Genomic DNA, 52,047 nt, shown 5'->3' with positions numbered 1-52,047 from the left:
TTTGACTGAATGATACTGTATTTGGAAGAATTATGTAAATGATTGTATGCAAGCCAATTAGAGCTGAGAAACTTTGTGGCAATCATCTTTAAAACTGCAGCTGTTGTAAAACCAATGAAAATTAAACAGCATGTTTTATATATTGCCACACCAAGAGAATAATCCATAATAAATTCTGCAAAGCAAATGTGGAAATCTGACACTGTCTCGGGTGTCTGCATGCCTATACAGGTAACTTAGAAAATGTGTTTTGTGACACTCACCATGCACTAAAGTCACAATGCACCAGACAAAATGTAAGCTCATCCATACACAAACATTCATTACTAATCCTCAGAGATCTGCTATCTCACTATAGCAGATCTTGAAAAACAGTTTTGTGAGGAGGTAAGAAACTTAAAAACGTAGCTTCAGAAATCAATGTAGTATGGAATCAAAATAGGCCAAAATTCCAATTTTTCCCCTAGGTAAATAAATTTAAATACAATTTGGCACCTCTGAAGTGTTGCATTTTCTCAAAAATCAGTGTTCTCCAATTTATTTTTTAATGCTATAATAATAAGCTTTTGAATGCTGAAATTAGCTACATCATACTTGCAAAATGAGTGTTTGTCATACATGATTAGTCGGTACTACATAGAACTGTCTTGGCAGATGAAAGAATATCACTTGAATCTCCAAACTACTGCTGAAGGTGTTGGGTTCTCTTCCTTCAAAGCCTTGTCTCTGATGTTCCAATCCAGCAGGAATGGTGCACATAAACTCTTTCACCACATTTTTTATAATGACAATGCCCACTGAAATTCACTTTATGCACACACTGAATAACCTACATAGAAAATGTATTTTGAGATAACATACAATTAATAATAGTCATGGAATTTGGCCTCTACAGCATCATCTACAAAAAGAACCTTCTGTTTCCCTAGGACCACACAAAAGAAAACAAGTAGAGCATCAATGTTTTTTTCCCTGAGCACTACTAACATTTCCTGGACAATGTTTCAGTTCAAGACTACCATATGCCTCTAATTATTTACTGATTAGAATTCTTGCATGAGCCATTATGCTTCTACATTCTAATTTTGCTTTGGAAGGTTGTAGGTTCAGTTCAGATGTAAAAGGGCTTCTAAACAAATGCTTTTACTTTGTCTGGCATCAGAAAAACTAAAAATAAGAGGAATCTTGCACACTGTCCTGCACAACACACAGATAATTTAGCTGCAGTTTGGTCTCCTTTTTAAAACATGATAATTACTTCCAAGCACCACAACCAGACCTCCTGGGATCCTCTGAAAATTGACAAGTGGGTCAAAATACCACCCAGAGACATTGGCCTCAACAGACAGTAAAGTTCTCTTCAATGAGAGGGAGACAGCAACCACTATGTCACCAAATTCATCTGGAGTCGTTGTAGGCAAGAAAAATGCTTCTTCATGTTACAGAAATGTTTGAGATGTCTCAAACTTAAATGGGAAAAAACCAAAAACAAACACGCTGAAAGCTCAATTGCCCACATCTGAGACATTGGGTTTTCTGTTCCCTTCAGGAGGGAGTCTCATCCATCTTTTTTTCTTTATGGAAGCAGTTTTGATGCAGGGAGTAGAGCAACTTAACCTCAGGGGCACCCCCAGGTAAGATGAATCATTATCTTTGTAATTGTTCATTTCCACTTGTAGAGCCTCACACCCATTGTGCAAGGGCATCTGGAAAGGGAGGGACAGAAGGCAAGAACATCTGGAAAAGATGGGATTTGTGCACATTCATGTTCCTTAGCTGGTCTTAAACCTGATCTTCTCTTAAGGGGCATTTAAGTGGGCATTTTCCCATCCCAGTCCCTACCTTTAGACTCTGGAAGTGGGTGACATGACTGGAGCACTTGCTAGAGAGGACTGAAGGAAAAAATGTTGTCAAGTATCTCAGTTTTGTACCTGTCAGTCACAGACAGGTCCTGTTTCCCACTGATCAGGCAGGGTGCAGTCTCTTTCTCTTCCTTTTTTGTCCTAAGTACCTGAAGAAAAACTATTTGTTATTTTTAATTTCCCTAGCCAGGTTCAGTTCCAGATGTGCCCTGACTTGTCTGATTCCTTCCATGCACCCTGACTTTTTCTCTTCAGTATTTAATTTTATTTTCAATTTGCTTTAACCTTCAGCTGTGCCATCAGTTTTTTTGTTATTGTTGTTATTTCCCTAGGAAACATCATCTAAGTATCATACACTCTCAAAACCCATAAAATTTTTGTTCTGTTTTATAGAAATCAGGTGTCTCAGGAAAGACAGGCAGCCACTTTGCTTTTTTTTCCCAATTTATTTCCTATTCTACATATCCCTTGGGATACAAAAGAACAAAGAACCACAGACTTCATTAGCACAGTTTACAGTAGATAAGGATCTGGTGTACAGATGGGGCTTTCATTCCAACCTCTCCAACAATGTCTTTCCTTAGAAGGAAAAGGAAAAGCTAATGCACTTGGACTGCCTAGGACAGGCAATGACCAGCTATTGTTAGAGTGACTCTACAGGTCACACTGCTTCAAGATACAAGAGAGATTTTTTGCTTTATTTCCAGTGAAAGATAGATTTAGTAGGAAAGTCCATCCCTTCTGAACACAGTAACAGGAAAAGATGCAAAAGCTAAAGTAGGATGAGCTAATAATGCCATGGTAAGCAAGGCTAAACTGGAACAGAGATCACATGAGTAATGATTCGTGTGGATCTATCCCTGCTCAATCACAAGGAGCTCTATACTGTATGGACTACATCACACCAACTAATGGGGCAATTGCACCATTTGGGATGGTTTAGGGATGTAGTGGCTTTAATTCTATTTTTTTTTTTTAACCTTTTACTGAAAAACTGATTTCCAGCATCAAATACTGTAATGCTTTGCTAGTCTCTCCTACATTTTGGGGTAGGGAGCCCAATGGTCAGAAAATGAGACAGACACTGCTGAATGTTTGCCTGATCCATCATTCAAACTACACCTACTTGTAGAATATCTGGAAAAGTTTCTGGATCATCCTGATCCTGTAGCACATTCACATGATGACAGTAGACAGGTAGTGTACTTAATTCTGTACAGATAAAAAAAATCCTCATTTCCTAGGAAGGCAGAAATTCTTCATAAAAACACATTTTAAAAGCTTGACTTTCAAAACTTCTTACAAATATCTTGGGCTTAGCTTACAACCCTGCAGTGACATCTCATGGCTCCATAATAGTTCCAGCAGTGAACACATTCTGGCAGAGAACACTGACAGAACTGAGGGACACAATTATCTACATGTAGCAAACTGGGTAGCTGGCATTGCTGTGGGATGATCTAACCCCATTAGCTGGTAACACCAGACTCATTTATCCTCCCAAATGAACCTAATACAAAATACTGCCTGTTACATGTGTTTGTATACAGGCTTGCATCCATGTCAAGGATGCCAGTTTTAAGTAAAAGGATGGAATGGATGTGGAAAATAAAATTACAAGAAACTAGGCAGGGATTAGTGAAGTTAAGGAGCAGGGTCAGAGGAGCAGCAGTAGCCGTTGGAAAAATTGATTCCTACCCTTCCTAACACAGACAAGCTACCATGCCAAGAGGTCAATGCCTTAGGTAGCCACCTGTTTCAAGGGAAAAAAATAAAAGACAGTCTCTTAGTTTAAGAAGCCTGGAGCCATCACATGAATACCATTACAGGGAGCTTCATACTTGCATTGCAGAAGCCAGCAAGAGGTTAATCAATTCCATGTATTAATAAAGTTGACATTTTCTTACAAAGAAAAACTATTAAAATGCTCAGTCAAAACTGAGGACTAAACCCATTCCAGTCTAATCAATCACTGCATCTGTATACCTTTTCAAAATTTAATGCAAGATCAGTCCTTATTCCTTAATAAACTCAAAGCACAATATCATTTTCCAGGTCAAAAGAAACCACTGTATAATTTATTCTCTCATGATGAATAGCAGAGCTTTTAACTAGGTCTCTTGGGAACCTGTTTTGGGTTTTTTTTTTCCGGTGCTGGAAACATTAAGGTACTTCATAAATGGAAACAAACTGGAGAGGTAGAGAGAAAGAAATAGACAGGCTTACCTCATTGTAGCTGAGGGTAGCTTTTGAGCACAATACAGTTTTTGTGTCATTATTTTTAAAGGGATCAGACTCAGGCTTATGGTGAAAACTCCGCTGTCCCAGCATGCCACCCATGCATCATTCATTCTTTATTCCAGTGGCTTAAATCTTCATCATGTCTTCAGAGTCTTGATCTGAGTGTGTGTGCACTGTCTAGAAGAACACAGTGAGCTTTAAATAGGCTACATTTCTGTTTCATTAGTTTTGTGACCTACTACAGATATTGAAAATTCTGAGTATTTAAAAACAGGCAAATCAAAAATAGTAAAACCTCTAAAGTTTTAACACCCAAAGGAAATAATATAAACTTTAAGGTTGTAGATTCTGCATGATCTCTGCACTCCTGGCTTTTGACACAGGTCATTACTGAACTCAATCCTCACTGTGGCAGTTTTGGTATTGAGTGAAAATTACTTGGATTTCAACCAGGGGACACATGAAGAAAATCCTCAAAGACACCCTCAGCTTCCATGGAAATATGTTTTCCTCCTCTGGCAAACATCAGTTTTCATACAAAAGAAAGGAAATTAGAACATCTGGCAAAGTGAACTCTGCTATGTTCCTAAGAATGGAGAGTTCATTGAGATCTGTTTAACTGGAATACTTCCCACTTGGCTGGTACATAAAGATGAGATGAGATCAGGTTAATAAAATATGCACAGTTGCACTTTACTACTTCTCTTGATTTCCCTTTATTACTTCATAACACATATCATTGTCCACTAAACATTTGTTTTGTTTGGGTTTTAGTTCTGTTCTTGTGACATACTGTTTGAAGATTTTGATCTATTGAAGAGCCTAACTTCATTGCAGGGATCATATGAGACACAGAAAGAAGCAGCAATGTTTGCATTTGACTGGACAACACAGACCCTTCAAGCCCATGTATTTCTTTTCCTGCTTTTTTCTCTCATATGATCAAGTACTCATGTCTCCATTGAAGTAAAATAACAGTATTTTCAGACATCAGCAATAACTTTGCAGATTGATCCAGGCACAAAGCAGGATAAAAAGGATAAATGAAAGGTATGGAAAGACATCCAAACATAAAGTGACTATGCAGACTACTGGAAAAAAATAGACAAGTGAGTGCAGATATGATGGGTGTTTATAAAGCCATGAGCAACTTGGAGACAGTGGCTCTTCAGCAAAAGGACAGGATAACAACTGAAGCTAGATGCTGGCAGATTCACAGCAAGCAGAATGGAGACTCAAGTACTGGGTGCTTAAGTTGTGCAATGCTTTGCAGCAGGGTGCTGGGATTGCTAAAACATCAGATATGCACAAAGAGCCAATGAATTGAAAGTAAATTAATCAGAAGGCATTGAAAACCCACCTTTTATCTCTAGAAATCTCTGATCCTAGATCATTACTACATTTCTGCTGGGTTCTTTTACTCTTCTCTCACACAGACTTTCAGGGATAGAGGAAAAATTATTCTAAAAAAAATTATGAACCAAGGATTGGCACAATTTTTTGAAGAAAATTTTATCTTCATACAGAACACAAGGATTCCTCTTGGGACTCAAGTTAAAGATCATTGCAGAGAGCCTGAAGTTAAGCTCTAACAACAGGATCCACTTTACAAAAAGTGTACACACACGACTTGTAAAACACAGCAGAAAGACAATTTCCTGCAAGACACATTGGGGATTTTTTGCCCAAAAATGTTATAACTTCCAGGCTGCTCCAGTTCCAATTCTAAGCTGCTTCTTTGTTTCTAGGCAGCAAAACAGTCAAAGAAATGTTCACCTACCAATACTGTTGGAGGTCTAGTTCTGTTTTCCAGACAGTGCTCGCTGCCAACTTCCTTGCCTGCAGTACTTTAAAAATAAATAAAGCACAGGAATTGTCTTAGTTCTGAGGGACACTTTCATATCATTATGCTACTCACTTGTCTGAGGCAGACACAATTTAGTTAAAAACCAAGTACCTTATTGCCTTTTAACCTGGAAAAATTCAATGTATAAGTAAAACATAATAAAAATGAGACCATCACATGCAAAGCCACTACTGCATGGAAAGGTTATAGGATATGGCAGCCAGATCGGAAGTGACATTTCCAGGTCATGGTTTTCTGTCCTTAGTTCCTTCTGATTGTACTCAGCCATTTTATTTTGGTAGCTCAGAGCAGACATGCTGCAGCAATGCAGATTATAAAACCCACTACATCCTAGACTTTATTCAATATTGTTTTATCACACAGTTAAATCCTGTACAATGGTCCTACAGGACTAAAGGGAGATTCTGTGCAGAAGGAAAAAAAAAAAAAACAATAATTAGGTTTGCATTTGAAAAATGGACTAGATTTTTTGGCATGCTATTTTTTTATTAATATCTGGAGAATTATGGTTAGGTTAAAAGATTCACATGCAGTGTACCTACACTTTTCTCTTATTCCAGCTGTACAAACACTTATCTCCATGAACAACTTAATCCTAGTGAAATTTTCGAGGGTAAAGTAAAAGTTTAGGATTTGCAATAACTGAATGAGGCCCACCATTACATACACATTGGTCTCCTCAGGACTTCTATATCATTATTTTTTTTCTGCTGCATTCCTATGCAATATAAATGGCATTATCTTAGCACTCATCATGGACTCTGCCTGCTGCCTGCCTAATAACTGCTTAGAACAATGTTTCTGGCCTCCTTTAAAAATGCAAACTCAAACAAAAAATGTAATTTGATGATTGATGAAATCATGTCATTTGACTTAAAAATGGAAAAAAACTGTAGTAAAAACTGGCTTGACTGAGCACAAGTGTATTTATGCACACAGGGAAAGACTGGAGAAAGCTGAATATGTACACTTGGTATCTACTCCAAATGTTATCAAATTTGTTCTCTGCATCAATTTATGAGGAAAAATTTTCTCAGAAAAGTGACAATTACCAAGATGGGTCAAAACTGTCTCGGAGCAATTTTACTCCATCCTCCCATCACAATTATTCTGAGCCGTTTTTCCTCATTCCTTCATGTACATTTCCCCATTCCTTCATACACATTTGTTCTTTTCACCTAGATTATATAGATTAAGGACATGAAAATGTTTTTACCACAAAGCTATCTCCAAAATTCAGTCAGATGTCATTGTACAGTAATGAAGTTCATTCATGAGGAAAAGGTTCTTCAAGCATCCAGTATCTTTCTCACCTGGAAGACAGCTATAAAGAATATGGTTATTTGATGAAATTCTGCAAGAACGTACTTTAATGAAGAAGCATTACTTTAATTAAAGCAAAATTTCAGTTTTTAATTAGAGTAAGCACATCAAGCAAAATAATAGAATTTTTACAGACCAACTTCATTAGCAGTATTGGCAGGAGGATAAACTACCCAGTCCTGTATCAAACCATCTTACTTAAAAGCCACAGAAATCATTACTGTGATCCCAAGAATTTCCCCAAATAATCAGCCTCCCACAGTCCACTGAGCTGACCTTGTTAATCAAGTCCAATGGATGTGAACGTTCTTCAAACTTTCACCATTGTTGGGCATTTCCATACTAGGATGAAAGTTGAAATTTAACCCACTTTGATATATCTATATTTATTAGAACTGTTAAACTTGCTAACAAATCAGAGAGTGCAATCAGAACCCGAGTACAATGTGAGATTTGGGGGGGTGGGTGGGGGTGTGAAGATTGTAGTCAAGAGAGACGAATCATGCAGCTGAAAGACACTTGAGAAAGTCTCAAACAAGGGAATGATACACAAGCAAAATTACTGTTAGGGAAGGTCAAGTACAAAGTCAGTGAACGGTTGCCCCATGTACATTATCCTCTAAAAGACAATATGCACAAAGCAGTTTTACCTTCTCACTGATCTCACTATTTAGTGTTGCTTTCACACAGTACTTGGCACAGCACAGCTGATACACATCAAGTTCAGAAATTTAATTTTGCTCATAAAATGGCAAAAAATATGTTCTTACATGAACCTGGTTCCAACAGGAGAAGACAACACTCTTAATACCCAAACCTTCATGAGAGCAGCAGCCACAGGAACATACAAACTGTACATGAAGGACAACCCACAGGAGCCATCTGTGGTTTCTGACCTCTGTCTCCTTGATCAGCAACAAGGATCTTCAATAGGGGTCTTCCCAGCCAGATTCAGCAATTACGAGCTGAGGCAGTAGGGATTGTTTCCTTCTGCAGCTGTGGATTTAGCTTAGCCCAGGGTACACCCTCTGCAAAAAGAAGAGGGTAACCCTAGAAAGGGAACTTGAAATCCATGTATCCTCAATAAAAAAAAACCTTCCAACAGATTTTCAGTTGTGCCTTACATAAGTAATATCAAGCAGTAACTAACCCAGTCCAACTGACTGCCTCAGTTTTACTAAGTTGCCTGTTAAAAAATTTGAGGAGGAATATTTGTAATAATCTCTTTATTATGTAATAAAATCTTTATTTGTAATAATCTCTTCTTTCTCCTCAAGCTCATCTCTTTATGAATACACTGGGCTATAAAGACCTGGGTTCTAGTAGTGGTGGGGGGCTTGCAGGAGTGGTCTCAGTGAAAAGAGGTATGGGGCTGCTTGTGTCAAAAACAGCTGAACCAGCAATGGACCCACAGCACAGTGAAGGCAAGACAGACAAAGTTTTTTACACCCCTCCAAAAATATTTTTTAAAAGGGCAGAAAAATCTAACAGTGAGAGTACCAGTGTAAGGTGAGCAACAAGGTCATGGCAGGCCATCAAGTGCATGGACATGCACCAAAGCTTGCCCAAGAGATACCCATTGAAATTGCAAGATTTGGTTTCCCTTCCCCCAAGGAAATGAAAACAGAATCTTGTGAAACAGAAAAGAAAGGCTTAGAAACAAGCTGGAATGGAGATAGGATCAAATGAAATGCAATTGAAAAAACCTAAAAAAACCCAGAAAATCAGGAGATTAAGTGCCTTCAAAAAATGGTTTCTGAGGAAATGAGGTGCAGTGCAAAGGACCAAAAGAGACCAAAACTAACCTCACAGATGTTGCAAAAGCAGGGGAAAAAATCAAGGAGGAAGACAACTTGGAGGGGAAGATATGAGGGACACAGCATGGATATTTAAAAAGAAAAAAAAAAAAAAGAATTTTCGGTGAAGGGAAAGCCATGAAAAAGCATGGCATACCATCAAGTGCAGGGACATGCACCAAAGCTTGCCCAAATTGATCCCCATTGAAATCACAAGATTTTGTTTCCCTTCCCCAAAGGAAATTTCATTTCCTTTGGGGAAGGGAAACGGTATCTTGCGAAACAGAAAAGAAAGGCTTACAAACACTCTTACAAGGAGATAGGATCAAATGAAATGCAATTAAAAAAAAAAAAAAACAAAAAAACCCATAAAATCGGGAGATTTAGTGCCTTCAAAAAATGGTCTCTGAGGAAATGAGCAGCAGTGCAAAGGTCCAAACCAGGCCAGAACGAACCTCACAAATGTTGCAAAAGCAGGGGAAAAAATCAGAGAGGAAGACACAACTTGGAGGGGAAGATAGCAGACACATGGCATGGATACTTTAAAATATATATATATATATATATATATATATATATTCACTAATATCAAAGTTATGAAAAGACACAGCATGCCATCAAGAGCACAGACATGCACCAAAGCTTGCCAAAATTGATCCCCGTTAAAGGCTGAAACAGAAAAGAAGGATTTACAAACAGTCTGGAATTGAAATACCATCAAAGGAAATGCAATTGCAGGGAAAAAAAAGGAAAATTGGGAAATTTAAACACTACAAGAAAATGGACCGGGATTACATCAGGTGCAGTGCAAAGGACCAAAAGAGGCCAAAACTAACTTCACAGATGATGCAAAAGCAGGGGAAAAAATTAAGGAGGAGGACACAGCTTGGAGGGTAAGATATGAGGGACATGGCATGGATACTGAAAAAAAAAAAAAAAAAAAGGAAAAAAAATCTTCCCCAAAGCCATCAAAAGGCAGGCCACATGCCATCAAGTGCAGGGACATGCACCAAAGCTTGTCAAAACTGATCCCCATTGAAGGCTGAAACAGAAAAGAGCCACTCCAGGCTGGAGGAGGGACAACCCCAAAGGGACGAGTCAGTAGAGAACTCACACCTGAGCAAAGCACACAAGTAAACACAGGAGAAGAATAGAGAAACAAGGAGGAACAAAGAGAAACTTACACACTGACCTCTAACTCCTCCATCGTACATCACCCTCTCTTAAAATACTACATGTAACTTGCACCAGTAACAAGAGGGGAGGGGAGGTGTCTGCAGTGAAGTTAAGCCCAGAGTAGGGGGAGGAAAAGTGTTTTCACAAAGTGTTTAAATGTTTGTTATCTTTGTTTCCCAATGCCCAAATCATTAACTAAATGTTTATGTTAATAGGCAATAAATTAATTTAATCCCCAGCTGGAGTCTGTTTTGTCAACAGTAAGGGGTGAATGATTTCCTTGTCTTTATCTCGACTCATGAGTTTTCTCACTATTGTTCATCTGTTTTCTCTGTTCCTCCCCCAGCCCTGTCCTGTTGTGGAGGTAAAGTGTGAGAGCTTGGCTGCCAGCTGATGCCAACCCATCATGAAGAGGAATGTGTCTAGGGTTTTAAATTTTTAATTACCTGGGAGCACAAATTTGACAGTATTACAAACTGTTTCAGTAAAGGACTTCCTTGATTAAATTCAAGTTTCTTGCAAATAACATTATTCATGCTAATTAAAATGCCTTCGTAGGAAATGAGAAAATAAATAGCACCAAAGGAACCTTTAAAAAAGGCCCACCTTGCACAATGCATGGAGTCTGAATTTTAATTTTTCTTCAAAAAGGAAATAAAATATCAGCCAATACTAACCCTTTAGGAGTTGCTTCTGGTAAAAATTTGATATCCTATAAAGAATAAGGCGTTCTTTACAGAAATGTTTTTCAATGGATGACAGAACCATTTGAGCATCTATTTTATAACTTTTCTGTCCTTGAAATTGAGAAAATTAACGAGGGCTATGTTAAATATTTTGATATATTATTATCAAGATATATTTCTCTCTTTTCTTCCCTCTTTCATAATAAGGATCACAGTCCCTGTCACCATGACTGTTTTGAAACAGATGCCACAAATTACAGCTCAGAGAGCTGAGAACCAGTGTTTTAAAAGTGTAAGGATGAACATTTTGCTTTTAGAAAGTTGTATTAGTTTTTGCAATAAACTAACAAATAAATTTTGGAGCACTGCAATTATCTCTGCTGAAACTGTGTTACTTACTGAAAAAAATCTACAGGATCTTTAGTAAAATAATTTTGTATTTCATCCTTTTATTTCTCTAGTGTTTGGGGGACCAATATTTTTGACCAGTCTGAATACTGGATGTTTGACTATAAAAACCAAATCTAATTCTCTGTGAGGGAGTCAAGAAAACTTCAAAACCAAAATTAACTCAAGCAACTTTAACCACACTCATAGGTAAATCAGAGTCAAACTAAGAATGTATTTTTAAAATTCCTGTTCCTTTAACCATACAAAAAATTCTAGCTTCAATCTAATCGTAGATGGACACCTAGTGGTATAATATAATTGATTCCTTTATTCAAATAGTTTCATAAATCCAAAGCCCTGTGAATAGAAGGGATTTCTAGCATATTAAAAATTAAAATATCATATACAATCTTAAAGACTTTATTTTCACCTATGCTTTTCCTGGCATCTTATTTTCATAAAAGTACCATCTGCAGCAATCAGGGGTCTGGGTTCATATTCAGAAGCCTTCAATTAAGGAAAATTTAGTTTTGTACCAAAAGATTTTAATATAATCAATAGGTAGGTGGTTCAGTCCCTAAAATAGAATACTTAGATAGCCTACGTAACAATAAATTTGTGGTACTTTGCACAAAAATAAGCCAAGATCAGTTAGTCTGTTTAAGAAAACATTTTATCCACTGGAGAATATAAACAGACTTGCTCAGAACAGCCAAGCAAACAATGCCCACAAATATAGATATAAAGAGTTGCTCCTACGTAGCGGAAAAATGTGGGCAAAGTTTCCCTAAATTATTGCAGAATCCATTTAACACTTGTGTATACACATTCAACAAGCTATTGATGAAACAGGTATTGATATTCAAAGATGTTCTGAACAAACAGCTGTCATTCTTTAGTGAGCTATTTTACCATCTGTAGCTTCTTGTCACTTTTCTCCATTCCTCTAAGTCCTAGATCTCCCCAAGTCTTTAAAATATAAACCATTACATGTCTAAAATAAATTAACCTGACAAATTATGTATTGAATCAAACTGCAAAACACAAACCCACAATCTTTTTATGTAGGATAAAGAGATTATTCAACATACTTCAATGACTAAAATAATACAAATACATTAAGTGGGAGGAGGCCAATACAGTGATTAGTTTTATTTATTTTAAAGTAGTGAAAACTACTATAATTTTACTGTACTTGGAACTAAAAAAAGGAAGAGAGTACCTATAGTCTGACTAGACATGAAACAGCAGTGGAAACAATGAGAGAACACTGTCCTGGCTAAGCAACAGTGTCAAAATATGAACAGCATCTCAGGTAGAATGTTTGGAAAACAACTTGTAAAAGGAGAGGAGAGCACTTGGGAAAGGATGTCACTCAAAAGAGAGGAGAAATCTGGATGACAGCTCCATACAGGGGCACTTAAAAGCTTCCCACACAGTGCTCTTCTTTAACAAATAGAGGAAGAAGTAACCATTGGTAAAATATAGAGGATGTTGATTCTTCAAATGGTGAAGGGGGAGGGCCCTGTAGAACCTGAACACAGCATTTCCAACTTCTGTTTCTGAACAAGGTGGTCACCTATTGCAAAAATTCACAAGTCACCTAAAAATGGCAAGAAATAATAAGGTGAAGACCCAGTGGTGCATTAGAGTATGCAATCTGTGAGAAAATAAACCTCCTTGCATTTCTCCTTCATCTCTAGTCCTCAGAGATCAGAGGTGCTGGGTGCAGGTAGGCTGAATTTCTGATTACAACCAGTTTGGCCCTGTAAGTCCAGTCACGTTCAATAAGAACTTTCAAAATCACAAATTCATGACTGGTGCAGTTTATTGGAGCAACAGAAATAAAGATTTGGAGCAGCCATTGATAATTGCACTTATTGCATTTGTGATAAATATATCAAGGCCAGCTGGTGATTAATTAAGGTAAATTAACAACTCAAGCTAAAGCAACAAATCCAGCTTTTCACTATGCTTAACTTCACTGCTAACTAGCCTGGTTTCACCAGAGTATGCTCTGACACAAGTCAGAATCACAAATCTTACAAAAAAAAGCCCTACCAGTTTTGGGGAGGAGAGAGGAGCAAGCCCAACAACTTATCTATAGTAGGAGTCCTAGTAAAATGTATGTATTGTATAAGTGGCCTTGCCCTAATCCTAGTTGTTCTAAATGGGCTGCAGCTGTGATGTCCTTAGTTGGGCTGCAGCTGTGGCTAATGAAGATAACTGGGATAAAAGGGGGTGGGTTGGCCAGTCAGGGAGAGCCTTGATGAAGAAGCAGGAATAACACTGCTGTGAGGAGCTGTGTGTGAGAAAACCACCCAGAAGGTATGGGACTTTAGAAATTTGAGAACAGTGAGTGGTGACCCCAATGTGATAGAAGATAGGAGAGCTGTGGCTCTAGAAATATAACAACAAGATGTGGTAGAAGATAGGACAGCTGAGAGCTGTAGAAGAACATGGCCTTTGAGTTGAGGAGCTGTGAGAATATGGCCTTTGAGCAAGGAGCTGTGTGTGTGTTGTAAATGGCCTTTGAGTTATGGGGAAATGTATTTATTGTACTTGAATATCTATATTGTATTTGAATATCTGTAAGTAAAAGAAAAGGGGGAAATATAGTAGGAGTCCTAGTAAAATGTATGTATTGTGTAAGTGGCCTTGCCCCAGTCCTAGTTGGATTAGGGCAACCCTAATCCTGCAGTTGTGGCTAATGAAGATAACTGGGATAAAAGGGGGTGGGTTGGTGGTCAGGGCAGAGCCTTGGAGGAGCCCTGATGAAGAAGCAGGAGCAATACTGCTGTGAAGAGCTGCTGTGAGAAAACCACCCAGAAGGTATGGGACTTTAGAAATATGATAACAACACTTGTCTGTTGAACTGGGGTCAAATTTTCATCCTCTCCCTGGAGGATTCCAAATGTCAGTGTTAAACTTTTGGGCAAATGGGGGTGGGACTGTAGTCAAATATAATTGGTCAAATGTTGCTGCTGCCATAGGTGGGGGGGCAGCCCCTTTATCATTTTCATATTGATGGGTGTATTTTTTCACATGCAAAGGAAGGATGAGGAGGGGCTTTTTGACCTTTGGTCAAGCTGAGCTATAGGACTTACAGATGAATGAAAGGCAGAATAGAACCTTGGCACTTCAGCATTGCTTCCTCTCCAAAAAAGTCAAAGCAGCAGCAAAGGCTGTCTGATCTCTGCTCAGTAGTCTGCTTCTGTCAGCATGTTAAAACCACACATCGTTGTCTCCTCAAAGGACCAGACACACACTTCTAACAAGGCCTGTTACACCTGGGTGAGCAGGATTCACATCTCAGGGCCAACATCCCTACACAGAGGTGTCTGTGCTCTTCTGTGCTTCACTGAGACAACATTGGGCTAGGAGGCCTCTGCTTCACCCCACACATTATGTTGGTAAGCCTTGCTCTATCCAGGTGCAAGAAAAAACGTCTCATCTCACACTGGGTCAACCAGCCTCAACAATTCTCTGCAGCAAGCCTGGCAATTTTCCACAGCCAGTGATACAAACAGTCTGGTTTGTGAAAGCCTGCTAGAGAAAGTTGTGCAAGGATCTCCCCTGTGCATGTAGTAAACAGCCTGTGAAATTAAATGCTGGTGAGTCACAGGGGAAAAACCACCACATTAGGTACATAATGACAGATGCTAAACCATCAATCCTTTCTCAGAAAAGCTGAGTCATTCTGGAGAGTGCTCAGAACTTGGGTCAATGCTAAGCAGTGGTTAAAAGTGCAAACAGAGTGTTAGGAATCATTATGAAACAGAAGAAAACAATGCAAAAGGTACAAAATTAATAAGACAACTCTAATACTGCACACTATTCTAGTCACTCCATGTCAAAGGAAACATTGTGAGATTAAAAAGATTAAATGTGTGACAAAAATATAATGATAGGAAGATATAGTAAAGAACATAAATTCATGGACAAAATAAAAGATGTGAGTGACAGGATCATAATTTTTTATAAGAAGGGGAGAAAGGGTGGGAAAATGCACTGAGAAACAGCATGGAAGTTGATTCATTATTTTGGGTTTTGGATTGTATTTTTTTTAATGGAATGTTGTACAACAAATTTAAACATTCCCACAAAATATTTTGAATGCCAAAATCAAAATGTGCTAAAGCAACAATTAGACTAATTAATTGAAAATAAACCCAGCAAGCAGTATCAGAGGCAATAATGTGAGTTCAACCCACAGCCTACAGGAAGCTGAGACAAAACACTACTTTGACTTTATCTTATTCCTGTACTCTTCCAACAGGCACCAACTGCACTCCAGTCAGAGGAATAAAGGAGCAGAGTAACTCCTGTTCTGACTCTGTATTGCCTCAACAGAGTGAAAGTAACTGTGCAGGAACTCACAGACCAGATCATATCCAAGGTTTGTATCTTTGGGGTTTTCAGTGCCAGGGGTGGGGGAAGCACTGAAAGCTTTATAAAGCATGAAAAAGCTTTGGCTGCAGTCAAATGAAAATAGGTATGGCAACAGGCAAAATTTAGGTAAGAAGCATCATCATCATGCAAACATCTATCCTTACAACACATATTTGAAAAAATGAGGAGACGAGGCAGAGAAGCAAGAATCAAAATCAGGAGGCAAGGAGAGGAGTTGGGAGACAGCAAATTACAGCATTATGTGAGACAAAAGGAAAACAGGGATGAAAGTATCTTCAGAGGAAGAACAAATGAGAACGAACTGATTCTGTCTTGTTAGTAATGAAAAACTATGACACAGAAACAGAGACCTGAATTTCTTCATCTGATACTGCCTCTGCAAAAAGCCATGGGCTGGATGGAATTATATTAGGGTAACATACAGATCTATGATCTTCCCAGACAATATTGACTGCAAAAGGCAGCCAGGAAGGAAAGAAAGCAAGCATTAGATGAGATTAGGAAGGAAGGCACATAAGGCAAGTAAAAGGTGGGAAGTAAGGGATACTCAGAACAAATATCACCAAAGGGAAGAAAAACTGAGGCAGAAGAGCACCTGAATGTGGAATTGGGATTTGTGACAGTGGAAAAAGGGGTTTAACAATCTTAGTTAGTGGAAGTGGTTTTCTGCACAGTATCTTGGAAGGCAAGAGTTAACCATACAAAAATTTAAATATCTAGGATGTATCAACATCAATTAAAGAAATTATTCTTCCTCATCTAGAAAGAAAATGGGCCAATTTTAATATCTGGCTCCAAAAGTAAAACACCACTACATGCAAAAGGCAAAAAATTCATATGTGTGAAGTCTTAGCTACAGCCATCACCTTCATAACTTACTGTACTTTCTGTACATTTAAAAGCCTTCTGTAGAATTTTAGACAGGATTAGTAAGAAACAGAAACACACAAGCCATTTATTATGTGAAAAGGGCCAATCACAGTGACCATCAAATAGTTAAAAAAAAAAAATTCTTCAAAGTGACATTTTTGAATCCCGATTACCTGGAAGAGGTCCTAGCTTATGCTACAGAACAGGTGGTTTGGGCATGTAGATTTAAGTAAGGAACAGCATTATCTGTTGTTCTGCCCAGTTCAGCCTCCTTTGCATCATGCATGTCACTCTGAACACTGCAGAGTTGCATTTGATCCAGAAATGGTTTAGCCTGAAGCAAAATGATAAACATTGATACACATGATACACAAATTAATTTAGACTATGCAAGTTACACCACTATGTCTCAACATCAAATTGAAGCAGACCTTGACTTAAACTCCTTCTTCATTTTCATGGTGTCATTAGGGAAATATGGAACAAATAGAACTTTATTTGGAAAAACCCTTTAGCGTAATGTGAATCTTTCCTGTGCTCAGACAAAACCTGTAAAATATACTTTGAAAGAAAAAAGTAACTTTATAAGGAGCACAACCAAAAAGGAAAGCCATGAAGAACACAAGAACTTCCCTGTGCCTGGCAGATCACAAGAACAAAGTTTCTTTTTGCACTAAACATTACTGTATTTACATAAATGCAGTCAGTAAAGCACAAAAGGGATAAAGAGAACAAGATGGATTGGGAACACTTAACTCTGCACTTAAGAAAATTACAGGGAAAATAACAGATTTAAGTATTTCAGTACCTAGTACTCCTGCATTTAGCTGCACCTCCAACTAAATCTATAATCAGAAAACAGGCTGAAAAGATACACAAGAAAGAGAGCTGCAGAATAACTTGCCAGAGAGTATTTTTATATCTCATGAAAACAATGCCTTGCAATAAGTCGTATTTTCAGGCAGAAATAAAAGCTTGTAGAATCACAGAATTGTCCAGGTGAGAAGGAACCTCGAACAGCCTTCTGTGGGAAGGGGAGCATAGATGAGACTAGCACCCTGCTTATACCCTCTTGGAAACCTCCAGCAATGTCCCCAGGGAGGCTGTTCCAACAAATGCCTTCTATAAAAATTTTCTTTCTTCTCATAAAATGAAATCTCTCCCAGTGCAACCTGTTCCCATTACCCCTTGCCATGTAGTCCCTTGAGCACAGACCCCACTCCTCAGATTTTCCCTGACTGCCTCTTATGGTAGAAAAAAAGAGAAAATCCTGAACATCCTAGCTAAGCAATCTAGGTTACAAAACTGCTAGCCCAAATGTTTTTTTAATGGGGATCAATACAATAAAACAGGGGTTTTTGTTTGCTTTCTATTTTACACCCATATGAAAAACAGATGCACACTGAAAACACTCTCCTTTAAAGGCTAGAAAACTCAACCTCAGGGGATTAGCCATGTCCACCTCTATTAAAAATTGAGAAATGGAAAAAAAAAACCAACTCCACTCTGCAACCCCTGGGCTCCACCTGCTTCCTTCACCCATGGCTGACAACCATGGGAGAGAAGGGATGGAAGAGAATCCAAGGAAGTGATTTTTCACCTGTACTCAGCACTGGTCAGGCCACACCTTGAGTGCTGTGTCCAGTTCTGGGCCCCTCAGCTCAGGAAGGACATGGAGGTGCTGGAGTGAGTCCAGACAATGGAGCGATGGAGCTGGTGAAGGGTCTGGCCCAAAATCCTCTGAGGAGCAGCTGAGGGAGCTGCGGGTGTTCGGCCTGGAGAAAAGGAAGGGAGCCTCTCCTCTCTCCAGGGAGACCTCACTGCTCTCTACAGCTCCCTGAAAGGAAGGTATATCTCAAGTGACAGAACAAGAGAAGGTAGTCTTAACCTGTGCTCTGAGACAGGTTGGACATTAGGAGGAATTTCTTCACGGAAGGAGAGATTAGACACTGGAATGGGCTGCCCAGGGAGGTGGTGGAGTCACCGTCCCCAGGGATGTTTAAGTCTGGACGTGGCACTTAGTGTCACAGTCTGACTGACACGGTGGTGTTCGGCCATGGGTTGGATTCGATGATCTCAGGAATCTTTTCCAACCTAACTCATCCTGTGATTTTGTGATTCTGTAATTTTGTAATTCTGTTATCACCGCCCGGCGCGCGCTCGCGCCTGCAGCGCCTCAGGCTGGCGCGCGCCGTTCCCGCCCACCGCCTCACCGGCCCCGCCCGCCCCCGCGCGCCCGAGCACGCGCAGGGCTGCCGGGGCGCGCGGGCGTGGGCGCGTGGTGGGCGTGGCCAAACGAGGAGGACCGGGCTTTTTCGGAGCCGGTGGGCGTGGCCACATACGCGGCGGTGCGGGCGGGGGCGTGGCCAGACGTGGGGGCGTGGCCAGACATGGGGGCGCGGCCGACGGGCGCGGCGGGGTCAGGGAGGCGGGGAAGGCGGCCGGGCGGGCGCGGGGACAGGGACACGGTGGGCTTCGACGGGAGGTGTCGCCGCTGCTGCCGGCACCGGGAGGACGCTGGCCATGGACGCCACGACGCTGGAGCTGGACGCGGTGAAGTTCGCGAAGCTGGCGGTGCAGCGGGACCAGAGCGGGCGCTACCAGGAAGCGGTCTTCTACTACAAGGTACGGCGGGGACGCGCCGGTTCCCTCGGGGCGCCGCCGGTTCCCCAGCACCGCGGGCCGCGCGATGCTCTTGAGCTGCCGGACGGTTCCCGCTCCCCCCTTGGCCCCCCGAGGGCCGGAGAGGAGTGCTCGGCACCCCCGCGGCCCGGCTCGGCCCTGCAGGCGGAGGGAGACGCGCTGGGTCAGCGCGGCCGCCCCCGCCCTCCCCCGGCGGGTGTGCCCGGGAGCGAGCTCGGCCCGGGGAGGGCGAGGCGGTGCCCGCCGAGACGAGAGCGGAAGGCCGTGCGTGAGCGTCGAAAGTTTGTCAGTGTTCGGAGGAGCCGCGTCCTTCAGGGCGGGTTGCGAAACGCCTTTTGCCTGCGTCCTGCTTTTAGGTGGGAACCGGCGCTGCCCGGGCCTGATGTTTACCGACAGGCTGTGGGGAAGCACTGCAGGTACTCGGCTTAAAAACCGGGAATGGGCGCTACTTCCAGCTGCCGGAGACACAGTCCCTTCACTGCTGCTGGGAGGATTCATCGTAACCTAAAAACGTCTCTGCCCTGCTGGTTTGACACGTTCATTCCTGGCCTCTCCCCAAACCCTGCCAGGCCAGAAAGACTGATCAGTTTTATGCTGGGCATTTTGGAGAACCACAAGTGGGCATGCTGCTGCTCCTGGGTGTGCAGCTGGAAGCAACTGTCTTGTACAGTCACCAAATAGAGAGGTGTGTGGTGAAATACAAGATGCTCAGCAGTAACACAGCTTCAGATCACAAGCTATCAGTGACAGGTTTTTACCTTCGTGTGAATACTCTTTCCGTTAGGGAAAAGATTTTATGGTTTCCGTAGAGTGTCAGGTTGGTGTAGCTAAGGGTATAATGAGGTTGATTCAGTGTCTTACTCCACATCTGCAGGTTTACTACTAATATTTAGTAATTTTTGTGCAACCATTAGGCATTTTTCACCTATGTAAATTGTTGGGTTTTGTGTCGTAAAGTTACATTAAAGTTCCATATCGCATTGAGTTCTCACCTGCGAAAAGCCTCTTTGAAGCCTCTGTTTATCCTTATCACAGTAATCATTCCACAGATTCTGTTATCCTGACAAAGTGATTCTCTTCCAATAATTTGTTAAGGGATTTGTAGCTGGCCTTTTATTTCATGAGTACAAGGTGTCTGTGAAATGTTCAGAAAGCATAGTGTTAATATCTTGGTGGCCTATTCATGTAAGTGTGAAAGAATAGGAAGAAGAGTCTTTTTTTCCTTTTTTTTAACCCGGTTGTTAATTTTTAGAGGGCTAAATTTATATATGTACTTTATATATGTACTTTAAAATGCAAAAATTTTAGTTGCTCATAGTAATGCCGATAAGCTCTGTGTTCACCAGGAGCAGCATGTGTGCATGGTCTGATAACCATGTGCAGTACTGCTTTAGCACTGTATATCTCTCCTTTTATCTGGCAGAAATTAGTCAGTACTATTCAGAATGAAAGTATCTTTTTGTGCAAATAGTCACCCCTGTATGCTTTGGAACATACATGTGTGTGGAAAATCTTTTTCACATGCTGTATATAGGTGATATTCTTGATAAGTGGAAAAATGCACCCCTGGCAATCTGGTGCACTTGAAGCTAGATGAGACAAGAGGGTAACCTAGATATGTTTAGCTTTCCAGATTTTGCCTGAAGAATCACTTCCATGTTAGATTATACAAAAAAAATTACAAAATGCCATTTATTATTTCAGGGATACTTTATTTATTTATTTATTTATTCATTCATTTATTCCGGCACAGTAGAAGTAAGCTCTGGCCTGTCACCAGCTTTCTTATGAACTGCTCTAAGAAGTTCAGAATTGCTCTAAGAAGTTCAGAGCCCACTGGTGCAATTACTAAGCATGTGGGAAAGCTTGGGTACTGAACTGGCTTCTGCAGGAACTCGACCCTAAGGATGAAATATGGAAATCGCCACAGTTGGTGCCATAGACAACACCAAGATGTGTGAATGGGGTTCCTATGGTTAGCAAGTGTGCTTGGCTTCCTGCTCCATGTAACTTTGATAGGTGCCATGGGGAGTGCTGCATGTGAGCCAGCTTCGGGCTGCTTGCTAATTAATGGTGCTCTGCAGAAATGTCAGGATCATATTTGGACACCGACGACTTCAGCCAAAACTGCTGAAGGCTGTTGCTAAGTCTGGCTGTTGACCAGCTGTTAGCAGCTTGCAGACTGATGAGCTGTAGTTAGCTTAATGTGACTGTGGCACACTACTCGTGACAAACAGTAGTGACATTGGAGAGATCATAAATGTGAATTGCACATCCATCTGGTCACTGGAAACAGCTGGCATGCTGGCTCCACAAGCACTCTGTCAACTGCTTCAGTCCTTTGCAGATTTGCTTTATAAAAGACTTTCCCGTTATGTTTACATCTTAAAACCAGGCAAAAACAATTGTGCTTGAAATCACAGAAGAAACATCAATTATACACTGGTTTTGTAGCACTGGTTTGGAAATCCACATTTGTGCTTTGCATCATTTGTAGACCACATACCTTTGTGATACAGCACCTGTTTTGCCAGTCTGTACTTGCAGTCTGTCACAGACAAATATACCCATCCCTTGAGCACACAGCTGTAGTGCACTTATTCCCCTGCAAAAAATAGTTGTGTGCTAGGTCTTAATGGTATTTAATTGCTACATATAAATGGTACTTCTGCTTACCCTTCAGTGGCTGTGGATGTTTTGTGTGACGTAGTATGGAGATGGATGCTGGCAGGGAGCATGCAGTGGTTGATTGTGTGATGTTTCTCACTGAAAGTATATCCTAGTAACAAATACAGGCTGTGTCAGGATCAGATTTAAGTTTGGGCAAACTAAACAGATGGATATGGGAGCAAACTGCTAAGCTTGACCAAAATAATGGCCATAAAACACACAAGGGAGCCCTGGCCATGGGTCTGTGCTTGCCCTGTGCAGGGCAGCCTCTCTGAGCACCATCTCTGTGAAGCAGCTCTCCAGGTACTCTAGTGCTTTCTGCCTTCCTCTCTAGTTACTCTTCTGCTTTCTGCCTTCCCAGCCTGCCTGCTACCCCACCACCTCCTCTGCTCTGCTGCTGCTGGAGGGCAAGAACTGCCACAAAACCGGGGGGATTCCCATGTCCATAGTGGGAACAAAACAGGGTTTCTGTCCTCATTTCTGTGGGGTGACAAGTGTTGGTTCTCCATGTGGTTTGGAGACTGTGTCAGCTCTGGCTATTTGTTGCAACCCTGCCAAACCTTAGGTGTTTTTCGTGAATTCAGTGAAGGGATAGACAGCTTATGCAACTGAAGGCATTTTTTCTTAATAGATTTGTACAGGATGGAAAAAGCCTTAATGTGGGTAATGTACTGTGCTTCTGAGCCAGAGGCCTGTGCTCTTTCCTGGAAGCTGACTTTCACCCAGTATTTTGTGTATATACATTTTAAAAAACAAATTTGAGAAGCTAGGAAGCCTCATATTTGTAGATGTTCCAGATTGGATAGTTTTATCTGAGTAATAATAATTTTTAAAAATGCTTACTAAACAAAAATTCTTGACATTTGATTTTAAAAAGCTTATATATTTATTTCCTTTTGTTATTACCAGATTAAATGCAAATAACTGGAATAGATACTTTTTTCTCCTAACCTTAAATCCTCACCTTTGAAACCAAACTGATTTCAGTGCATGCATGAAGAGTTTTACTTAAAATCTCCTATTTTCATACATTACTATATAAACAGGCCTAACATCTGATCTTACAGAAATTCTGAATGTTTTTATAGTCTTATAGATTGTCCCAGATGTGAGAAATTAAACCATGATCTAGCTTATAACTTGAAACTTTTTCTTTTGAGCAGAGTTTCCCTGCAGCCACTGAGTCTTTTTGCAGATTTAAGGGCTTGCTTTCATGCAACTCATGGCTGCTGTAGGCCCTCTGTTTATGGTAATTTTCTAGGCAGCAAACATTAACTTTGTCTCCAATTCCTCTCCCTTCAGGAAGCTGCACAAGCCTTGATTTATGCTGGGATGGCTGGGTCCAACTTGGAAAATATTCAAGAAAAAATAAATGAGTACTTGGAGAGAGTTCAAGCTCTCCATTCAGCAGGTGGGTAAGGAGCTTTCTAATTAAACCTCTGCTTAAATTAATTGAGTGGAAAGTTGTTTGCTGCTGTGAAATACATATCAATGGTGTTTGCTCTGTTTTTATTATTCTGAGTTTCTTGTCCTTTGTGAAGAATCACAAATATAATGAGCACATCAGTGCTTTGAATTCTGATGGACCATAAATTAAGTGGAGCATGACTTTCTAAGGACTTGGGTGTGGGTGTTCTTTGCTTTTAAATATTCTGAGGAACCACATCTGCAGAGCAAATGTGAGAAAGGTCATTAGTAAAGGTATTAAGTGAGATGGACACCGAAGTATATTATTGTAGGTGATGTATTTTCACAAATGATGCAATATCTTACATAATTAAACATCCTTGTTCTCCATCTAGTATGAAAGAGATTTTACTTACATTATTTCAAATCTGAAATATCCTAAGAGCTAACCTCTGCTTCAGGAATTGTGATGGTGTTTCCTTGCCCTTGCATAGATGTTTTTAGCAGTTTGGAAAGATTTTGTTCCCAGACAAGAAATAGACATTCCCCATCTGATTAGAGCTGCTAGTGTTTTGGTGACATGTTCAGGATGTTTTTCCATGTCTGCTGCTATAGAAGGCTAAATACTGTTTTTTTCTTTTAGTTCAATCACAGAAGACAGACCCTCTGAAGTCAAAACAACAGTTGGACTTGGAGCGTGCTCACTTCCTAGTTACTCAGGCTTTTGATGAAGATGATAAAGGCAATGCAGAAGAAGCTATAGAGTTGTACACAGAAGCAGTGGAGCTCTGTTTGAAAACAGTATGTTAAGCTACAGGTTAACTTGGTGGAATTATGTGATGGTAAGAAATTCTTCCACTCTCACAAATGACTGACCCTTAAAGGCTGGCTTGAAAATGGAGTACCTGTATTTGTAAAAACTACGTTTTAAAATTTTTTGTTCGTTTCACTGGTTTTGGTTTGTTTTTTTGGTTTTTTTTTTTTTAGTGTTTCTTACAGTCTTTTTTATGTTCTATACAACACTACAAATTTATGGAGACTAGTCATTTATGTGGATTTTTTTTCTGAACTGGATTATACTAAAAGTTAGAAATATTCTGGAATATTTTTGGTGTTGATTTTTGCCCTGGAGCAAATACCACAGAAACAGAAATTAAAAACTGTTAAAAATGAAGATGACTTGCCAATGTGTCAGCTGTATTAATTTCTGACTACATTAAAGGAAGTCATTTAAGGGAAATTTGTGTGTGTAACATTTTCTGAAGATGTAACAGTCTACTGATGCCAAAACTATTACAAATACTACTTGATTACTCAAGTGTTTAACACTAAAGCTGTTATGAGTGAATTCAATTCACACTGCAATTAATAAGGATGAATTGGCCATTACATAAACAATGAAGAATATAACTACAGGTACTGCTTTTCTCCCTTAAGTCCAGTTGCCTTAACTAACTCATTACAAGAAGAGCTCACCATCATAATGTAACTCCACCAAGTCTGTTTTTCTTTTTCCCTTCTTTTCAATGTTATAATGTAAATATATTTGTGGGTTGGTGAGGGTGTTATGTTACTGTTGCTACATGCTTGAGTAAATCCTTTCCTCTGAATTATGTTAACAGGTTTTACCAAGGCTAAAGCCCCTGGTGGTACAGTGTAACCAGACCAAGAGTTAGTAGAGCTGCTCTAGTTTTTCCACTTGAGCTGTTGGAGCAGAACATTTTCAGTCTATTACATAACATTTACTGCAGCAGCATGCTCCTTCTTCTCTGCTGTGTTCCTCCTTCTGTTGTGTCAGTGCATGCAGATATTACTGAAGTTAGTCTGAAAATATCTCATATTAACAGCTGCATTTATTGGGTATTTCATTAGGTACAAGATACTGCTGAAGTTTCTTTTAATCTTGATTAGCATATTCTTTTGTTGACATGACAGTAAGATTTGTCCCTTGGGGTGACCCAAAAGTACTTTCTTCTTCACAGGATGAAAGGAGATTTAAGGGACTCTGCTATCTTGAAGCTTTACTCCCATCTTTCTCTGCAGTATATTCAGGGGCAGAGATTTGTTTCTTCCTTACCCTTGAAGAATTCAGAGAGCAGCCATTACTCCTCTTCTGTGGCTGATTCCCAGATGAGTGTGCTGGTGTTCCATCTCCATTACTTACCTTCATAAATCTTTTAGAGTATTTTCCAACCAGGAGCCTCAGAGTGTTATTTCTTTGCAAATGAAATTAGTTGCTTACAGAGGGTATTTCTAGTTTTGTTCCTTGGGGTGAAAGTAGATTGCTTTTTGTATCCTCAGTTGACATCCCTGACCTGGAATAATTGGTCAAGGCACGAAGCTGGAACCTGAAACCTGCTTTTGGGTGCCACAGGAGAGGCCACACCTCTTGTTGTGCCTCCTGCAGATTGTTTGGCTGCAGAAGCCATGCTTCATCTGTAAGGGAGACAAAAGTATAAACTGTCATAAATGACTTCCCAAATTGGAATGGATGTTAACACTGTTCACATCTTTGTCACTCTGTCCTAGGTTATTTTATGCTTTTGATTGCAAGTTAAAAATGTTGTTCTTGCACCACTATGTTGTTCATTTGAAAACACTTACGAAAGTAAACATTTAAAATCTTTTTCCTAAGTTACTATGATCATTTTAACACATTTGGGGAAAAGAATCAAAATGCATCCAAGCTCACATACTTGCATATACTGCAACATTTTGTTATGTCTTCTTTCTGCCAATAGTATTTGAATACAGTTAATTCTTCTGGAAATTCTCTTTGTGTGTGGACTGTTTTTCATGCTGAAGAATTTTAGACATAACTTCCATTCTATCAAAATTTCACTAGAACATCAAAATGGTATTTGCTTACATAGTATCTTTTTATGCTGAGTTTAAAAAAAGAAACTACAATAAACAAAGCAAAATATTTGCTAATTTCAAAGAGAGAATTGGAATAAATAACTAGTTACTCTTTGCTGTAATCTAGAAGTATGACAACTGAGCTAATGAAACATGTTGGTGGTTTTTGGATGTGTAGATTTTTCTTTAATTTTGCACTTTAGGCTACTGAAACCTCAGAAGCAGGACTCCAGTCCAAACTGAAACAGCTGGCTCGACAAGCACTGGATAGGTGAGTACTGCTAATGTTAGTAAACATACTAGTGTTGGTAAACATACTTCCTGTCAGTTCTGAGTGCACCCTCTGAGTTGGATTCGTAGTCTAACCTGTCTGTGTGGATTCTGTGTAGACTAAGCTCCTGCAGAGTTCACCTTGGATGAATGTTCACTGAATGTGGCAGCTGTTGTGCCAACCCTCTGGGAATCGTGGGACATGCAGAGTTAGGAGAGGACTGTGTGCTTGTTAGAGCAAATGCAGTACTTCAGAGATATAATCCAGTGTACCATCATCATTGGCCTCTATAAAAGATGCTGAATTCAGGCTAGCATGAAGTCAAGGTGTCAGTGTCCCTCCATAAGGAAGACAGCTTGGAAACTGGGAAACATTTTTCTTTTACAATAGCAATCTAATTACATAGGGTGTGTGTATTGAGATCTCTGAAACAATTTACACAAGTGTAAGGTCAATGTACACCTTTTTAAATCAGCTCTATGATGGTGAATCCCAGGCTGTGTTGGGCTAAGTTTCAGTATAAACTGGGTTTCAGCATTTCTCATCTGTGTTCAGAAAAAATCCCAATACTTTGTATGTGTGTGACTATACAGAAGCTTATTGCAGCAGTACCAAAATATGGCTCCTGCATACACAGTGTTCAAGCAGTTGAAAGCCTGGGTTGTGAGAATGCCCATGGGTTTTACTACTATTGTACCTGCTAGACAAAATAAATCTGGAAGGTATGAGAGGATGCAGATCAGTTTTTTCTCTGTGTTTCAGTGATCTTGTTCTGAGATTCCACATAATGAACACTTACAGAAATTCTCCTATTAGCATAATTTAGAGGCAATAAAATCTAATGAGTTCTGTCAAAAGTAGCTTGTAAGATTTGGAAATGCTGTACTTTAATTGATTCAAGAACAGAACAATAAAGAAGTACCAACATCAGAAGTCAATTTGAGGGTTTTTTTAAGAAAAAGTAGTGTTGGTCAACTGGGGCATTTTCTCATTCCATTTAACATATGTGGGAACATGAACAAAGAAAATCAATAATTGAACTGTAATTATATTTTTTTTTATCACTGTTGTAAAGAAAATACATTCTTTATTTGCTTTAGAGCAGAAGCACTGAAGGAATCTATGTCAAAGTCATCTCAAAAAGAAAAGTCAACTGCAGCCAAACCAAATCAGCCAGTCAGAACATTCTTTCCATTGGGACCTGATTTTTCTTTAAATGATAAACCACAGACAATCAGAGCAGTACAAGCTAGTGAATCTCAAGGTCAGAGATACACTGCAGAGGAGATTGAAGTACTCAGGTAAGTCTAAGGTTTTCCAAAATGAGTTCATGGAAGGTCTGACTCTGAGAAGCCAAAGTGCAAAGTTGTTTTTATAGATTGTACAACTGCTACTTCACTGGAAATAAAAGGAGCATAATATTTTATATTACTCTGCCTTCTATTCCATCCAGTTCTTTTTACTTTGATTTTTATTATAGGTGAAATAAGCTACAAATAATTTATAAAACCATTAACCTAAATTGTGACTTTTGAAAACTATCAAATATATAATGTTCAAGTGGTAGTGGTTTTGTTTTCAGAAGCACTGTGTATTTCTAGTTTTTAAAAACTTATTTCATTTTTACCTTATGCATGTTAATCTTCAGAAGATGATTGATAAGTTTGTAGCTCTTCTTTTTTGTTGTTTTTCTTCTGACTTGCAGGAAGACTTCAAAGATTAATGGTATTGAATATGTACCTTTCATGAGTGTTGATCTGAGGGAACGTTTTGCCTTCCCTATGCCTTTTTCGTAAGTATGCTTCAGTTACTGAACTTTAGTTTTGTTTTTACTTTCAAAACTTTTCCATATTTGGTATTTCTGTATTTTATTTTTCAGGGTTTAAAATATATTACATAGGCTTTTAAGCATGATTCAGGCAGAGATATTTAAATACTATCACTTCCTTCTTCCACTTTGAACTTAAAATTTTACTGAAGGCTGATCCTGCTCTGTAGTACTTTTGTACTTGTGTCTTCAAGCCTATAAGGATAATATTATATTTGGCTTTTTGGATTATTGGACTGGGCTGGCAGCTTGAGACTGTTTTCTGATGCTGCTCCATGCTATTGAGTTTAGCTCTGTTGCCTGTAAAATGCAGGTCATAGCTGTTTCTTCTGTAAAAGGGATATTCCAAGTAAGAGTGATATATAACAGCTAGATTTTCATTCATAAGCAATAATAGTAAGTTAAGATTACACAGCCATAATAGACAAAGACATTTGTCTGTTATGATTTTTCCTTTCCCCCCCCCCCTTAAAAATCACAAACTTCAAAGCAGTGTTCCTTGAAATTGGTTTACAGCTTTGTACTTGTTTTGTGCCTATTTTGCACCATCTATCTGACATATTTAAGACTGCGCATACCATAAAAAGCTCTTCTAAACTGCTATTGATTTATTTCTACTTTTTTTTCTCTCTTAAATCTAGTGATAAGTGTGGGAAGCTACCCTTATCCCCCAAACAGAAAGCAATGTTTGCCAAGTGGGTGAGACCAGATGACATAACAAATAACCCTACGATGATCTACACTGTATCAAGTTTCAGCATAAAGCAGGTAAATTGCTCCTAAGGAAAAATGTGGGCTGCTAGTGGTTTATCATGGGGGACCTTGTTGTTCAAAAAGGAATCCCCAAATATGAGAGTGTTTTCCTTGGCCCTTATGAGGTTAAATAAATGGAAAAAAAATTTGTTTGTAGGGGCCTCATGTTGAACAAGCATACATTTTCTGCCTCTTTAATAGTGGCTTTGCTTCTTTTGGTTTAAATCCTTCCCTTTTGAAGGGAATTACTAACTGACTGTTTTCCTTCCCTCCACATACTGCATTCATCTCTCAGTAGCTGAATTATTACTAAATGTCCTCACTGGCTTTCTTCTCTTTGCAGACAATAGTGTCAGATTGTTCTTTTGTGGCATCACTAGCTATCAGTGCAGCGTATGAAAGAAGATACAACAAAAAATTGATCACGAGGTAAGTAGCTGTTGCTCTGCAAGATCTTTTCAGATTTAACACTGCCCAGCTTTTGCAGTATGTTCTGTGACAGCTGTACACAGCCAAAACCAGCGTTTGTTTCATCTCCCCTGGACTTGTGGTTTCAGCGCTTCTAAGCTGGAAGCCAACTTTATATTGAAACAAAGGGTTTTAAGTTTAAAAGCAAAAAGCTGTTAGACAAACATTCCTAATAAATATTTTGATCAATCAAAATTGGGAACAGATAATGAATTTATTCACCATAGACATGTTCAAAGAAACAACAGTTTTCTAACATTTATTTATGCTATAATATCCAAGATTTTTTATAGATACTGCCAAAACTCTGCACAACGTATTGCATCATGGTATAGGTGTTTTTTGTCTTTTATTTCTACCAGAACATCTCATCTTTTTGTTTAATGGATAGCCCAAATTTTATCCAGCCAAGCAGCACTTTATTAAATTTGCTGTCCTGGTTGGACAATTACCATTGATTAAGTTTTCTGGGGCATAACAAGTCTATTAAGTGGCTCCCTTACTGTACCTGCAATGTATTAATTAAGGTTTTCTGGGGTGTATAGGCCTTTGACTCCTTAACTTGCTCAAGATAGCTTTCTTTTTCCATGACATCTTATTCATCTCTAGTTATATAACTATTGAACAATTCTTTATTGAATTTTGTTCTTCAGCTGCTGATTGAGTTCTCTGAGGGGTATGGGTTCATGGAGTTCCTTTCTGCAGGTGCTGTTAGATAATTTCTCAGGGATTTTTTCTGACACTCAGCCAACACAGATCTAAATCAAAGCCAGCTAAAATCACAGTCAAACATTCCTTAACTAATTAAGCATAGTTCATGACAAAGTTTTTTAAAACTCATAAACTCCTGTCTAAGATATAACTTGCTGTCAATATGGGTATGTATACAGAACTGGAGTCTAACTTCAGATGTGCTTTGACAAATAAGAAATAGTTTGGAAGGATTTTGTATTTGTTTGGGATTTTTTAAATATAAACTTTATTTATAATGCCCTCTGGTTTGATTTTTCTATTTTATTTGCTGCTGTGCAACAGGTGGTCCATTTTACATTGTGGAATTTATGTTAACAATACTATCTCAGCTCCACTCAATTGGCATCCTATGATAAATTTGCCATGGATTTTCTGGACTTTGCTAGGATGCTCTTGCCAGACCAGTGTGTGATTGTTTTTGGATTGTTTGTTTTAATCTGTTCTTTTTGGAGCTGAATCTGTATTCTTTTCAAGAGCAGCAAGTTCTGCACTGCCTTCTCGTTCAAAAGTTTGACTTATCATTCAGGCAAATACTGTATTTATATTATAGATTTGTAAATACTGCTTGGTTAATCATAAGATAAATTTGTTTGCCTTGCTTCTGTTTGAGAAACAATTAGGTTGCTTATGTTCTTTTTGCTACTATATTAACTAGAAAGATGCAGCAAGAGCAAGGCCTGAAAAAATAAAACCTATTTAAACATGATTATTTTTACTAAATTTGAGTTGCTTTTCATTAAACATGCCATATTTCTGGTCAGTGTAAATTCTATAAATAGACTGTGTTAATCCCACTTTTATCTTTATAAGTCAAGTCATTTATATCATAATTTCCTCATTTTCTTTTTTTTTTTTCTGTTAACAGTATAATTTACCCTCAGAATAAGAAGGGAGAACCAGAATATAATCCATGTGGTAAATACATGGTGAAGCTTCATATCAATGGTGTTCCTAGAAAGGTAAATCTTTTGGGAGAACTTACTGCTGTTACTGCAAAAGTCAAAAAGTGTTTTAAAGGCTTGATCACCTTCACTATGAAGTGCTTGCACAGCAAAAACTTTAGGCAGGTGTTTTTGGAAAGTAGTTTTTAATTGTTAAACCTTTTTGAGATTCATTTTTGGTTTTGAGGTATGCAGCCACATACTTCTTCTGTCTGTACTTCTGTACTTCTATGGACATTAATAGAAACAGCCTTACGTTAAATTAATGTAAAAAAATGCCTTATATTACTTAACAGAATTGTGAAAACCAAGTAGGAACAAAGCCTTGTATCCCCTATTTATGAATTAGGTGTGCACTCTTCCACTCCATCTTAGAAAGAATTAAAAATTATAGAGGGAGGTATCAGGAAGAGTGTAGATATGAAATGACCGTAGAGGAATAACTTGACTGATAATTCAAGCAAGGCCTTGCTCAACTACAGATTTTTGGTAAGAAGAGGAAATGCCTGAAGATTAAACTTCACAAACTCACAAACAACTTCATTTTCTTTACAGTGCAATGAATAAGAACATAAAATAATGTATTTCTCCACATCATACTTAACTGTAGCACAGATCATAGTGACTGATGAATGCTTACGAGAGTTCAGAAGTTGAGTGGTCATTGACAGGGTGGGGAAGTAGGGGAAACTCCTCAAAGGCTCTTAATTGTTAAAATATAACCTCTGGGTCAGGAAGTCCTTGAGCTGCAAAATTCCAGAATCTGAATGTTCCAGGAAAGTATCATTTTTATATCTGTCTTGCTCTTAATACTCTTTCCAAAATATCTCCTAAGGGCTGCCTTTTGTTAGGATGAATGGCCATTTTTTCTCCTTTGAAAAGGTCTATTCATTCCTGCACAGATAGGATTTGACCAGAGAATGGGCTGTGTTGGTAGCCTGTATTTGTAATGGACCAGTGCCAACAGGAAACTGAAACATCTATTCACAGAAACTACTTCAGATTACTGCAAATACGCAGTCAGAATCTGTAGTGATGATGAATATAGAGTACCTAATTTAAAGAAGAAATGTTAATGCTGTCAGAGCTGCTGCTTTGAGGTGTTCTTCCTTTTCAGAGAGAAGAAACTTAAATCTGGAACTAGAGGCTATGAAAGTGATATGACACAATTTATTCCCTTAAAGATAAATAAATATTTATTTCTCTGCTGGCTACCAAGCATTGTCCATGCTCTGATTCCTAATTAGATGAGGAATATTGTTAGGCTTTTCTTTACTTTTTATGCTTGAAATTGCATGGAAACTTTCTTCAAGTGCCTTTTTCAGTAGCTGTTGCTCACTTTATATGAGTATACTGTCACCATCAGTCAAGGCAGCCACTCACATGTCACCCAATTAGACCTGTGCAATCAACAGCTGGCAGTGGAATTTCTTTTTGACTTTGGCAAACCACTGCAAGGTTAATAGAGGTGTCCAAATGTGAGAATAATGGTCAGGTCTGGCTGTGTCTGAAAAGCTTTGTATTAATGAGGATTTTGTTTGATTTTCTGATTACTTTCAAAATGCTGTATTCATAATGCTTCATTCCTTTCACACAGGTAATCATAGATGACCAGCTACCTGTTGATCATAGTGGGGAACTTCTCTGCTCTTATTCCAATAATAAGAATGAATTATGGGTGTCACTAATAGAAAAAGCTTACATGAAGGTCATGGGAGGATATGATTTTCCTGGATCAAATTCTGTAAGTATGAGATTATTTCTAAGAGGAAAAAAATCCACTTAAATAATAATGGGTAAAATAATTTCATTCTAGTGAAATCAAAGTGAACAGCTTAGGGAGACAAGTATTTGGTATGACATTTTCTTAATTTTTTTTTCTGTTTCTTTCTTTCACAATTATTTTTAGCTGTACTTAATGGAATTATTCCATCAGAATAGAATGAGCAAGACATCTTGATGGTCAAAGTTAATCTTAGTTCTCAGATTTCAGTATTGATGCTTGTGGATAGGAAGTGTTTATATAGAATCTAGATGAACCTGTTGGGTGAAGTCAAATTCTATTTGCCCATATCAATACTGCTGATTTTGGTTTCTAACTCTTTCAATAAATAGGGCAGTTCTCCCTCATCAGTAATGGAGTCAGCTAGGAAAGGAACAGTCTAGACATTTAGGAGGTCTGTATAGAGGGAGCAAGTGCTTTGATCTGTGCAAGTTTGTTTATCAGATTGTTCCACTCATCTCCATAAATATGCATTGGGTTTCTATAATGTGGTTACTAAAGAAACAGTCAACATACATCATACAAGTGACATGCAGGTTATTCTTTAGGGAGGAATGGTTTGCTGAAATGAGTAGCCCACATAATTTATTACTTAGGAATCCTTTGTGATTTAAACTTTATATTACTAAAATTTTAAATATTTTTTTTCATGGTGCTAATTGGTGTCTTGACAATCACATTCTTGGTGGTTTTACTTAGTAATCATCACCTCTTGAAAAATTGTTATGGAGACAAATGTGGCTTTGTGTAAGGGGTAAATGTAGCACATATTTTTAAGTGTCAGGACACTTAAAAATATTTGTTTTGAAGGACAAAAGCTGGTGAGAGTAACGATGTTTAATTCCCATTGTCATCCTCTAACTTGCTATCTGGAAAAACAGCTTGACTGGTGACATTTAATCTCCACCCTTCCTGCCCTCTCCACTTTCCACTGTATTCCAGCTTCCTTCTGTAATCAGAGTTACTTACAATCAGGCTGGGTTGTATTTGTAATTCCTCAAGTTCCCAGCCCCCAGTGGTGGTTATTGACACTTCAGGCATTTACAGTCTCTGCTTTTGCTTTGAGGAGTACAAAGCAAAAGAATAAGAATTAAGCAATATTTCAAGGAGTTGGGAGATTAAAGCATCTTTTTATGGAAATACATATCAGTGTCAGCTTTACCAAAAAGAATAAAAAACCCAAACTCTGAGCTTTAGAAATGAAATATAAATTATTTAAAATGCATATATAATAGGAAGGTACCAAATAGTGCTTCTGAGATGTGCTTTAAAAGTCTGTAAATCAATGAAATAAATAGAACACATCACAGAGTTGAACATGACTGATGATTTTGATATGCTTCAATTGCTCTGGAATTCCAGTTTATTTCATCAGTTCGCTTTCCAGCTTTTTTTTTTAAGATACTTGGAAACGTTGTCCTTGTCTAATCAAAGAGTTTTTTGTTTGTTAGTCTTGATCCTGACCCTGTTACGTGTAGAGCTGTATTGTAACTTATGTGTATTTGATTTCTTTCAAGGTGTTTTATAAGTTGTGTACAGACATCATATGTTTATATATGGATTATCTGTTCTGATTTCCTTTGAATACTTGCATTTCAGAATATTGATCTCCATGCACTGACAGGTTGGATACCTGAAAGAATTGCAATGCACTCTGACAATCAAGCCTTCAATAAAGACAGCACTTTCAGAATGCTTTATCAGAGGTAGGCATTTGTTCTTTCCTAAGTAATTAAAATTCTTGCTGTGTAGTTGTTGTGTTACCACTGTAAGAGCAGTAGAGTCACCACAGATGCTTCAACAGCAAACTGTGCTTTATAAAACCTCCATGTGCTTTCTGGAAGAAGAAAAGTGAGGTGTTGGTGGCTTTGTTAAAACAGAAGATTAAAATACTGGGGAATTTTGTGTTGGAATTCTTCTTCTATACGTATGAATAAAAAAAAATAACCCTTTCGTTGATAAAGAAAACAGAATATAAAGTCAGAGAAGAGCAGTTTGAAACCAATATACCAGTTATATTATAACTGGTACTAGTATAATATATACCAGTTAAGTGTTTAAAAAGAAGGAGGATATGTGTTCTGTGTTTCCACACAGCTCCCCAGAACTATATTGTATCTGCTGTCCTTGGCAAGCAGATATAATACAGGGTTTCTAATTGTATCACAAGGTTATGCCCCATCAGTAAATCTCCTGGAGGAGCAGCAAAAGTCTCTCAAAACTGCAATACTGGTTTTCAGACCTACCATAGCAGTTCTATGTGATGATGTTAAGGGTACAAAGTAAATTATTATTTTATTTTGCTTATGGTGAAAGACACAGCTGTAAATTACAAATGCCAGGTATGCCAAGTACTTTAATTTCTTTCCAAATGGTTTTGTGCAGCCAGTGTCTTATGTATTTTATGCAGTTTCTGTTGACTGAAACAACTGCATCCACAATAAAAGAGTCTTTCTGCAGAATTTTTTCAGTTGCTTAGGAGCTCTCAGAGCTGTCAGCAATTTTTCAGATGTTTTGGTGTTGTAATTTGAACGTATGACTAAAGTTAGGATGGGATCTAGCCATTGGAATATTGCTGTTGTTGTTGTTGGAAATGTGTTGATCCTGCAGTCCAGTGATCCTGTAATCTGTCCAGGGACACTGAGTATGAACTTGGATTTTTAGCATAGGCTGGAAACATGTTAGTGTGTTTTCACAACAGTAATTCTTCCAAAATTAACAATTGCTATTCAGAACACTAAACTTGAGTATAAACACCTACAAAAGTATAGAAGCATGAACTTCTTTTTCAGAATCCTGAGGGTATGACAGACTTAATAATTTGCTATATGCAGTCATTGACTGAGTGGTGATGAAAACACATTTGTGCTCAGCTGTGGATTTGTGAAGAGTATCTTAAAAGTGACACAAGCTGAGCTTCAGGTTGATAAATGCTGAATTTTGTTTATGAAAATATGAAATTATATTTTAAAAATAATTTTTAATTTAAACTGTATACTTAATTGTGGAAGAAGAATAGTTCAACTTTCTCAAATTTTTTTCAGGAGTGATTTCTGTTGACAAAAACCCCTATATCCCAGTTTTTATAAAGCAGGGTCATGCTAATGGGCAGTATCCAAACATGCTATTATGGTGTCTGGCAAATGTTAGATTGCAACTTGTGGGATTTAATTAAGCTATTTAAGGTATTTTTTCACCTCTTTTTGAACAGATTTCACAAGGGAGATGTCCTTATCACAACAGCAACAGGGGTGATGACTGAAGAGGAAGGAGAAAAGTGGGGTTTAGTTCCAACCCATGCATATGCAGTCTTGGATATAAGAGAATATAAGGTATCAAATGAAGCTGGAGGTGTTTTCAAACTCCTGTTTGAAACTTACATGTGCTGCTAGGTTTACCCTAGATGGGTAGCTACTGGTTTTTTTGCTCTAATGGCTAATACATTGTATTTTGTCTTGGACTTGGACTCTACTGGGAAATTTCAGAAAATGTAATAATTCTGTGTTTTCGTGATCCATATAAAAGCACTTTCAATATGTAAAAATTACCATGACAAGCTGAATTGACAATTTTACTTTGTGTTTTTATTAGGGACTTCGATTTCTTCAGCTAAAAAATCCCTGGAGCCACTTACGTTGGAAGGGACGATACAGTGAAAATGATACACGAAACTGGACCCCAGACTTACAAAAATACTTGAACTTTGATCCCAGAACAGCTCAGAAAATAGACAATGGTAATAAGGCTTTAAAAGTCATTATCTTTTCAAATAGTACAGATCTTTGTGATGAATCCCTGCAGGAAAGGAGTGCTTAAGCACAAGGAGATTAAAACAAATACTAGAAACTAAACAGTCCAAAATTTTAGGAAGTATTTGTGTATTTAAATCTGTCATTTCAGGTTTGTCTGGGGTTTAAGTAATCTAGACTGTTAAATATGTATCTCAAATTAATTGACAAGAAAGTACCTCCTTGGTTAAGTGTGCTGTGTCAGTATGTGGGAGTTCAGTGCAAAGAGAACATTCTGACAATAAGCTGAGTAATGCAGCTTTTTAATATGTGAATGGACTTTCTGTGGGGTTTTTTCCTTTCCAGCATTTTCAAATATGTATCAACATGCTTACTCTAATCAGTATTTCAGTCAATCTTTCTTGTGCATCAGCTTCATTTTACTTTCAGAAAGATGTTTCTGCTTTTTACTGTGTCTTAGTTGCTGCCTGCAAATCTCTGAGGGAGCCCCTTTGTTCAGTGCCACTGTTTTACAACACTATGCCTCCAAGTCCATTAGATTAGAGCATTTATTGATAAGCCTTGTGCAAATGCCTGATGAAAACTTGTGATTCAAACATAAAAATAGCAGTCCTGGATTTGTGACAGTTATGAGATAATAGTTTATTATTTATTTAACAATTCATTTAGTAAGTAATTTGTAGCATCTGGTTGTTAAAATTTTATATGAAATTACCTTAGTAATTCTAATGGAGTTATTTCTTCTAATTGGATTTACACTTTGGCCTTCTTGGTTTTGTGTAGTTATTATTACTGGTTTTTAGTGCTGCAAGATCTGCAACTGCCCATGTCAGAGACATGATTTATAAGGCTGCTACCATTTTAAAAGTTCATTCCACTAGGAATTTGTTGGCTTGAAGGCATTGTTGTTGGCTGGAGTTGCAATTAAGGGAGCTATGGAGAACTAGAATAAATGCATGAAAATGTTGCAAAGATACAGCAAATTTAGTGTGCAAAAACCAGTGACCTAGGTGTTGGATGAAGTACCTTAGAAATACATTTGAAAATACTCACATGTTGGTCGAATACTTGATTGTGCTGGATGACTGCTGAAGTAGGTTGTTGAATTGCAGGAACCTGTTTGACTGTGTATTTCATTTTTTTGCTTTTAGAAACCTAGGAAAGAGGAAATCAGGTCAGAATCACCTAATGATGTCTCTTTCAAAATAGCAGATTTTCTCATACCTTCTGCTTAGTGCTTGAGAATGGAAAAGCATTCTGACAGCTTCAGAAAGTCCCTGATAATTCGCAGAGACTAATTTGTTTTTTCTTGCTTTAACTTGGTTTGAAGGGGCAAGTTTAAATTTTGCTATTTAGGCAGTGCAGACATTACTACTACATTTTGCAGAAATGTTGACTTACATAAGCTGTACCATTTGCTCAGAAAGAGACTTTTGAGAAACAAGTAAAATCAAGGTATCTGTAAAGAAAATAATAACAGCATTTCCTTTTCAGGCATTTTCTGGATTTCCTGGGAGGACCTGTGCCAGTACTATGATGTTATTTATTTGAGTTGGAACCCAAGTCTTTTCAAAGAATCTACATGTATTCACAGGTTGGTCCAAAAGATAAAATTTTTGTTTCAAAATCTCAGTAAGTGTTCTGTTGTGATGTTTCCTTCCTTCAGTTCTTCCAGGTTATAGCTAGGGGCTTGAATTCCAACCCTGTTTTTTTGGGCCTAACTTTACCCTTTCTCAGCCCAGGCTTTGTTTTTGATTAGTTCTGTAACATCAGTGGAGCTCAGTGACCCTTGTGATGTTTCTGTGGAGCTACAGCTGTGTAACCAGATCCTGACCTCAGTCCCACGTCTCCCTATCAGAATAAAAATCAGATTTTTGTGCAGTCTATCTCTAAGCAGGTCCCAGACAGTGCCTAAGTGACCTAGTTATTATTTGGAAATCATTTTTCTGGCCACTTGCAAGTGTTGTCTTTACAGGGTGTGTTCACTGACATCAGGGTGGTTTAACCAGTTCTGGATTTGAGCAGTTGTAGTTATCATAAATAGTCTTCCTTTCCTGCTGATTTATTTTCTGAGTGTGATACCTGTCTCTTGCCAAATACCCATTACGTTCAGGGGTTTGTCTCCCAGTTTGAGGATGTGTGTGTATATGTGTCTCCATTTTGGAAAGCAAGGGTTTCTGTACTTTTCCACTCCACTAGACTGCACTTTGGCACTGCTTCCACCCTGTCCCTGCCTGTGTTAGCTCTGCACAAGCTCCTTCATCCACACTGTGACTGCTGAGCTTGTCTATAAAGGCTCCTTCCATCTTTGCACTCCAATTATTTCTAAAATACACTGTGGTGATGCAGCAAGATGAGATAATGTGTCTGCTGTGTCAGAGCTCACCTACTGGTCTGTCTGTCCTTACATTATCAGTGATTGTCTTCCCTCTGTGTAGGGAAAAGCCTCAGCACAGTTGCAGTTGCCATAAAATGGAAAGTAACAGTGGTGATAATTTGGAACTTTTGTAATGCAGCCTTCCACACATGCTGTTCAGTTTTACAAGTGTGAGAGGGACAAGGAGACTTAGGAATGGCTGTATACACTTCTGCTTCCAGTGTGCCACACTTTGTGTTCAGTCATCAGCACTTTTTTTTTCTCAGTGTATTTTTCTTGTCTAGACACTTCACAAGGCAGCAGGCAGATTCTGCAGTAGGGCACCTCAAAAATCTTCAACACTCCTGCAGGGCACCCTTACAAGCATGAAACAGGGCACATTTTAAAATAAAGTTACACCAGTAAAAAAATAAAAAGGAGGAAAAAAATTTGGCAAGCTTTTGAAACCAACCATAGCAGATGGATAGAGAGATGGATAGAGGGATGGATGGATGGATGGATGGATGGATGGATGGATGGATGGATAGATAGATAGATAGATAGATAGATAGATAGATAGATAGATAGATAGATAGATAGATAGATAGATAGATGTTAGATTTTTACAGTTACAAAAGTGTAGGTGTTTTTTCATTTAATATTGGTGTGTGCAATCATGGCTATGGTTGTGTAGCCCAGGCTGCTTAAATGGTTCAGCTTTTTCTGTGCTTTCTGTGGTTGCAGTCACCAGTCAGGCTGTTTGTATTTAGTATTTTTCATTATCATACATGTATTGTGATGAACTCATTTATAAACAAGGTTCTAAGATAATGCTTCTGATGTGACTGTGTTATGTAACCACTGCCATAGATTCCAGTAGAAAACTGGGCTTTGGTAACTTGTTACTGATGATATCACACTCTGCATATGTGTAGGATTTGGAACTCGTTTCAGAGCACAAATTAGTTTCCTACTGGTCTAATAAGGTGTCTGTGTCACTTTCAGCACGTGGGATGCAAAGCAGGGCCCGGTGAAGGACGCCTACAGCCTGGCCAACAACCCTCAGTACAAGCTGGAGGTGCAGTGCCCACAGGGTGGTGCTGCTGTCTGGGTCCTGCTCAGCAGGCACATCACTGACAAGGTGCTGGCTCTGCACTGCAAGCTCTGCCACAGCTTCTGTACATCTTTCTGTATGGCTTTCTCTTGTTATTTCTCTTATTATTTCATAGGCAGTATGTTACTGCCTGTGTTCAGGTGTGTATGCCTGTATACATGTGGAATGTTTTAATTCAGCAGGTACATGTACCTCCAATTGAAACAGAGTAAAATTTGAGCTAAGTGATTCTATTCCACTGTAAAGCTTCTGAAGTAACTTTGAATCCTGGGGCCTGAATAAGTTCTATTAGTGGATTACTAATAGAACTGGATTACTTCAGGCATTTTAAAAAGAATTCTGTTGGGCATCCCAATAAATACAAATATCACATCATATTGTGTGCTGATCAAAAGGGATGGTAGAAGGTGTTCTTGACTCTGATTAAGCATTCATGATGTTTCACAGAATATCACAATTCTGATTCGTGGTTTTTTGTGGTTTTTTTAATAGGATGACTTTGCACACAATCGGGAATTCATTACAATGGTTGTGTACAAGACTGATGGCAAAAAAGTTTACTATCCAGGTTAGTGTGCCTTAATTGTCCAGAAGCTAATGTTATAAATAAAATGAAGGACACAGAATTTTGTGGAGAGGAAAGGCCCTTTTTTCTTTAAAACTAGATGCCTCATTGAGAAGTCAGTCTTCTTAAATCATTGTTTTACTCTGTTTGATCCTACTTAAAGTCTACACTGAAGGAATAGGCTATTCTAAACATGCTGTAAGCACTCTTTAGAGGTCTACATAGTCCTGCTGACACTTACTTTGATGCATCATTTTCTTCATTTTTTCTGGTTATTTTTCAGTGCCAGTAGTTAATGCTTAGAGAGATCAGATGCTGTGTGTTAGTTTCTCTGGTAGCATAATTATTTTCTATATTTGTGAAATTATTTAAAGCTCTACAGCTTCCACAGATTGAAAATAATCAGGGTTAATTGTCCCATGAACTTGTCTTAGTATAATACCTAAGCAAGCTTATGAAATATAGGTGAACACTTCAACTTATTTCCAAGTATCAGGTATGGAATGTTAAAAATGTTCAAATTTTATCCCAATCTCTTGGTCATCATATGTCAGATTCTTGTCACCTTGAGGAGAAGTGGTTTGCTGTAGCTGTGATGTAGCCAAGTATGCTTTATTTCAGGAGAGATAGCAGATCTGAGACACAGGCTGAGACACAGGGTGTAAAGGTAATGCCCAGGTTGAATGGATAGGCTGAAACTTTAAGGTAGAGCTAGTAAGATCATCTTTTTATTTATTCTTTAAGTTAAAGATTGCTAGAAGTTAAGTTAGAGGTTGCTGTTAAGTTAAAGATTGCTAGAAATATTCCTTGGAATTATTCAGTGAAGGTGCATTCTCAAACAAGTGGGATTTGGCCGGTTGCTTTTACAGATAGGAACCTCTTTAGAACCAGGTTTGCATTCAGGTAGCTGCTCATGCAACAACTCCCTCAGTAGATTTTAAAGCTTTTTTCACCAAAGAGTGGGATTTATGGGACTTTTTCTATTGGAATGGCTAATGAGCATTGCATTGTTTGCATCTGATCTTGTTCAGTGAACTCTGCTGACCAATTCCCCCAGAATCCAAGCTTCCCTGAGAACCCAAGTATTTCTGTGGAAAGATCTCTTGACACCTGACATCATCTGGTTTTGCAAGAGCTCCTCTGTGAGGAGAAGTAAATGCCCAAGTTGCTTCTGGTGTTCCTGGTGGTTGGAACAGTGCTTATTTTACACAAGTCTCACTGAAAATGTCCTTAAGTGAGCAAACCCAAACACAAATGTATAGCAGAGGGAACTGTTCAGTTGTGCTTGAAGGAGACAGCCTAACAAGACCAGCACCAAAAACTGAACAATTTGTATGTTTTGTCTTGCTACACAAACTCTTAAAAACTTCTGATCTCACGAGCTCAAACTTGTTTAAAACCTTTTTCCATGGAAATAGATTGGTCAAGCTGCACTATTATTTTTAACCATCTGTTAAAGTGAGATGAGAACAAAGAGGTTTAATCCTTTGGCAGCAAGGCCGAGATTTCCCATTCCTAAGCTTCTTATTGTTTTATATTAATCCTTTCCCCTCTCCCATGTTGCTTTGTGGAAGAAAATAAAAGGACCTGATCCTGGGCCTATTGAAGTAATTGGCTGGACTTGTTCCTGCTTCACTGAAATTAAAAGAAGTCTGGAAAGAACCAATTAGAGGCCAAATAACAAATTACACTGTCTAATTATAAAAGCAAACATTTGGCGTCTTTCTAAGTACCACATGTGCATTGGTGCTGGGATGCAGCTACATCTGTGTAATGATCACAGGGATTTGAAGAGAGAGGGACAGAAAGTGTGTGTGGTTTAGTTAAAGGAATTAACATGTTTTGGAGTATTGTTTACAAGGTGGCCCAAGTTCTGGCAGCTGGCATTCTGGAACTGTCCAGCTAATGGAGAAAGAGCAGACACTTCAGAGATTTTCAAAGAGTGCTTAAACATTCATTATCTTTCTCTTGAAATTTCAACATAATTACAGCAGTCTTCTTTGAGTAGTGGCATTGGTGGGAGATGGATAAGCAGTCCTTGCACATCTTGGGATTTAAGCTGTACTTTCAAGCACAGAATTTGTGTCTTGTCATGTGTGATGTACCTCTCCTGAAAACAGTAGCTGATGTTAAGACTGTCCTTTCTATATGTAAATCTTGAGGCTCTCATCTGTTCAGAGCACTCGGGTCTGTTCAGTCTAATCTGAGAAGTTTGCCAAAGCTGGGGGTATTTTTGGTCAGGAAAAAATGTTCATCCTTTTCTTTTTCAGCTGATCCTCCTCCTTATATTGATGGTATTCGGATCAACAGTCCTCATTATCTGACCAAGATAAAGCTGACCTCTCCAGGTTCCCATACATTCACCTTAGTGGTGTCCCAGTATGAGAAACAAAACACCATCCACTACACCATCAGGGTATGTGCTGTTGTTTCATAATGAATCTAAGCAGTTAAACTGTAAACTGTCCTTTGTTTTTGAATTTGATAAAAAGGGTATTTCTGAATTAATATTGCTGTCTTGGGGAGGGAAGGTATGAGTGATGGAGCAGCCCCACTGGATGATGTGTTTGATAATGTTCTCCATTTGTAGTAACAAAATTTTAGTAATGAAGTCAGCTGAAAAATACTCTTACTTTCTAGAATAAAAAAGTATCTATGTACAGGCAGATCATGGGCTTTCCATGTATCCAAATTAAACCTATTTTAGATCCTGGTTAAGATTTAAAGGTTTTTGACTTCTCTAGGTCTTGACTTAGGATTTGGTTTTTTTCTCTTAACTGCTGAGTCACATAATGATCAGTGCTAGATTTTTTTTTCACAGAAAAAGAGTAAAGTGCAGATTGTTTCCATTTTGCTTTTTTTGTTGGTTGGGTTTTTTTGTTGGGTTTTGTTTATTTGTTTGGGGTTTTTTTGGGGGGGGTAGGGGGCAGGGTTTTTAAGTAGAACTAAGTCTTAGTCCCAGCACTATTCTGAATTTTGAGTTTGACACAGGGTCATCTGGTTGGTAATACAGGCATGAAGTGAACAAGTGTCTAAAAATGTTGTGGGGGCACTTCTGTTTTCTTTTAATTTTGTCATGATTTTGTTGAAAGATGCAAATTAAATGTGTAACCTGCTGCTTCTTTTACAATACAGGTGTATTCCTTGTGCAAGTTCACCTTTTCCAAGATTCCTACACCCTACACCATTTCCAAACGGGTAAAGAAACATTTTCTTTTATGCATCACTGGTTTGGCTTTTCCATATTTGAGATGTACAAGGTTTTAAAATATATTTTGATACTACTGCCCCACCTCCAGCACAGAGTGTGTTGTTGCAGCTGTGCCATTGCAGACATGCTGCAAAGCCTTTGTAGAACAGACTGGCCTTTGGAACAACAACCCATACCCTAATAAGTCATCACTCTGCAGAAATCAGGTTGTGCTAGTAATGGTGCAGAGTGAAAACCCCCCAGAAGTGTTGCTCATTTACCCTTGGGAGAATTGCATGATTTTCTTGGAAAAACTCTTGGCAGGATGGGACAAAATCAGCAATGCCAAACCAAAGGCACCAGTAGCAAGACCATAAGAAACAAACTTAGGATTGCAATATCACAGCACATTACCTGTTCCTAAATTTTTCAAAGATACCTCTAGGGTCTGTAACAATTGGAACAAGCACTCCTGTTGCCAGACAGGATCAAGGAAGTATATCCATTGTACACTTCATGAGAGTATAGGAACAGGGGGGAGAGTGAGAAACTTGACTGAAACCAGGTCAGAAGCTCAGGCAGTTTTGGGGCCAGTAGCCGTTCCTATTTCAGCTGTCAACATGAGCTGCAGTTACACCTTCAGCTGAAGTATAAATATAGCCAAGAGCTCACAGGATAAAGTAACTTGCATGTATTTTCATGTTTTAGCAGTTTTATCCTCAGGAAAGAATAAACCAGCAGCTTTACCTCCATACCTACCATGCATTCCCTGGGGAATCCTACTGTAGTCAGAGGTCTTGTGTCCAAACAGTCACTTGTTCAGGAAGAGAGAAACAAGTGGAACAGTCCCTTTTCTAGGACACTTGTGCCTGAAGCAGGACTGCATTACTTTGTGTGCTCAGGGGGACATTGCTGGCTTGCAGCATGGCTCTCGAGTTCAGACAATGTTCCATAGCAGCTGGTATTTCTGGAACAGTCCCTTGAAACCTGTTCTAGAGAATGGTGAGTGAACAGAGATTCCTGGGAACAGCAAGATGGTTTGTTTGGTTCTTCCAGAAACCATTGTCCTATAGAGCTATTAAAAACTGGGCTTACTTTGAGGAAGTAAGAGGTCAAAAATATTCAAGGTGAAAAGCCTGCTTGAGGAGGGACATCCATTTTATGTTGTAATATTTTTGAAAAGAGAATTAAGTATGTAGAAAACTTCTGTTGACTATTTGAACATGTCTGTCTAGTACTCAAAAAAAAAAAAAAGGTATGTTCTATCTATCCAATGCCAGTTCTGTCTTTAGGACTGAATACAAAAAGTTAGTTACCTGTATTTAATGCCTGTTTGGTGATGGCTTAGCAGTCATCACACTCAAAAGCAAGCAGAGAACTAAATGACAGTTTAGCAGTAAAAACAAGTTCTGTTAGATGTCCTATATTGGAGTCAAGTGGTCACCTCTGGAGCTCACCAAGCCCTGATGTGATGCTGGAATTAAGTGCAGCAGAAGTGGGAAAGGGCTAGAAAGCTCAGCAGCACACAGCAGTTTTAGGTTCCTGGGTAGTAGCATGGGAGGAGGAGAAATTCCCCTCACTTCTCTACTTACCAGGTTAGAGGGGTTTGGGCACTGAGTGGAGAAATTAAATCAAAAGGGAAAATGCTGCCCCTTGCTGCTTTGACAGAGACAGGAGAGAAGTAGCAGGAGAGATGGATCTCAGCTATAAATCTGTGGGAATGCCTGGCATGCCTTACGAGTCTAACCTTTCAGTTTGATGACTAGCAAGAGGAACTTGGAAACAGATGGGCTGCTTCTCAAAGTCTGAGCAGCATTTTTCCCCTTGAATGTCATTATCTTTGCAGAATCTGTCCTTGTGGTTATCTTGTGGTCCTTGTCATTGCAGTGCTGGCTCTCAGAGTGCACAGAGGTGATGGACAGGGCTGGAGGCAGGGATCTTTAAAAGCAAAGTTACAACACTATTGGCGTTGTACTCCCTGTATTGCTGCTGTTTCTCATGTAATCCAACAGGGGAGTGTCTGAGGACAAAAAAGATAACCTGTGTAGTCTAGTAGGCATGGGATAGATGGGAATGTGGGTCCTCTGTTAGCTGCAGTTTCTCACAGTCAGAAACAGTCACTCAGTGCTTGTTTCATGTAAGCTGGAAAAATACAGTACAGGGAGGGAATGTAAGGCTTTGAGGGGGAGGGGGACCTGCACGAGACTTTGTGAATGCCTAACACCATCTGGCACTTCACTTTGAAAATTAGGAGACGTCACTAAAGTCAAAGTGAGAGGACCCTCTAGTCTTGTTTGTGTGTATATATAAGCAATAGAAATCCTCAGGATCTGTTTTCTGTACTTTTGACGTCTCTCAGGTTAATGGACAGTGGAAAGGTCACAGTGCTGGAGGATGTGGAAACTTCAGAGACACCTACAAAAATAACCCAATTTATCAATTCCAGCTAGACAAGAATGGACCATTGCTAATTGAACTACGGGGACCGAGGTTTGTAGAAAATAATTGTGCATCAATACAGTGAAAGCATTGCCTGCCAAAGATAAAGCTTTGTCACTATCCCCTTGGGGAGGGTGGGAAGCTCATGGAAAATCCAGAAAACAACATGTGGGAGTTTACTCAGATTTTGTACTATTTGTTTCTATCTTTACCATCAATAGTGTTTTAAATCTATACGTTAACTACTGAGGGAAATCCTTGACCTATAAGGAAAGCAGCAGCCTTCCTTTCTCTTCATGTTTTGGGGTCTCAGGAGAGCTAGGGAAGAAGGTATAAAGGATTTCTTCTTAAAACTACTTATGATCATAATTTCTTTTATTTTGTAGTAGAGCTAATATGCAAGATACTAACCCCTTATGGCTCTCAAACACCTCTGAAAGTGCATTTACTCTGCTAGTAGCAGGCCAGGAGAAGTGCTGGATATCAATGTGCCATAAAGTAGACTTAGGCAGGCCAAATTCCTTTGGCACAATTAATGATTACCTCAAAATACCAGTTTTCAGTACTTCTGAATAGCAACATCTCCTGACCTACAATTAACTGTTTATCCTTTGCAAAGCTGCACAGTGAGCCCTACAACGTGACAGAACTTTTCTATCTCTCCTCTCCTCTTTGAGGAAACTCCTTCTCTCATGAAATGAAGATGAAGGCAGAGGTGTGGCTGCACAGTTCCATGAATTGAGCAGTTCTTTGCATTTTTTCCTGCACTTGAACATCATATTTGGGTAGTTTGAAGGACAGAGGCAATGGTGCCTGTCACATGCATTAACAGGAGCAGACAAAGTGTCCCAAGTTGTATTGCAACATGAGAAGTTCTGCTGAGATCACTGACACTGAGTCCTCCCATAGCAACCTGATCACACCCCAGGATCTGTGCCATGTGGCACAAGAGTGTGTCACAAGCTTAACTGCTTGAATTCTGCCTGCCTGAGTGCACAGGCAGCTTCTAGCAGGCATCTTCCCTGCAGTCCAGTTCTAAACCTGAACTGAGTTCTGTCTTCCTCCAAATACTACATTCATGTCATGGTAAATTTGACTTTACATTTTTCCACAAATGTGGCAAAACTTCTTGGTGTCTTTCAGTTATGCTGTATAGTTTTTAATAACTAGTCCTCTTCATGATAATCCTGATGAGCCAAGCATCTAAAGCAAGTCTGCCATGTCACTTGCAGGCAATACAGCGTTGGTTTTGAACTGGTCACCGTCTCAACAGTGGGAGATCCTGGTTCCTATGGCTTTCAGAAAAAAAGCAGTGGTGACTACAGGTAACACTTAATGCAGTCTGTACAGAGGTTTGAAACATACTTTAGATCTCATTTCTAACAGGTACTTTTCTTTATCATAGGTGTGGATTTTGCTACTTGGAGGTGGAGAACACTTTTGCTGGAGTTTACAACATTATCCCCACCACATTCCTGCCTCAACAAGAGGGGCCTTTTTTCTTAGATTTTAACAGTACTACTCCTCTTAAGGTGTCACAGCTGCAGTGAGGAGACAGAACATTGCAGTGCTGTTTAAGGAGATGGTTTTGACCTGTCCTACAGCCTGAGAACAGGTGAAGAACCCTTATTACACCTGCACAAAAGAGAATTACATCCTGAGTTGCAGCCAAAAGCATGGAATGTCAGATTGCCAGGTAATTGTGGCAGGCAGTTAGCTGTGGATTTGCTGCTATGGTCCAGGAGTGAGCAATGTTCAACAGGCTTGGGAATAGGCTAAAATGCATATATTCAAATGAACCAGCAGAAGAAGAACTCAATTTATTGCAGTTTTTCCACACTTTGAATCAAAGTCTAGTGAGTTACAAGAAAAACTAATATTGAAATTCCCTCCTCCCCACATACAGGGTATATGGGCTAAAGATTCTATTCTTAAAAGTAAACATATAAGAAAAAAATATTCTTGTGTATTCTGCTTATTCAGTCTCAGGACCAAATAGCTTTTATTACATATTTGTGCTGCTATCTATGGTTCTCCCATCTAAATGTAAATGTACTACTGCTGAGCCAGTAGTATTCCATGTGTCAGCTTCTCTGGAATATGTATATAGGAGTACAGGAAAAGGAAGGTTCCAGCTTTAGCTATTTCTAAAAGCAAAGCAATTGCTTTGCTCATGTTATGTGTACCTTGAGAGCTGTGATTTCATATCTGTATGACTTTAGTACATAATACAGCAGGAGCTTCTGTGGTTTTCTTCCTGCCATCTGCCAGAGCTAGGTTGATCCTGATGAGCAGGATGGAGAGGAGGTTATCCAGCACAGTGACCAGGCAGTGCATCACAGCCTTCCCTGAGCAGCTGTGAAAGGTTTTCATCTGAAGATCCCCTGTAAGATTCACTGTATCTGCTGAGGGTACTCTCAGTCGCTGGTGCAGGGGGATGGGGAACTGCCCACCATCAGCAACTCAGCAAGTATTTTATTTTCATCACTTTTGTAAGTAGGTGGCCTGTAGGGAAGGATCATTTAAACCTTTCTCCCAATACACCACAGCTGCAAGGAATGCACTTGCTGATTCCATTATGCAAGACATCTTTGAAAAGATACTTTTTCCTTTTAAGTTGAAACCAGTGAAGGAATTGAGCACAGGGCCAGTGTCATCAATAGAAGCAGGGCCAGAGTTCTGAAGAAAATAGTGGAGGTGGGATTAATGCAGAACAAGTTATTTTATTAGAAGACCCCTCACCACGTGTTCTTCCTCTAGATCTGTATACATTTTATCTGAAGAGGATTCAAGATGAGAAGTTTTTATTTAATACCAGCTGCCTCACAGATCCTGAAATGGATTAAATTTTGTAATTTTTACAAAATTTACAATATTTCACAATGGGGAGAGAGGGTATTTTTAAAAACAGCCATGGGAATTTTGCTGCCATTCACACTGGTTTGGCAGTTTTCCAAGCAAAAAGGTAGAATTTAAATCTTGCTTTGGGTTACAGGTGTCATTTGGCCATTGGGAAACTGAAAACATATTCTATAGTAGCAGCAGAAATAGCTGTGGGCTAAAATTATTCCCACAGAAATCTGCTATTAGTCCTCTCTAGAAAGTAGAAGAACCTTTTGTTTCATGTCCTTCATCAGACAGCTGCTTAACAAGTGTCTGGCACTGAAATGGCAGGGATAGCTCCTGCCTTGGAGAACACTTGCCTTGCTGACTGCAGTCCTCTCAGAGGCCATCTGGTTTGGGGCTGGGGAATTCGTGACAAGTTTGTCACAGAGTGAGTTACCTTCTTTTGCAGGGAAGTTTCTGATGGTTGTTGCAATAAATCAACAGAAGGAACAGCACAAGCACAAGCTGAGAATAAAGCAGATTAAGTTCTTTGTGGTTATACTCGGCTTTTGGAGTATGTGCCAAAGACTGCTCCACCCCTAGAATATGAAAGTTTCATTCAACTCCCATTTTCCCTACAGGTTTCTAAGTTTTTATCTGAGGCTAAACCAGAGTAGCAGTGAGGTCCTCCATGTATCTCATCACCTCTAGAGTTGGAGGTAGTGAGGAAGTCTCAGCTGAGCATCTTTTTGGCAGTATGAAAGGCAGATGCCAGAAATGCCAGCTTTCAGCACCAAGTTCTTGCACAGTCTCTGCTGTTTGAGATCAAGCTGGTAGACTTGCCTACAGGAAAATCTGTTGTTGTTCTTCAGTAGTTGGTTTCAATCCGGCAGGAAGGAGTTTTTCTTTCTCTTTCCCCCTGAGCACAAGTTAGTGCCAAAGCTTATGCTGCATGAAATGAGAGCATAAGGCTCAGCTTCCCTACTGTGCAGAACTTAAACTGAACTGTACTGAAAAGTAAGAAATGTACCCACTTTCCTAATGCCAGGCAAAGACATTAAGGCCAAAGGATCCTGTCCCACCATGATATGCCAATATTTCTTACACATCTGGAACAGTCAGTGGATTGGGCTCATCCCCATTAATGCACAGGACTTAAGTTTAGTGTCAATCTTATCTATATAAAGTAAAGTCTATTCAAATATTGCACCTGCATAGGGTACTGGAATGCCATCACTGTGCACTTCCCTTCAGATATAGGACAGTACACTCAGGTGAAGTATTTAAGAGGTACTACAAAATATCCATATAAATTGCAGCCTAGGGATTCTGGTTATGGCAAATTAATTTTACAGTAAAATTTTCTTATCCTTTTTTCTTAAGAAAAAACATTGATGTAAGCATTTAGGATTTGCTTTAGTATTTTCTGTCAAATACATACTTTCATATATCTTGCACAAGTAAGTCTGAAAAACTTATTGCAAAGTGAACTGACCCTTAGATTTTAACATGACCTCAGGCCACTAAGTTAAGTTTTACTTTCCCCTGTACTGTTTAGCATTTTTTGAGCCATATGACAGAGAACATAGTTTGTTCTGTTTGTTTTGTTAGGAAGCACAGGTTAGCCCTTGGTTGATCCAATCCCTCAGTTCCCAGAGATTCAGTGAGACACAGACCATGGATGAATGCTATCAACAGCTTCCATCCCAACTGCCCCACACTGTGAGTCTGAGCTCAGTCCTGGTCTCCTGCTGCAAGCTTCATGTAACTATTTTGTACAGTAATTATGCATTTAACCACACAGTCTCTGCAGCCTTTGAACAGCCACCTCTTTAGAGCTAAGTTTGTGTGTACTTACAGTAGAGTTTTTCATTGCTTCATTTAAAAGGACGCTGAAATTGTTTGATAATACCAAAGAGAAGTAGAACTCCTAGGTTAACATTTGCTTTATACATTCTCACATCAGGGCAGATGAAGCAACCATGTATACTTTGATACACCAGAGGCTTATTTTTATACCCATGAAGGCAGCTACCATCATTTTACCCTTCAGAATCCATGAAGAGCTTAAGTAAAAAGTAACTGGAGAAAGCTTGTTCATTTGCTTGTACTCCATAGCAATGTATGTTCATTTAAGTCTGTCATATTTATAATTATGGCTTTTATGAAGTTTAAAATAAAATGAGTTTTCCATTAATTTATTAGACACACAGTTGTGCCTGTTTGCTTGCACCTTTGAAGGGAGATTTACCTGCCAAGTCTGGGGCTCACCAAGGAGAAAGGCTGCACCATGATCTTTCACCAACTCTTGCAGCAGGGTGATAGAACAGGAAGGGCAGAGGGGGTTCCACACTCTTTCAAACTTCCAGATCAATGGTTTTACCCAGCTGGGAGCTGAACCCAATCAGGACATAGGCAAGGCAGCACACACAAAAATTAATTCATTGTGCCCAAGTGTGGGAAGCTTGGGTTTCCAGTCTGAACTGGCAAGACAAGGAGAAATTTCATTACAAGAGAGGTTAAAAAATAAAATTTAAAAAAAAATCACCATCAAAACAACCATTCAAAGAACCCAGGAAAATATAACAGGTGTTGACTGGGAGGTATGCAGAAGTGAGATTCAAAGGCCTCTGCTAGTTTTCTAACTGAATGGAGCACAGACAACAGCTCAGCTATGACAGTTTAAGTAAAAACACTTAATACAATGTGGCACTCCTGTACTGCTTTTCATATTAAATACTGTCTATCCCAGCTTTTTACTAAGTCATGATCACATCAGAAGTTGGAACCAGAGACTTCTTTCCTAAG

The 52,047-nt window shown here is 39.0% G+C and overlaps 1 protein-coding gene across 3 annotated transcripts; it reads left to right on the top strand.

The window, feature by feature from the left end:
• The first annotated feature begins 19,088 nt into the window (after positions 1-19,088).
• CAPN7 (calpain 7) lies at positions 19,089-51,445 on the top strand. 3 transcript variants are annotated; one of them, XM_063155620.1, is made up of 21 exons: positions 19,090-19,249; positions 23,240-23,348; positions 23,988-24,145; positions 26,407-26,474; positions 27,575-27,775; positions 28,180-28,266; positions 28,944-29,070; positions 29,399-29,484; positions 31,142-31,235; positions 32,815-32,961; positions 34,600-34,706; positions 36,212-36,332; positions 36,592-36,736; positions 38,244-38,343; positions 40,111-40,246; positions 40,712-40,787; positions 43,055-43,200; positions 43,920-43,982; positions 46,334-46,464; positions 47,646-47,738; positions 47,819-51,445. In XM_063155620.1, exons 1-21 carry the CDS (start codon positions 19,148-19,150, stop codon positions 47,961-47,963), a joined length of 2,442 nt encoding a protein of 813 aa, XP_063011690.1. In that variant the 5' UTR covers positions 19,090-19,147; the 3' UTR covers positions 47,964-51,445. The 3 variants fall into 3 exon arrangements, with proteins under 3 accessions (XP_063011709.1, XP_063011690.1, XP_063011700.1); XM_063155639.1 differs by lacking the exons at positions 40,111-40,246; positions 43,055-43,200 and having other exon boundaries at positions 19,089-19,249; XM_063155630.1 differs by lacking the exons at positions 19,090-19,249; positions 23,240-23,348 and having other exon boundaries at positions 24,002-24,186.
• Positions 51,446-52,047: the final 602 nt, after the last annotated feature.

The sequence above is a fragment of the Melospiza melodia genome, chromosome 1, assembly GCF_035770615.1.
Source record: "Melospiza melodia melodia isolate bMelMel2 chromosome 1, bMelMel2.pri, whole genome shotgun sequence".
In the NCBI taxonomy this organism is placed as follows: domain Eukaryota; kingdom Metazoa; phylum Chordata; class Aves; order Passeriformes; family Passerellidae; genus Melospiza; species Melospiza melodia.
The sequence above is the reverse complement of the archived record's forward strand: the minus strand, read 5'-3'. Positions and strand labels throughout refer to the sequence as shown.

Coding starts and splice junctions, on each gene's coding strand:
- CAPN7 (XM_063155620.1), top strand. CDS start 19,148: ATGGACGCCACGACGCTGGAGCTGGACGCGGTGAAGTTCGCGAAGCTG. Junction 28,267..28,943: donor GCCTTCCCTATGCCTTTTTC/GTAAGTATGCTT, acceptor TCTTAAATCTAG/TGATAAGTGTGGGAAGCTAC. Junction 40,788..43,054: donor CAAAAAAGTTTACTATCCAG/GTTAGTGTGCCT, acceptor TTTCTTTTTCAG/CTGATCCTCCTCCTTATATT.